The sequence below is a fragment of the Callospermophilus lateralis genome, chromosome 3 (genome assembly GCF_048772815.1).
Source record: "Callospermophilus lateralis isolate mCalLat2 chromosome 3, mCalLat2.hap1, whole genome shotgun sequence".
Lineage (NCBI taxonomy): Eukaryota > Metazoa > Chordata > Mammalia > Rodentia > Sciuridae > Callospermophilus > Callospermophilus lateralis.
The window spans coordinates 172,445,665-172,516,562 of NC_135307.1; the positions used below are offsets into that span (position 1 = coordinate 172,445,665).

Here is a 70,898-nt window from a genome sequence, read left to right on the forward strand (position 1 = left end):
GACAACTTTTTTTTTTTTTTTAGAACAGTTTTAGATTTACAAAAAAAAAAATCAGGACAACAGTGCAGAGAGTCCCCTGTATCCTACCCCCAGAGACCTCGGTCATTAGCACCCTACACTAGTGTGGCGCATTTGTTTCAATGAGTGAACCAATGTGGATACACTGTCCTTAGCTAATGCCCACATTTTATTTGGATTTCCCTAGGTTTTATCTACTGTCCTTTTTCTGTTCTGGGGTCCCATTGAGGACACGGCACTGTATTTAGTTGTCATGTCTCCTTAGGCTCCTCTTGTCTGTGACAGTTTTGCAGACTTTCCTGGGTTTTGATGCCCTTGACAGTTTTGAGGGGACTGGTCAGGTATCTCATCCAATGTCCCTCAATGACATTCAGTTGGTCCTCCGTGGCGTTTATCTCATGATTACACTGGGGTCACGGGTCATGGAGAGGAAGGTCACAGAGGTTGAGTGCCGTCTTGGGCACATCACATCCAGGGTGCATACTATAAGGTGACTTGACAGTTGATGTTGACCTGGAGCACCTGGCTGAGGAGACAGGGTTTGTCAGGTGTCCCCAACCCCCTTCCACACTGTACTCTTGGAAAGGAAGTCACTATGCACAGCCCACACTTAAGGATCACAGAGTTATGTGGCCCTTATATATCAGGAGTTGATAAAGGCTACAGAGAAAAATCCAGAGGAAGAAGTGAAGGTGCTGTCCCCATCTCTGAGGACCAAGGATCTACATATTTGGAATTCCGCATGGGAGATCCATCTCTTTTCCTCACTTGTTTGTTAATTTGTTCAGTCATTTGTATCAGCATTGACTTACGGATTACCTGTTTCATACTTCTGGCTGCAATCCAGTATTGGTTCATTTATTTTTTCCAGCTTTAGTCATTGAACTTCTTTTAGTTGGCCTATGTCCTTTGACACACCCCCATCCCTGTGTGTGTGTGTGTGTGTGTGTGTGTGTGTGTGTGTGTTTAGCATTTGTTTTCTGGCACTATAAGATGCTCCAGGTTCATCTTGTACATTTCAGGCCCCATTTCTCCAAGGAGCCCTGGCTCCTCTTGCTGGCGACTGGCATCGGGAACCAGGATCTGGGTGCAAGGTGAGCTCATTGCTATGGAGCACCACTGCTTCTAGGCCTCTCAACTGACAGAGCAAGGAAATAAATATGCATATACTAATCCATGTTATATAAATGTCTATAAATATGTCTCATGTAATCATCTGCATCTATATTAAGCCAAGCATGAATTCATATTGATGTGTCCAATTCTAATCAATTGCTGTATAGATCACTCTAGCCTCTTTCTTGGGGGTCATTTTTACCATGGACAATGTTGCTCAGTAACACAGCAGACATAGTATTTTTTTTAAAATCTGTTTCCAGGAAACAGCTTGACAATTAACCAAAGGTCAAATTCACATGCAACAGAGGAAGAGGTTTAGTTAACCCTGTCCACACACTCTTCAATATAGCTCTGAGGACAAAGAACAAACTCTGGCCTACAGGACTTCCTAGAAACCTGGCCTACTGACAGATGCAGTCTCATCTCTACCACATTCCTAACTGAGCAGTCCACATAAGCCACATCTGTCTCCTTCAGCCCTCATTCTTACTGTGCTGCCTTCCACCCCAGGGCCTTTGCCCATGCTAGCCCTCTATTGGACCTCTCTTCCTTGCCCTCTCTACCCAACTGTATCTTCTAATCTGGGCTCAACCCTTGCTTCTACAGGGGAGCTATCCCTACCCCCAAGGGTCAGCATCCTTGCTTGAGGCTTTCACAATGTCCCTTTGCTTGGTAGCACTAACCACAGCTGCAGGGTTATATTTACTTATCTAGAATATGGGCTCTTGAGGATGGGGTAGGGTTTACCTAGTTCACTAGTATAGAATAGGTATTCAATAAAATACTTGCTTATTTTATTTGCTCTTTGGTTAAAAATTATTTATCAAGAGGCTTCCGGGTGTTGGTATCTTTTCTAGTCTCTGGAGATACACCCTTCAGGTAGCCTTTTTCCCATCAGGGAAACAGGCAAAGCCTCCACTTGTCTTTGGACACTCGAGTTTCCCTGGCGACAATAAACAAAGAAATAAACTAATATCAGGAGTTGATAAAGGCTACAGAGAAAAATCCAGAGGAAGAAATAAAGGTGCTGGGGCACTAGAATTTTTTTGAAGGATGGCCTGGGTAGGTGTCTCTGGGAGGGGGACATATGAGCAAAGACTTAAGGGAGGTGAGAGGAGTGAGTACTGAGGATATGGGGAAGAAAATGTCCCAGGCAGAAATATTGGCCGAGGTCCAAGCTATGTGGTAAGACTGTGCACACCACAAGGGAGGAACTGGGTGACAGCTGCAAGGAAATCTTTAATTCAACTCCCATTCCCTCGCTGAGTCCATTTCACAGATGAGAAAACTGAGCTATGAGTGGCAGAGCTGGGATTGCATTGGTGTGTGGGTGCCGAGGCTGGCTTCCCTTTGAAGACCCTAACAGTGGGCCAGGTCTCAGGACGTCTTGGCAGGAGACAGGCCTTCCCAGTCAGAGCGACTCTGCATAGGCTATGCTACCCTGGCCAGAAGACTCAGGCACCTAGCGTCCAGGGTGGCCTCTGCTCTCCTGGTGGGTGAAGACTGCACAGGCCTTTGGATGATGATCTGCTCATGATGAAGCAAAGGAGCCAGGACAAGGGGTCCTCATTTGCAGTCCTCCAGAGCCCCAGGAGCCTGCATGGTCATGATGCCCATGGACAGTGGTGAGCACTTGAGGCTCAGAGAGGCCCCCCGAGTCTTCTGGAAATCCTACGCTTCTCAGACCAAACCTCTCTCTGGGCTTGGCCTGGGCCCCCAGAGGAAGTGCCTTCTTGAGTTTTGTGAAGGAGAACTTCACTCAGCCCATCTTAATAAGTCTGGGCTCAGTAAAGGACAGAAGCTGAGGAAGTCACCCCACTCCTGAGCTGTGCACCGCACCCGCACACCGGGTTCTGGGGGCTCAGGCTTGGACCCTGCTCTGCAGGAGGTGTCAGTCTGATGGAGGGGGCTGCCCTTATCTAGAAAATCACGCCGGTCAGAGATCAGAGTTCTCCGTCAGGCAAGGAGAGAGATCAGATGGAGGGGCCCCGGGGACAGGCTGCGTGTGAAGGAGCCAGGTAGCCTTCCCAGCGGAGGAGGCGCTGCAGCTGGGCCTTGGAGCGCGAGGGTGTGCGCAGCCTTTGGCAGTGTCCCGGGAGCCCATCCCTCTGGGGCAGCGCACTACGTGGTCCCACGGAGAAAGCAGGGTGGGAGGCCTCGCCAGGGCTTCCTTTCAGCCTCTAGGTGGCGCCTTTGAGGCGCCGAGCCTCCAGCGCCCGAGGAGACTACCGACCTGCAGACCTCAGAGGGGACCCTGGGTCCTACCTGGGGCCGGGTGTTGGAGGGTGCGGGGGTCGCTCCTGGCTTTGGCGCAGTGGGGGCTCCCCAGCGGCGGGGGAGGGGTCTTCTCCAGCCCCTCCCCCCGCCCCGCCCCCGAGCCCTGGGACCGGGGACTCCAGCTCGGGTTCCCGCAGCCCAGGCGCTGGAGGTACAGAGGTGCCCTAAGGGGAGGGGAGGAGGATGGGCTGGCACCCCCCCGCCTTCGCCCCCGTCCCCCACCCGTCTCCCGGTCCCTCCCCGTGCTAACTCTCCGGGCGCCCTCGCCGGCCAAGGGCGGAGCTCTATCCGCGGCGCCGGAGAATCCCGGCTCCCGCCCCTTCCCTGTCGCTACCTCCCCGGACCCCGCCACCCCGCCCCAGCGGTCGCCACCGCCGCGGTGTAGCCCCGCGCGGCGCGAGCAGGTACGTGCTCCTCGCCGGGGGCTCGGGCCGGGCGGGAAGGGGGCGGGAGCCGGGGAGGACCGGGCGGCGGCGGCCAGGCCCGCGCGCTCCGGGGCTGCGCTGCAGCCGAGCCCCCGGCCGGGCGGCTCCGGTCGCGGGGAGGCGGGCAGGCGCCCGGGAGGACGCACCTCGCCCGCCGGCCTCCCGGCGCCCTTCGCTTCGGCGCGGGGAGGCCGGGGAGGCCGGGCACAGGTACACACGCCGAGGGGGGCTGCGGGGGCGGCCGGAGCCTGAGGCCGGGGCCGGCGCGTGTTGGCGAAGGACGGCGAGCCTGACCTCGCGGCCCGCCGAAGGACAAGCGGCGAGGGGACCCGGGCACGCCAGCGCCGGTGCAGCCCGGCCTCCCCGGCCGCCCTGCTGCGGTCGCTGCCCGGCAGGGTCTGGCCTGGGCCGCCCGCGGCGCTCGCGGTCAAGGGCAGGAGCAGGGGGTGTGAGCTGCGGGTGGCGGGCGCGCGGGCGCGGTGGTCGCCCAGCTGCCGGGCTTCCTGCGGGGAACTTTGGGTATAACAGCGTGGACTGCGTGTGCGTGTCTGCGCGCCCCGAGGCTTTGTGTACAACTCATGCGTGTGACTATCGATTGGGTTTTGTGGAGCTTCGCCCATCCTCGCTGTGCGTCCGTCTCCCTGGGTGTCAGTGTGCGCCATGGGTGGAGTGCTGGGCCCAGGCAGGTCTTGGCGGATCAGGCTTGAATCTCAGCAGCCCTACAAGGAAACTCTCCATTTCTTTTCTGTCTTTTCTCTCTTTCTATAACCAGTTCTTCCCCCTCCGGGGTACCAGAGTGACCTATGGATCTGTGGGTCACACTGCTCTTCCTGGGTCTGTGGGGACTGCTGTGGGAACCACCCCTAGGGGATTGAATATGGAACTGGGGTGTGTCTTTCAGGGCCTGTCCAACTTCAGATGAAATTGGAGTAACTGGCGTGTTTCTGGGGTGCAATCAGTGGGTACAATATTTGTGTCTGTGCTTATCTTTGGGTCATTGCGCATGGCCTTGTGGGCTTCTGAACCCTTGATTGAGAAACAGTGACATTCTGATGCTGGGGGTGGGTCTTTTTTCTCTGCCCCCACACTGGACATCCTAAGGAATAAGTTTTGGGTTTCCTGGTGGGTGAAGGAGAGTCCCTTACCAAGAATTTGGGTGCCTCAGATTTCCTTTGGGACATGGAGTCATCAGTGTATCCATTTGGGAAAGGGGTTCCTGGGCCACTCCAGGAGCACAGTTCTGTTGAAGGTGCTGATGGCCTGGTGAGTGGGTACCACATCTGAAGACCAAGTAGCACCTGCTGGGGGCCATTTGTAGCTTTTGGTGTTGAGTAACAAGCCAACCAGTGCTTCTGTCCTCTCTGTCTATTCCCTGGGAAGTGACTGGGTGGGCATCTGGGGACCCAGGTGAAATTCAGACGTATCACTGTCCTCTGGATGCTCATGGTGGCTGTTAGACGACTGGACCAAGTGGAGGGTCTGTGTGTTCCTGCTGGAAGAGCCAGGATAGGAGTGTGGGGTGTCACCACCTGCCTAGGAGTGAGTGGCTTTGAAGGTTTATGGGGGATGCTAATTCTTAGGAAACCTGCATTCAATTCCGGATCCCTCACCTACATGGGATGGAATCTCGGCCTTGTTTTATAAGTTGGAGATAGTGATTCCTGATCCAGGGCTAGAGACGGTTATGGGTGATACTTGTGAGTGAAGTGCCCGGTACAAGGCCCAACAGGTAGTGGAGGCTCAGTAAGCGTTTATAAAATTGGAACTCTAGAAAGAGGAATGTAGTGATAGAAATGGGTTGTGAGTAGAAAGAGGATTTGTACTCAGATGAAAGGCCCTGTATATGCTAAAGGGAGATGTCTGTTGTAAGTCCATATTGGAAGGAAGGTCAGAGAGATTGAAAAATGTCTCTTTTGTGCTGGACCCTTGGAGTTACATTCATCCATCTGTTCATTTCATTCATTCTTACTTCATTCATTTGCTCATATTCAAAAACACACTCTACACATGCAGAACCGCAGGGCATCAGAGAATAAACTCAGCCTACGAATGCAGAGAAGAGTGTTTATGAGTGTGTGTGTAGATGCATTGGAGCTGCTTTGCATCTGGGGGTCTCTGTGCCATGTGGGGATTGTGTGCCCGGCCCCCTGGGTGCATGTATCCTCAGGTTATCAGCTTGTAAACAGAACAGCGTGATTCTCCTGTGGGATCAGGAAGGACACATGACAGCCAAGGAAGGGGACTGAGGTGGAAGCTGTAGGAGAGAGACTTGCTGTGCCTAAGAGAGGACCCCATCACCAAGTCAAGCAGAGAGTTGGGAGGGGATGGAGACCTGGGATGCCCAGATTCTTCCATTTTGCAAGAGAAGCCAGTAATCCAAAGGTTAAAATGTCAATCTTTTGCACCAAAAACAAATGAAATGCACCAAAAACAAATGAAAAGACCAGAAACAAAGCAAAGCAGAACTTTTGCGAGCCAAATATGGCCCTGGGCATCCCGGGATGGGAATGCACATGTTCTGTGTATCTATCTGTAGAGTGGTGTTCAGGTCCTTGGTGGGGTGTCTCCTCTTTGCAGCCCAGAGAGTACCCCCTTCTCACCTCCCTCTCCCAACCCTCCTGTCCAGGCCTCCCCTGAAGCATTTGACTTTGACCTCAGTAGTGGCTTTCAAGTCCGTCCCACTTTGCACCCCCCCGCCGCCAGTCCCCACCTGTTGGCTTTCTTGCTGGATGCTGTTACCTTCTGGACCATCTGTCCTGGACCCCTGCACACCCCAGCACGCCCTGCTCCAGTACCTGCCTGCCTATTTCTCGATGACTCCTTGGCCTGGTTTTCAGAGTCTTCCATGAACTAGCTCCCGCTGACCTCCAAGGCACCCCTCTCTCTTCCAGAATGCCCTCACCCCCCTCATTGATGCAGAATTTCCCTTTCTTCCTCTGAATCTGGCTTTCAAATGCCACCAACTCCTGGAAGCGTCCTCTCCTTTCTCTGCTTGGTTTCCATAACACCTTGGTGGTCTCCACCATGACCCCCGCCCCCACTCCCATCCTCTTCCTAACACACAACAGCGCCCACTTCTTCAAGTGGCCAAGGCCTTGTGTGCATTATTTTTTAAACATTTTTTTTAGTTATACATGGACACAATATCTTTTTTTTTTGAATTTTTAATATTTATTTTTTTAGTGGACACAACATCTTTGTATGTGGTGCTGAGGATCGAACCCGGGCCGCACGCATGCCAGGCGAGCGCGCTACCGCTTGAGCCACATCCCCAGCCCCAGGACACAATATCTTTATTTTATTTATTTTCATATGGTGCTGAGGATCGAACCCAGTGCCTCACATGTACGAGGCAAGTGCTCTGCCGCTAGCCCCAGCCCCAGCCCTTGTGAGCATTATTTGGTGAAAGCCTCACAACAACCATTGGCGGGGAGCATTTGTTTATTCCCATTTTACAGGTGAGAACAGTGAGTCTGCAGAGGAGCTTGCATCACATGTCTAAGCTCAAGTGGTGAAGCTGGGATTTGAACCTGATAGCCACTCAGTCTGAATTTCTCCATCGTGGTAATGGCTCATCACTAATGCTTACTGGGCGCGCACTTACTCTGCTGAGTACTTTATATGGGTTGTCTCAATCCCTGTTTAAGCCCTGTGAAGTAGGAGGAAGTGGTAGGATTGTCATTTTATAGGTGGGGAAACTGAGGCCCAGAGGGCCTAAGTGAATTTCCCACCAGCCAGTGATGGAGCGGAACCCGCGCGTGGATCGCACTGCTCTGTCATTGTCCCATTCCCTCTTTGGTGTGGTGAGCTCCCCCAGTGGGGGAGGGGGGCCGTGCCCAGAGGCCAGCTGTGGCACAGGCAGGGGCTTGGTAGAGATTGGTTAAATTCAGCTGACTTTCTGTTTTCTCTTCTAGCTGCCAAGGGGCCAAGGGATGAGCTGGGGCCCTCCTTCCCAATGGCATCTCCCCCTGGTCTGGAACTGAAGACACTGAGCAATGGTCCCCAGGTCCCAAGGAGACCAGCTCCTCTGGGCCCCGCGGCCCCATCCAGGGCAGGCGTGGAGAATGCCGGCTTCTCCTTGGAGGAGCATGAGACCCCTTTCCAAAACCCCAGGGATGCCAGACCGGACAGCTCCCCCAGTCCTCTGGGGGGCGACCCCTCACTGCCCCGGTCCCAGCGGGACGACCTGTCCCTGCGTTCAGAGGAGGGGCCGGGCCTGGAGCCGGTGAGCCGCCCTGTGGATTACGGCTTCGTTTCGGCCCTGGTTTTCCTGGTGACTGGGATCCTCCTAGTGGTGACAGCCTACGCCATCCCCCGCGAGGCCCGCGTCAACCCGGACACGGTGACGGCGAGGGAGATGGAGCGGCTGGAGATGTACTACGCCCGCCTGGGCTCCCACCTGGACAAGTGCATCATCGCGGGCCTGGGGCTGCTCACGGTGGGCGGCATGCTCCTCTCCGCGCTGCTCATGGTCTCCCTGTGCAAGGGAGAGCTGTACCGCCGGCGGGCCCTGGTCCCCGGCAGGGGCTCCCGGAAGACTTATGGCTCCATCAACCTGCGCATGAGACAGCTCAACGGCGACGGGGGCCAGGCCCTGGTGGAGAACGAGGTGGTCCAGGTGTCGGAGCCCAGCCACGCCCTCCAGGGGTCTTAAGGAAGAGCCCCTCCTTTCCAGCTGCCTTAGCTCCGGGCTCCAAGGCCCCCAGAGGCCTGGGGCTTCAAACTGAGCTCCCCATTAAGGGCCCAGCGGAAGGGGGCTGGGGGTCTGGGGTGCGGAGGGGAAGGCCAGGGCAGCCCGCTCAGGCAGGTTCTGCAGTTCAAGGTCTTGCTTACGGTTCTGTTGCTAAGAATACAAAGTTTGGAAAGCCCTGCTCTTGGAAGATGAGGTTTCTTGGCATGTCCAAGGGTGGGGAGCCATGTGAAAGGTGGCTCGTCCTGTTCTTATGCTGTGGGGAATTCTGGGACCTCCACTGTCCTCATGGGCTAGCTGAAGGTGTTGGGTGATCTTGGAGGGGCACCTTTGAGCTCCAACCGTCTAAGGTGGGAGGTGGTTTCATGGTGAGGGGAGAAGCCAGCATTCGGGTGACCCCCCTGTTGTACCCCAACTGACTGAACCGTGACCTTGTCCTCTCCAGGCTTCAGTGGCTCTGTCTGTAAAGTGAGGGGTTGGACTGGATGATCTCTCCGGCCATTTCTGCCCTGGAAATGGGAACCCGGTCTCTGCCTCTGGGCACCCTTTGCAGGAGGAGGGTGTCTGCCAGGCACTGATCCTTCTCCATGCCATTTTCTGGCCTCTCCTCTGTGACCGCCACTGTCAGGAAGCCAGCAGCTCTCACTGTCCTGCTGAAGAGCGCCTTAGTCAGTGTGGGTCAAACCCACCGTGTGCCACAAACCTGCTTTTGGTCTGGGGGTCTGATTTCCTATAGTGACTAATTTTCTGTGGTAGCACATTTTGCAAAGTTAGAAGCGCTGTTTCTACCCATTCTTGGGGATACAGAGAGTCTTTCAGAACAGAAAGTGTGACGACTTTGTGGTATCTGATGTGCCCTTATTCACCAACCCTCCTTAATAGCATTGTCTCTTGGGTCTGACCTCATCTAATAGCAGAAAAATTTTGTTTGTTTGTTTCTTTTAAACACTGAGTTTGTCACCTCCCGCTTACCCTCTCACTAGTCAAGTGTAGCCACAGTTGATCTGGGGAGAGAGCAGGCAAGCTTAGTCCCGTTGGTGAACATTTGTTCTCTTTGGCTTGCGGAATGTTTCCGAGCTCCTTCCATACTTTCTAAACTCTTGATGAGACAGAAACAAGGAGATACAGGCATTTGAGAATTTGGGGGGAGGCATCTTTCAGCCCAAATGGTTCTGGCGGGCTTTGAGAGTACCTGCCTTCTTAGGCCACTGGTATGAAGACTCTAAGGGGTCATTTCCGTGAGCCCCCTGCGGCTGAGTGGGTTCACGTACTCCGTTTCAGTTGGCCATGTGGGCTGGGAATTCTCATTGTCTGGGGGGTGGGAGGATGGGGTAGGCGTGGGTCTCTAGGGGACCCAGGGCCCCTGATTCCCCGTAACAGGAGCCTTTAGTCCAGTGAGTGGAACATCTGGGTGGCATGAGATCACAGCCTCTGAGACGGATCAAATATCTGCTCCTGTTGGCAGTTTCTGTCAGGAGAAGGGGGCTGGGGAGGGCTGGGGAGGGCTGGAGAGGACAAGATCCTTTCGCTTGGCCTCCCAGGTTCTGTTGGGGTGTTGCAAAGAACAAAGGCCAAGACGGTGAAAGGGTCACCATCCCCTGGGCTCCCACGGATGTGTCATCTCTCCCAAGTTCCAAGCAAGGAGAAGCCGCAGAAGGTGGTGAGCCAGGCAAGGTGAACGACAGCAGGATTGGACGCCCCAGATGATGGGCTGAAGCTTTTCAAATCCATAATGATAATAATAAAAATACCAACCCAAGCCCCGTGGATTACTAAGACAGTGGGGGACTCATTTGGTGACTAAACCTGTTGAGAAGACGCATCTGGGACCATCAATTCCTATCAGTTTAAATGCAATGAATTGTATTTAGGGGCTAAATGTAGTAGAAGATTAAATCTCAGGTTTTCTCCAAGCCAGAGAAGCCTGCTTTGCATTCTAATGTGGAAACTCCTTTAGAAAATGTTTGTAATGGAGCAAAGCAATCATTACCTTGTCAGCAAATTAAGAAAATTCGAGAGATGCCAGAAACATTTCCTCAAGATTGCAGCTGAGATCTCCTCACCAGTGGGTCAGAAACAGGTTTAGGAAGGAGTCGAGGGGGTGGGGGTGGAGTGCTGAGAATTTTCTTTGTAGTTCCTAGGGGCCAGGTGTGGTAATATCCCAGAGGCCCCTGTGGTTGCTGGAAGAGGCCCTCCTCACCTCCAGGAACTTTCCGCATCTGACGAGCTACTAGGGTCCCCCAACCTTGCTTGTCCTGGGGTATCTGAACAGATAGCAGTTTTGGAGTTGGTGAGACCTGGGTTGCCTACAGGCTGTGCCATTTACCAGCTGTGTGACTTTAGGTAAGTGACTCTACCTTTCTGAGTTTGGGTTTCTTTGCAGAGTTGGTTTCATGAAAACTCTGCCTGGTGGGGGTGGTGCAGATCAGGATGGCCACTGACAAGGACCCTCTCCTTCCCACCTGGACTGGCGCTAACTCGTGTAGGCCTGAATCATGGGGGTAGTGGGGGAGGTCAACCCTTCTTCCTCGTGCATCTCCCACCAGCAGATATTGTCAGATCCACTTTCAGAATGATCCGTGTTCATCCGTCATGTTGGTCACTGGTGTCTGGCTTTCTTTCCTGACCATTCCATCCCCCCAGCTCATCAGCCAGTTGGCAGCTGGAGGAAGCCTGTTAAAAGGTCTGGTCACTCCTTCACTCAAAGCTCCCCTCCGTGTCCCCGTCGTACCAGGCAAAGGCCCCAGTTCTCTCCACAGCCAGAGGCAAAGCCTGTGTCCCTCTCCTGCATAGCCCTTCCCAAGGCCCCAATTGCCTTTTGTATTTGCAATTCTGATTAATTTTTTCCTTAAGGATGGCCCCATAAAGTCCATAACCTGCAGGTCCCCCACACCTGCGTCGGTTTCCTACAGTGGCCTCAAGGCCCTACACTGTGTGACCCCTTTGCCTCTCCAACCTCATTTCCCTCTAGCCACCATCACCTTGCGGTTATCAACATTGCCTGGCACTCCCACCCCAGGGCCTTTGCACTAGCTGCTTCTGGGCTTGGAAGGCTCTTCCCCTGAATACTGCAAGCCCCACTCCCTCACCTCCTTAGGGGTTTCTGTAAACACCACCCTCTCATGGACACCTTTACTGGCCCCTGTGTTTAAAACCACACCCCATACCCCGCCCTCACTCCCTCTTCTCCTGCCTGCTTTATTTTTGTCCAGAGCAAAGCATTGATTGCTACCCAGCAGGCTGTGTCCTGTTCTTATTGACCTTCTGTACTCCCCACTCCTCCCCTGCAGGATCGCAGGCTTCACGAGCGCTGGCATTTTGGTCTAACCAGTTCATGCTGCACTCACATTGTGACCAACTGGTTGGTGCACATAGTAGGTGTTCACTGATGAAGGGACAGATGAATGTAACCAAAGTTCCCTGTGCCTGCCAAGGAATGCAGTCCCTGCATGGGACCCAGGGCCCCGTGTCCCTGCCCGGCCTCCTGGAGCCCTGTTTGGGGCTGAGATTCAGGGATGCAGAAGACAGCCTGCCCAGAGTATTCAAGGGCCTTATTTTGTCACCGGACCCTAGGAACCCACCTGCCTGCCCCTCTCTGGGTCCTGTACAGCTGTGTGTACCAAGGAGTCAGAGGGGCTCCCTGATGGTGTCTGCCATCACCTGTGTCCACCCACCTCAGGCTCCTGCGGGTCTCCCAGCTGAAGAGGCCGGCTGCCGAGCCGCATCATTGTTGCTCCCTTTCTTGGGGAACAGTATTATTAGGATTCTCTTTAAAATGTCCTCCTCTCGCATGGACACATCCGCACACACGTGAGCACATGAGCATGAGTGCACGCCTGTGCAAGGGCAGCAGACACACACACAGCTTGCCTGACCTTGCTCAGAAGCCAAGGACACGCGCTCTGGGAGAGCGGCTCCAAGCCAGCGCGTCCTCTGGATGACGGAAGACGGTTCTCTTTCCCCACCAGCCACAGGCTGTGCGGCTCCTAGCATGCTGGCCTCTCAGCAGCAGCCGCGTGTCCCCTCCCCTGGCCAGGCTGCTCTCAGGTGTCCTTCCTGCTCCCCCAACTCGGGTGTAGGAGGAGAGGTGTCCAGGAGCACTTTTACCCTGGCCTTGTGAGAGGTGACTGTGATCCTGGGAACCAGGCCAGCCAGGTCCTCTGGTCACCCCTTCCCAATGGGTCTGGGTAAATAGAGCCACCTCTCTGCTTTTCCAGAGGAAAACAAAATCTTGCTCTTCTTCACCAGGGGCTGGGGGCCAAGAAACACAGGCAGGGGCCTTGCCAAAGTTGACAGCATGGCGCCCTGTGTCCAGGGGCAGGAAGAAGCCCCCAGGTGGGGTTCTGTGGAGGAAGGTGGGGTGTGGGTACCCTGACCAAGGCGGAAAGGGCCCCCCATGGCCAGTTGGTTTCTCCTGGAAGTGGACTCCTTCCGCTCCTGGAGGTAGATTCTCACATTGCGGTGATCTTGCTGGAGTTGCAGGGTAGGGAGCTCCCTGTGAGGGCAGCTGTGTTAGCGCTTACTGGTCAGGTGTTGGGTATCTTCAGGGATGGGTCATAATAGAGTTGGGTTGGATTTAGTTAAGAGGTTCCCCAAACCCTTCCCTTCAAAGGTCAAGGCCCCAGTGGCCAGAACCTAGCAGGTCTTACTGTGTCTGCCTGTCTTTGCCCCAAATGCCCACATCATTCTCCTCCTGGACTGGGCTGTCCATGAGCAGATGTGAGGACCAGGGCATCTGAGTGGTGCAGAGGAGAGTGGAATTCCCACCTTCTTTCCCCCAGAGGGCAAGTGCTGCCCAGCTTCCGCCCCATGCAAGTCTCAGAGCCATGGGAGGCGGAGCCCCTCTGCCTCCAGAGGCGGACTGCTGGGTGCTCAGTGGTTGTTATTACCCCGTTGCCTGTTTCCTTATTGTAAAACAGCAGGGCTCACGACAGCGTCTTCCCCATAAGGCTTCTGTGAGCAGTGAGTGAGGACATTGCCTGGATAGCACTCAGCCCAGGACTTGGCGCTTCTAACTGCTTGGCAGAGTTACCGATGCATGCTCGTCCATCTGTCCACACCTTATCTGCCTTCTCCTCTGGCCTGGGCACGGTGGGCACACATGACCCTGCCCTTTGGCTGCTTGGTGATTGCTGTTGTGACGGAGGGTGCCCAGGGACTGTGGGAGGGTGTGCAGAGGATGGAGCTGGGGATACTGATGAGGTGACAGTGAGAGAAGCACAGGTGTCCAGGCAGAGGGGAACGGCACGGGCAGGAACGGCACGGGCAGTGCCCTCGACAGCCGGTGCGCTCTGGGGAAGGGACAGGCTCTGTGTAGGTGTGACACGAGGCCCACGGAAGGGCATCGCAGGTGCTGAGTTTCAGCAGCAGCAGAAGCGGGCACCACAGTGCTCAGGTCACAGGGTTTCCATGGAGACTCTGAGTTCACACAAGGAAAATGCAAGGCACACGGGAGAGGGTCTCTGTCTGCCCCAGGATGGTCACAGATGTGTGTGGCAGGAAGAATCTTCAACTGTCACCTGCACTGTAGGGGTGACCGTGGCATGTGGACTCCAGCACCCCCAGCCCTCCTCTTAGGGCTCCCACTGGGGCTAGAAGACAGAACCTCGAGCTCCAGGCCTCTCTCCTGGAAGCCTGTGCCCACGTGGCCTCTGGGCCACCACGGGGAGGCAGCAGCGCAGGTCTCCTGGGCCTGGGTGAAGGTGAGTGAGTGAAGGGACTCTCACCAGCCAGCCTTCCTGCTGAGTGCTGGCCCTGGGGGAGCAGGAGCCCCAGGGAAGAAGGCGGCTGCCATGCCAACCTCTTCCCGGTGGCACCGGGCACCGTGTCTGAGCCAGCACTGACTCAGGCCAGCAGCCTTCAGCGACACCCATCTCTCTCCCTCCCCATCTTTCCTTTCTTCCCCTCTTTCAATCTCTCACATCCTTCTCCTCTTTTTGAGTCCTGTGTCCTCATCTCTCACTGAAGCCACTCGCGGGGTTTAGGCACCCAGAGGTGAGCTGTCACTGTTGCTGACTCGTGGGTCTGTCATGGAACTCTCCCAGAGTCCCCACCCTCCCGCACCAGAGATTAAGGCTAAGGTCCAAGTGCAAATGGTTCCAGGGCTCAGCAGGTGAATTAAGGAACACAGCAGGCGGCTGTGGGCAGGGTGGCAGGATTAGAGGGGCCGCTCCAGCGCTGGCCTGGCTGTTGCCCAGCGGTTGTCAGAGCGCCTGGTTTTTCCAGAGCAGCTGGACAGCTGAACTTTGTGTGGGTACAAGGACGCTGAAAGGGATTATCCCACAGCCTGAGAATTGTGGCTGAGGCCAAAGCTGGGCCAATGAGCTGCCACCTGCTGGGGCCAGGCCTCGCATCCCCCTCCCCTCCCCCAGGGCTTACTAAATCACTCACCAGAGATGGGGATACCCTCAAGTGGGGGCTGGCCTCTACCTCCCCACAGCCACTTGAGGGTCACCCATCCAAGCATCCCTTGTTCTTTCTTTTGACAAAGATTTGAGCAGCTACTTTGTGCCAGGTTTTGGAGATCAGCAACAGATGGAAACACAAGGAGAGAACTCCCAGAGGGCTCCAGCTGTGTCTTCTGCAGCCCGGGTGTTTGCAAATATGAAAACAAAGTCTGTTCTGACCTGGAGGATTCCTGGGGTGGGAGGCCCATGGGAAGGGCTCTGGCTGGCTTGCAGGCAGGCTGGTGTGGTCAGAGGGGAAGGTAGCCCTGCACTCCCTCCTGGGGCTCAGAGGCCCTGGAAGGGAAGTGGACAACTCTGTTGTTCTGGGGACCCAAGTGTTAATACAGGTAGGTGACAGGAGGCTGGAAGCTGTGGCATGCACAGGTGACTGTACCCAGCTGCAGGGCTGTGAGCCTCTGGCCAACTGGAGGGAGACCTCCAGGCCTCTCTGAGGATCCAGGGGGAGGCTCTTGCCCAGTATGCAGTCAGCCCCCTGGAGACCCAGCAGCAAAACAGAACTTCCTCTCCCCAAGTCCAAAAAAACTAGTAGGAATGAAAAGACACTTGGCTTTTGTCCCTCCTCATCCCTATCTGCCACCTTGGAGGAGCTAGGATCCAGAAGAGGTCAGAGGGGACCTCTTGGAACCAGATGAGTGGAAAGGTTGCCTGAACTGTATTTTAAATTAAAGGGACCAGTTAGCTGTTGGTTGAGCCCTAGGTGTCAAGGTAGAAGGGGGATTTGACAGCACTCGGTTGGATGGAAAGAATACACTGCGGGTTTGTTCCCTGGATGGAAACTTCACACATTAAACAATTCACTTCTTAAACAACACACAGCTCTTTGTGTGCCAGGCCCTCTTCTTGTCTGCACATCTTTCATCTCATCTACACTTTACGACATCACCTCCAGATTACAGATGAGGAAACTTTGGCACAGGTGGGTTGTGACTTGTCAAAGGTCACACCCCTGATGAACATCAGTCACAACTCAAAATCGACTAATATGCCATCATGCAGCTTAGTAACACACAGGCCAGTCGGAGCAGGTTTGTGGCAGATCTGGGCTGGGGCTGCCACTCGGAGGCAGGTCTATCTTAATTAGGAAGCCCTGTGCGGGTACAGCTGGGCAGGCCGGCGGCCCACTCAGAGCCATGGAATCTCACGTGGGCAGGCTCTGGGAGTCAAGACCACCCTCACCTCCTCTGTTCAGATGGAGCCACAGGGGACAGGAGCTTGGAGTCACGTGGCTCAAGCCTCCTGCCCACCTGACCATTGTCGTGGGAACAAGAAGGGGAAGGATGAAACTGCTCCTGCAGGTGTATCCAAAGGGGAGGGAAAGGGGGGGCTCTGAATTGGAGGCAGGACTAGTAGGCACAGTACCCTCCTCTGGGGGATGTCTGCCTGTCACCAGAAGTGGGCCATCTTATCCGGGCATGGACAGTTTGGCTTAACTTGGTCCAAAGGCCTCCCAGGCTTCATGGGTGGTGGGTGCTGACCAGGGTGCTGAAGCAGTACAACACTTCCTAACAGCCCAGCAAGGGAGAGGGGGCGGCCGGGAAGAGGACCCTTCTATTTTTGTTACTCAGGAACACTAACTATTTTGGCCAGTGTTTCCTGGGGAATTCTTGGATTCGAAGCCAGGACTTCTATGGTCTTTGTGGCCCTGGGAAAGTCACTGTCCCTCATCTGCTCTGCACTTGTCCTATCACCTGTTCATGAACAAAAGTAGCTTCCATCTCACTAAACTTGGAAGGCCAAGGAGAGCACTCCCTGGGGTCAGGTGACGGGGCCTGCACAGAGCCCAGGCCCAAGGGAGGCACTCAGGAGCTTGCCCTCGAAAGTGGCTTCTGGGACCCATTGCCTCCCCTGTGGCTCTGAGGTCATGCCGGGTGGTTTAAGGCGCTCCTTTCTAACCCTGTTGCTGTGGGCCCTGTGGCTAGAGGTGGCAGTCCTTGGGAACATGAGGAACACTTTGCAGACAGGACTGATTTCAGAGTCTAGATTCTCCTGGGGATTATGTGACACCTTTCTGTGCTGACACAAGGCCTGACTGGGCTTTCCCGTTTCTGGAATGGGTTTTCCCCAGGGCCCTGTCCTTTTCTGGTTGTGAGGTCTGGGCACGGCAGAAGAGCGCTGGCTTTAGAATCAGGCCAACCAGATGTGCCAGCCCTCAGGAGCATGCCTCCGAGGATGCTGACCCGTGTTCCTTGAGTTTGTGGAGAGCATTACATAAGATGACAGACCAGCACACTCTGGGCACCTGATAAACACCGCTTCCTGCACGGGGCGTGGAGGGGTGCAGCTGTCTTCCCTTGAGCCCCATTTCGCCTGTCTGTATAACCACAGTAGCAGCTGGCACCCACGGAGCACCCTGACACCTGCTAATAAGACACAATTGGTGGGACCCTGCACCAGTTCTGCAGGAAGGGGCAATGATGCAGATTCTGCAGATAAAGGGAGCTGCACATGGTCAAAGGGGGTTCTGGGAGTCATACCCTCACCTGCCTGATTCTGAGACCCCTGTCTGGCCTTGAGCAATTATCAGACCTTTCCAAACCCTCATTTTCTGGACTAGAACATGGGAATATCTCATCATTATCATGATTGGAAGGTGTAGTGCATGCTGGGTGCTGGAATATTTAAAGACATACTTGAAACGCATTGGTGTGACCCACAGGATAAGGGATGAATGGATACTGGGGTTACTTGCATGCATTAATCATTACGTGCCATCAATCAAGAAGACTGACTCAATTCTTTACATGTGATATCCAGAGGAAGGAAAAGAACCAAGTTTGTACACTTGAGTTTCTTAAACTTTAGTGTGCATATGAATCACATGGAGGACTTGTTAAAATGCAGATCCTCATTCAGTTGAGTCTGGGGTGAGGCCCGAAATGCTAAACTTCTAACAAGTTCTCAGGAAATGTCGCCTCTGCTGCTGCTTAGTAGTAAGGATGAAGACAGTCTTCCGGTCCTAGTTCTCAAACTTGCATGATCCCATGAATCACAAGAGGATTTGTGGTTAAAAAAAAAAAAAAAAAAAAAAACAGATTTGAAGGCGGTGTGGATGGGGACTCGGGATGTAAGTGTACTTAGAACAAAGGTCTCAGGAGACAGGCTTGGGCAAGCAAGGTTGTAGTCCCCATCTATGTCACGGCCTGTGCTGATGATCACAGGAGGTTGGCTCACCAGACATTTGTCCCAGTTCCATCTTCCGGGATGCAGAGGTGGGAAGAGAGAGCAGGGGCATTTTCCTAGGATCCCTTGCTGTTAGGGTCTGAGAGGTGAAGTAGGTTCCAACAACCAGATGCATTCATTCAGTTGAGCCTTGAGCTCGGGACTGAGCTGAGTGAGGCTGAGGTGGTGGTGGGAAGGCTACCCACTTTCTGGTGCAGATGGAGGCGGTGGCCGTGTGGCTCTGGAGTTCCCTCTCTTCAGATAAAGGCGATGATGATGTGATCCTGCTGCTTTCTGGCCCCAACCTTTGGGTTAAAAAGCTAAATTGCTTATGCAGCTGAAACCCAGGACCAGCACTTGAGCAGGACCCTCCTACTCCCTGTCCCTTTGAACCCCGTCACACTGTGATTCTCATGCACTCGCCTTCCACGGCTCACCTGTAACAAAACCATCCGCGTGGCCACCCAGGGTCCTGTTAGACTGCCATCAGCAGGTGTTCTCTAAGCACCTTCCACCAGCGCTGGCTGCTGCCAGAGGGTACTCCTATTCCTGTCCTTGCTGCTTCTGGCTCTGCAGTGTCTGTCTTCAGTCACCAGGACCTTGCCACCCTTCACTGCCCACCCTTGCCTTCTGGCCCTCCCTCAGGGCCACACCCAGTGCAACTGCCTTGTGGGATCCCAAGGGCAAACAAAGCCTGGGGATGGGATCCCGCAGGCAAGTCTCTGCTCTGGAGCAAAAAAGTTGAAGTGCCCTCTAGGCGTGCACCTCCGACTGACTCTGACACAGAGAAGGCTGGGGGAACACATGGGGAATCCCTCCTCTCCTTGATCAGGGGACCTGTCTTTATTGGAACTGCACCAAAGTGGACAAGACCAGGGGAGAGAGTAGGAACTGCTCCAGATTCTAATTTCCGCCTTTGAAGAGAAGCATGGATCTAACAAACTGTCATTAAGGACAACAGAAAGGGAGGCCAGGAGGGAAGCTGGTTCCAGAGAGTGAGGCTGAGTGGGACTTCCTGCCCATTCCCTAATGTGCCACCAGTGTGGCCACCTGCGCTTTGAGTATAGTATACTGTTGGGGTTGAGGCCTTAATAAACTCACGACTTTCAGTGGAGAATGGCAGAGTCTCAGGCCCAAGCAGGCAACGACAAGGAGAAACAGCCAGCTCCAGGAACTCGGGAGGAGAGAGGCCAAGGAAGAGCAGGGCCATGGGCTGATGCAGCCTACAAACAGGATCAGAGGCTGTGGCATTTGCACACCAAAGCGGATGATTTGGAACCAGACCTTTATTCTAGGGATCAACTATGAAACTTTAAGCAAAAGTGATGGTGTCAATCACTAGATCTGAAAAGGTCACAGGAACTTCCCTAGAGAAAAGACCTGTCCTGTGTCATGTCCATCCTGGAACCATCCCCCAAAGTCAAATCCAACTCCTCTGTCTCACCAGCTACGGTCATCCCGTGTGACTATTATCAAAGCCATGGTTTGCTCCCCAAAGGTGAGTGGCTCTGGGCCCTGCCTTGCTTGGGTTGAGTCAAAATGTTCTGTTTTAAAAAACACAGAAGACAAACCATGAGATCCAACTTGACATCCATTAGGATGGCTACCAGCAGGTAAATAAAGAATAACAAGTGCTGGCGAGGATACGGGGAACCGGGACGGTCATTCATTCACATTGGAAATGTGAAATGATGGGCTGCTGTGGAAGACATCTGGCAATTCTCAAAAAGTTTAACACAGTGTTGCAGGTGGTCCAGAATGCCACCCCTGGGTATAGGCCCAAATGCACTGAGGACAGTTGCCCGCACAAAGACTGTACGCTAGCCTTAATAGCAGCATCATTCCTAATAGCCAAAAAGTAGAAGCAACCCAGCTGTCCGTCTCCGGGCTAACAGACAGAATGTGATATATCTTCACAATGATTATTCAGCCTTAAACAGGAACGAAGTTCCGATTCGTATCATGACACGAATAGGTCTTCAAACACTGTGCTACGTGAAAGAAGCCGGACACAAAAGGCCACATGTTGAGTGACTCTACTTATGAGAATTGTCCAGAAAAGGCAAGTCTTTAGAGACAGAAGATAAACAAGTGGTTGCCTGGTACTGGGAGGGAGGAAATGGGGGTGACTGCTAAAGTTTATGGGACCTGGGGGGTGGTAATGGTGAAAATATTCAGGAATTAGATACGGCGATGTTACGCACTGTGAATATACTACAGCCCACTGACCGTGGAAAGGGTAAACTTTGGGGGTATGTGAATTCTCAATAAAGCTGTTATTTAAAAAAAAAAAATAAAGAGGAACAGGTTATTATTAATGGCTGATATTTATTGTTCAGGTTCCAATTTTGGAGTTCTGTAAGATACACACTAAAACATTCCCTTTGCTCCGTGTGGGTTTCCCATGGTTAGGAGAAGAGTGGCCCAGAACAGAACAAGCCCAAAAGCTTGACTAGGAAGTTCCTCACGGTCCCCTTCAAGCCCCCCACGTGACATCTAGGACACTGTCTGTGCTCCTTGTATCCTTGATACAAGGAGATCCACACTAAATGGCCAGTTCTGTAGATGAATCACTAAATTTTCTCTTTGAGAAAACATAATTATGTACACTATTAAGAAATGGCAAATTTGTTTTAAATTTACCTTTTCCTTGAATCAGGGCCCTAAGTTATCTACCTTCCCTGTGTCTGATGTTCCTTTAAATGCTTCTCTCAATGATTGCTGCTGCATTTTTTTTTTTTTTTTTTTTTGGTACCAGGAATTGAATCCAGGAGCACTTAACCGCTGAGCCACATCCCCAGCCCTTTTTCCTATTTTATTTAGAGACAGGGCCTCACCGAGTTGCTTAGAGCCTTGCTAAGTTGCTGAGGCTGGCATGAACTCACAATCCTCCTGCCTCAGTCTCCCAAGCTGCTATAAAGGCGTGTGCCACCACACCTGGCGCTGTTGTAGGGTTTTTTTTCTTTTGGGTTCCAGGGATTGAATTAGGGGCACTCGACCACTGAGCCACATCCCCGCCCTATTTTGTATTTTATTTAGAGACAGCGTCTCACTGAGTTGCTTGGGGTACCCTGCTCCTCCCAAAGTTTGGATGGAGCCCATTCTCCTATGCTCTTGTGATCCTCCTACTTCAGCCTCCTGAGCCGCTGTGATTATTACATGTGCCACCATGCCTGGCGCTGTTGTAGTTTTATGAGCAAAGTGCTCCAAGCCCCTTGGCTGCAGGTATGGTCCAATTCCAAAACAAAAACGAACATTCCCGTCTGTCAACCCTAAGGAAGACTATGAGCAATGATGGTGGTTACATCTTTGCCTGATGCCTGGGTCTTTCCTCATAGCGGAGATGTTTTAAAGACTTCAAAGTGGTCAGCTCCCTGTCTCTGGGGTCTTTTACTATATCAATGCACATAGTGGGGCTTGCTAGAAATACCAGGGTACCTGCTCATGCCCACCCAGGCCAGTCTCTACCTCGACCTGAGGCTGGCCCTCCTGGGCTGGTCAGTGGTTTACCCTATCCATTTTGGGGCTATGCAGACAGGGAATCTTAGGCCACAAAAGCCAGCCTAGCTGACACCTCAGAAAAGCTACAGTGTCCAGCAGCTGTCTTCAGGGGAATGACATGTCCTAATTTAGGGAAAGCAATCCAGGCATGTTGAAATACTGGCTGCACAAAGTGCACAGGGCCTTGACCTCGCGCCTCCGCCTGTGCTCTCTGGTGCTCTTCCCACCGCAGCACCAGCCTCAGCCCCACACACGCCCATCGGGCTCCACCTTCAGAGGATCTGGCAAATGGCAGAAGTCAGGAGGGCCAGACACAGGACCTAGCACACAGCTTCCAGAGGTTGGGGCTCCCTGCTCCTCCCAAAGTTCGAGGCCACATTTGGATGGAGCCCATCCTCCTATGCTTTGTCTGGGTCCCCAGAGGGACAAATAATACCGTTACAGATGCCACACAAACCTTGAGCTTTCACTCTTTTCCTTTGCCCAATCCTAGGGGTTGTGGCCACTAATGGAAAGAGACACCAGAATATCGGAGAGCAGGAAAGGCACCTCCAATTTCACAGGTGGGGACAAGGCCCTAAAGAAGGGAGTTCCTTCCGATCACTCAGTAAGTTATGGGGCAAAATGTGATTAAATTCTGTTTATTCCTCTGCTTATAGGCCACTGCTGTCCAGGCCCAGGCGATCCAGAGGGTTGGCCCAGAACAGGAATGGCCAGGAGATTTTGCTCTCATCACAATGATACAGTCTTTGCACAACGTGCCTGTCCTTGTGAGAGTCATCCTTGTGACCTATGGGAATTACAGTCACTCACTGCCATCCATGTAGCTAGATTCATCTCAGTAACGTCAGGAGCAACAGTGACATGAAAGGGGAGGTCGAGAAGAATGGGTTCAGGTGGGAGGAGCTATTCAGTCCTATAGTCTCAGAGCCTAAATTCTCAAAACTGGAAGGAGCTATGCATTAATGTAGAAAGAAAAGTGGGAGACTGGCAACACGGACTCTGTATTGACATTTGGTTCTCAATAATAACATCCAAAATGCGTTCTGTTCTTATAGCATCAGGTGGAGGGCGTATGTTGCCGGAGTCTCTCTGGTGGTGGGAGAGACACGCTGTTTTCTCTTTGGGACCTATGTGCAGCCAGGTGGAGGGCTGCTGTACCTTGGCTCTGATAAGGGTCGGGGAGGCAATCCCAGCCAGCCTGCAAACACATGGGCAGAGTCCCTTGCCCCCAGCCCGCAAGAACACGGTTGCTGGTGGGGCCGGCGATGGCAGCTCCAGGAGAGTGGAGGGGAGGCTGGGATGTTACATTCTTGAGGCCTTCACAGGTACATGTCATCGAAGCCTGGCGGGGGGAGATGGTCTGGGTTCGGTCTGAAATGGAAAGAGGGGCTGGTGAGTTAGAGGGAGGGAGGGCCGAGGCCACGTACCCCTCGCCTGCGTGCTCTCCAGAGAGGCTGGTGGCTGTGGAGTTGAAGAGCGTGCACTTTACAGCCAGCAGCCTCCATTTCCATCCTGGCTCTCCTACGCTGGCTAAGTTAACCGAGCCCTGGGGTCTCAACTCCCACATCTATAGAGTGGACCGTACTCTCCACCTAGGACCACTGCCACAGTGGCCAGTGAGCTCCAGGCACATGTCCAACTGCATTATTTGTTAGTTCCTCCTGCACCCTGAGAGCTCCCTGGAGGGAAGGGAGGCACAGAGGGAAGGTAACTCTTGGAGACTCCCGGAAGGCAGCGGGCAGGGCCTGGAGGAGAGCCCACACTCCTGGCAGCAGCAGCAGCAGGGGTAGTGGCAATCATGCTGGCGTCAATCCTGCAATGCTGAGCCGGGCCAAGCTGCCATGAGGTCGATTCTCAGCACACCTGAGCACATACTTACCCAGATGGGCTGGTCCCAATGGGCCCAAAGGGGTCAAAGCGAGCTCCTGGGGGCACAGCGCCTGGAGGAAGACGGTTTGGGAGGCCTGAAGATGGGTCAATAAGAGCTCTCGGGAAACCGGATCTCAGGGGATCCACAATCATGCCACCTCTCCGACACCTGAGGTAGAAAGGACAAAGGTAAGCAGCTGAGGCAGGGACTGCCCTTGGCACAGAGCCAGGAGGGCCAGAATGGATGAGGATGACTGGGAGGTCTACTCCAGGTGCCCCAGCAGGCCGTGCCAGTCAGAAGGAAGCAGGCAAAAGCAAGCCCACAAAGAGCACCTCTGCCCTGCGGAGGGGCTGGAGACAGTGCAGGAAGACGCGGAGGGCTCCCTATCCCTGCCTGTCTGTATCCCGGGGTCACCGTGATCGAGAATGGGAGAACTCGCCAATTGGTGCACAGCTGTCTGCACAGGCTCTGGGAGGCACTCCCCAAGGTCTAGGGCTAGCCTGAGCATCGAGACGATTCACCAAGCTGGGTTTCCTGCCACGTCCCTGAGAGCCACAGGGCAATTTTTCACTGCCTGTGGGCTGCCCGAGTCCAGCTCCTGACCGCACCTGCCCTCTCGGAGTTCTGCAGACATGACCCCATGTGCTCAAATGATGAGCGAGCTGGTGCTCCTTAATCCTGCAGTCACATCTGAGTGACACTGCAGAGTTCCATGATCTCCCTACTCTCCAGCAGCAGGATGACAAAGAGGAAGTCACCTTTCTGTGAGGTTAAGAGCTAGTCTCAATCATGCAGAAGATGGAACCTGGCTGGGGCGTGATAACTCTGCTGGGTGCAAGGTGATCCACACAGAATCTAACGGGGCCCAGAGACTTCCCTTCCGCAAGGAGGTGCCAGCCCCGTAGCCCTGAGCACCTAAGGTCTGGGCCCCGCCGGTGCTTAACCCAGATCTGAAAGACCCTATGTAGCTGGCATCCAAGGGAAACCTTCTATCCCCCACCAGGTGCAGGGGACAGAGGGAGGGCAGAAGAGCTGCCTGCTGGGCTTGCCCCGTCCTCTCGGGCACTCAGGCCCTGCTGTGCAGCCCTGGGTTGCAGAGCACCCTAAGTGGCAGTGCCTTCTCTCAGCTGCCTGGCAGCAACTGCCTCCTTCACCCCGAAGGAGAGACTGACGAAAAGTTCTAAGATTAGAAGATGAGCTGGGGCTCAAAGCCACAAGAGCAACTGACGCTGCTGCCACCTCCCGAGCAGTACTCACCCAAAAGGGTCTAGGTCTTCTCCCCCGACAGCAAATGGGCCCAGGGGATCACACCTGAAACAAACAAGGGACAATTAGCGCAAGTCCCAGATCAGCCAGGTGCCTGGGCTCCCAGGGGCCTGACCCTGATGCTTTTGGGTCTGCAAATGCATTCCTAGCCCCAGGGGACAGGGGCGAGACCTGCATAAGACCACAAGACGAGATATTTCAAAGTGGTCCCTGGCACAGGTTGACACCAACCATTGTCACAAGACTACTATGTGCGAAGAGCTGAACAAAAGCCGGCAACATGGAGGATCCCAGTTCATTTTTTTTTTTCCCCTTTTGTTATCCTGGGAATTGAACCCAAGGGTGCTTTACCATTGAACTACACCCCAAGCCTTTTGATTTTGAGACAGGGTCTTGGTAAGCTGCCCAAGGTGGCCTTGAACTTGAGATATCCTCTTGCCCCAGCCTCCCAAATAACTGATTATAAGTGTGCACTGCCACACCCAGCCAGAATCTTAGTTCTAGGTAAAGATATATTTTAACAGGGGTGACCTCCAGATACACTATTTTATCCACACCTTCTTCAAGTTTTTAAACTTTGCATAAAGAACCAAGAACTTTTACACCAGAAAAATATTGCTCAAAAACCAAACACTAAAATCAAAAAGTTAAGACTGAAGAGCTTCCCAGGTGGAGAGAGAGGGCAGCACAGTCCCAGGCCACGCAGTGTGTCTCAGCCTTCTCTCCATCACTGCCCTTGCGTGGAATTTCAGTGCCCCGTGTGCTGCGGGCCTGCTCTGCGCCCTCCCCACAGGAGAAGCACAGCCTACAAACCTCTCCCCTCTTCCCTGGAGGAAGCAAGGTACCGACTTCCTCCTTCTCTGAGAGTGCGTGACAAAGTGGAGCAGAAATGAGGGGACACTTTCTTAGAGCAATCCCGCAGCACCTCTACCCACACACAAAATGGCATCCCTCTTTCACAATCGTACGTATCTTCATTCTTTGATCCAATAATTTTACACCTAGGTGTCCACCTTGAGGAAGGAATAAGCATTCCCATTAAAATGCACCCATGAAGACCTCCATCAGGGAAACTGGAATCGGCCTCCCTAGGGACCAGTTAGGTCCAGCACCATCTATCCCTATATGCAGCCATGGAAACAAGAGAAACAATGTTCCCAGAATGCTTTAAAAATTATGTAGAAAATGCTCATGCTCGAGGCCCAAGTGTGGGGGGAGAGATCATCCAGAGCCCAGGAACAACTGAGAAAAGTGCATGGGGGCGGGGAGGGGACGACAGGTGTGAATAAAACTAGAAAGGAGCGTGCTGCAAGTGTGACCAGTGGCAGTCGCTCCTGGGGGTCAGGTTCTTCTTTATATCTCCTATAAAGGATATGAAGATGAATGTAATAAAACAAAAAAGGTTTAGTATTTTAAAATGCGTGCTTTGGAGTCTGCTCAGAGCCATGGTGAGCAACACAAACCTGACCCTCTGGGGCCAGTGGGTTCCTGCCAGAACTGGAAAGCTTGCGAACAGCAGCTAATCTAAGCTTGCAGGTAAGAAGCCACTAACTAGAAAAGATTCAAAATAAGTCCTTCTCCAGTCAGCTCCACCCAGAGGGCTGGAGAGGATATGGAAGTCTGGGTGGAACAGGGCCAGGATTCCAAGGAAAGGAACCCTTCCTGACCCAGGTTACTGGTCCCCAGCCAGGGCTTATGGAGCCAGAAGTCATGGTTTCTGGTGGCCTCCAACATCACAGGCCTCTCTGAGGATAGGCCAGGTGGTGCCTGTGGGCAGCAAGCATCTTATCTAGCTCCACGAAGTGCCCCCTACAGGGCAGTGGACACAGGGCTCTGGGTGGTTGTTAAAATGCCTGGGGAAAGATTCTGACTGTTCCTGAAATAGGAAGCCATTTTCATTTTTCTCTGACCACAGAGAATGAAAAACGCAGAAACAGAACAACGAAGGCTGGAGGGGCAGCCACAAGGCCCACTGCAGCCATCTGCGCACTCAAAATTGTCACAGTATATTCTGTTCACAACAGTCTCACTGCAACACACGCAAACTTCTGGGAACTCACGGTGCGTGTGCTTAGAACCCATTGAAATAAATGGCACCCAGGATCCCTCTTCCTCTCCACAGCTCTCTTGGTCAAATCTTGGTCCTAGGTGTGCTGAGATTCTAGGGATTTAAATGTTCTCTCTCTCTCTCTCTTTTTTTTTTTTTTTGTATATGGTCCTTGAGCTCAGTCCCTGGCTCCTCCATCCAGAAATCAACTGAAGGACTGAGGAAACTAGTCACTGAGGAATGGCGGGGTCCTCTGGGGCAGGATGTCCTGGCTGCCAAAGCGGCCCCTCTCCTCAGGGAGTGGGTGGAGGGTGATCTGGAAGACACAGGATTCCCTCCCAAGGAGTAGCCCTTTTATAGCCAAAGAATAAGCCTCCCTGGGGCATGAAAGTTCAGCTGAAAGCACTAAGGACTGGGAGCAAGAAGTATGATCTGGACTTTGGGTTTGGCCAGCAGAAGCCTGTCACAAAACCTCTGCCTCTCATCTTTAAAATATAAAATCTAGCAGTGTACAGAGGCCGCCATGACAGTGAGCCTCGGTTTCTGGTTGGCGGGAAAGGCCTATGAGGATGGGCTAACAGCAGTCCTGCTATTTACTGTGAGCTTGTGTCAGACCCTGTGTTAGTTTTTTAAAATTTAGTTTCTGAAAGATGGATTGTTCAGATTCAGTTTTCTGAATAGGTAATGCATTCCCCAGTTTCAAAATTCATGAATAAAAAAGGAGGATACAAAGGTTCATCATTTTGGGTCAGATGTTTTGAAATTCAGAATTTTTCCCTGTATTTTGGAAAGGTCAGATGGGAATACCAACATATTTTGTTTATTACTTCTAAGAAGGGCCTTGTAACCAATATGCTAATATTTCTCCAAAATGAATGAATGAATATTCACATTTAAATGGGATTACTGGAGATATAAAGAATTTTATCCACTTCAGGTTAGGTTTTGCCATCGGTAAGGGTTTTTTAAAATATTTATTTTTTAGTTTTTTAGGTGGACACAATATTTTATATTATATGGTACTAAAATCGAACCCAGTGCCTCATGCATGCTAGGCGAGCGCTCTACCACTGAGCCACAACCCCAGCCCCATGAGTAAGTTTTGATACCAAGCAAAATAAACTTTTTTGATTTCAAAATTGTGGACAAGAGATTATGGATCTGTAATAACTAAAATTCTCCCTCTTACTCTTGTCCCCCAGCCCATCCAGATAATACCAGTTTCTTATATGTTCTTCCAAAGATACTCTGCATCTGTGCAAATATGCATCACTGTGCAAATGTGCCAAGTTCCCCGTACACATAGTCCCGTCCTCACTGCAGCCCTGACTGAACCTAGTTATTTTCCATATTTTATACATAAAGCTCAGAGGGGCCAGGTTTCCTGAATAAGGCCACAGGTACTAGTAAATGGCACATAGGATTCACCCTAGAACTGCCCACCTCAAAAGCCCAAAATCTTTTAATGGGTGTGTTGAGACTAGTTACCCTTCATGTAATTATTATTATGTTCAGATTTAGATTTAGCATTTTATTATTGATTTTCCAATTGTTCCCTTTATACTTTCCCATTTCCTCTTTCTTGTTATTACTTCATTTTAATTTATTTTTGACTATTTTTTTAAAATTTTGTTTTAGTTGTAGATGGACACAATATCTTTATTTTGTTTATTTTTATGTGTGCTGAGGATCAAACCCAGTGCCTCACACATGCTAGGTGAGCATTCACCCACTGAGCCCCCGCCCCAGCCCCTTGACTATTTCTTTTTGTGCAGTTCTTTTTTTTAGTGGTTTCTCAGAAAGATTTCAATATACATAACTTTTCACAGTGTACTTAAAAATAACATCTTACCATTTCAAGTGGAATGCAGAAACTTCACCAGTGCACACGCCCTCCATTTGCCATCTCTATCTCACCGTTGTCACAGACTATATTACTCTGAAAACCCTATCCCAGAATATCATTAATGTTTGCTTTCAACTATAAAACACACCTCAGAGAGCTCAACAGAACATTCTATTACATCACCCAGTTATTTTCCGTTTCTATTGCTCTGGCTTTATTTCTGATGGCCTGTTTCCATCCAGTGCCATTTCTTTCTGTCTGAAGAGTTTCCCTTGACAATTCTTTTTGTTCTCATTTTCATTTCATTGAGACAATCTTAATATCCTTCAGAAATGAAGGTAAACTAGTCACAATGGACATCGAATTCTGGATTAACAATTCGTTTTTTCTCAACACTATAAGAATATTGTTTTACTTTTTGTAATCTCCATGGTTTCTGATAAGAAATTAATAATCAAATTCTTATTTCCTGTGAGTAACATACTGGTTTTCTCTAGTTGCGTTCAAGGTATTTGCCTTTACTTTTCCACAGTCTGTGACATGTGACATCCTAGGCATGGACTTCTTCAGCTTTATCCTACTTATAATTTGCCAAGCTTTTTAGATCATTGGTTGATTTCCTTTGCTAAGCGGAGGTTGTCAGCCATGATTTTCTTTATATATTTCTCTCTGCTGCACTTTCTCTGTGCTCCTTCTAGGACTCTAATGGCCCTAACGTGAGACCTTTTATAATTGTCTCACAGGTTTTCCCAGACTTTTAAAAATTTTTCTCTCTGTTGTTCAGTTCTGTAGTTTTTACTGCTCCATCTTTAAATTAATAGACTCAAGTCAAATCGATTCATCCAATAATGGAGTAATTTTGTTGTATTTTTCAGTCCTAAAATGCCCATTTCATTCTTCTTTATATCTTCTATTTGCCTTTGTCTTCCTATCCATCATTCATTTCAAGACTATGTACACCTTCCCGTCTTGTAGTATTTTTATAATAGCTGCTTTAAAGTCTTTGTCAAATAATTCTAACATGTGTGTCATCTTGGTATTGGCATCTGTTGACTGTCTTTTTGTGAGCTGAAATTTTCTTGGTTCTTTTACGCCCAGTAATTTTGGACTTTATCCCAGACATGGTGAACATTTTGCTATGAAACTAAGGGAGAATCTTGGTATTTTTATTTTAGCAGGCAATTAACCCAGTTGCATTTGGGCTCCAGCTTCTGGTTTCAACGTCAGTTCTGTTTTTAAAGCCTTTGTGGTACTACTAAGATCTGTGCCATGTATGTGCTATCGGGGGGTCAGTCGGGGACCTGGACGGTGGGCTCTCCTGGGGCTCTAGCCTGGAAGTGTTTGACACACTGTTTCAGGATCAGATCCGCTTATGGACAGTTTGCAAGGAAGGCCAGGAGTTCGTTCTGAGCGCCTTCCTCTCTGTTGTCTTTTGGTACTTTTCCAAGGGGATTTTTAAAAATTTTAAATGTGAATAATACAAAGTCCCCTTCCTTGACAGAACCCCCAGTGGCTTCCCACTGCCCGTGACCTTGGCCCCAAGGCTCTATGTAACTGGCCTGCGCCAACACCACTGTGGCACCTCTTCCCTCTACCCAATGGTGTACTGGGTTCCAGCCACTTGGACTTTCTCTTCCTTTGTTGAAAAATTAAAGCCATGGTCATCATCTCTTCTGAAAGTGCTGACATACATGTCAGGAGGAGAAAACACTAAGGCTGAATCCGGCTCTAATGCTCATGAGCTGCACTGCTTTGGGCAAGCTCATCAACCTCTTGTGCTCAGTTTTCTTTTCTAGGAAATGAGGATAAGGACAGCAGCTGCCTCCTTGTCTTGTTATAAGGATTAAGAGGGACTAGGTTTACATGTATTTTACACTTAATGTAACTCCTGGACAGTTAGGACTCATTTAATATTAATCATGTTAGCATGTTAACTGTCACAATCTTATTGGATTCCTTCAGAGAAAAAAAAATCTGGGGGTTCCAACCAGGTCGTTTTTCAAAACATTCTGATGGCTCCCAAGGATCACCCAAGGATGGAATCAGCCCCGCAGCACACACTGCCCCTGGGGTCGGGTCCTGTGTTTATTTGCCTTTTCTCCCTTTACATGCTGGCACAACGTTCTCTGCCCACCAACGTACACACAAGATGGTTTCATGGCTCCACTGGTACCCACTTTTCCCTTGGCCATAAAAGCCAATTTCCCCAATGTCATAATGTTTTTCTTGGTCTTTTAAAGTTTGGCTTAGGCATTATCTCTGTGAAGTCTTTCCTTCTATCCTGTCCCACTTCAGGCTAATTGCTCTTCTCTGAATTTCAGCACATCTCAGACATATTTCTGTCACTGTTTTTTAAAAAAGACTTACGATATGGACCAAAAAGGCAATTAGCCATTCCTTGAAGGTTGGGCCATATCTCATCGTGTATTCCGTGCCTAGGGACACATGAGGGACACTTAAACAAAATGACTTGGGGAAAAAAGCAAAGGCTTTAGTTAGCCTCAAGTTCCAATTCTGGCTTCACCAATTAATAGCTCTATGACCCTGCGGAAGTCACAAGATCTCCAAGGCCTAGTCTTTTCTTCCATAAAATACAGATAATATTGTCTATTTCTCAGGACTGTCACAGACATTAAAAGAGAATGTTTATTGCAGCACCCTGCCTACTACATCACAAAGCAGTCAAGAAGTAGAGCCAATATTCTACTATTATTATAACACAACTTTTGCTTCTTACTGGCTGTGATGAAGCTAACTGTATAAGAACCTCAGCTTCCTTGCATGTTAAATGGAGATAGCTCTTACTGATCTGATGGAGGTGTTGAGATATTAAATAAGAACATGTGGATAAATGCCTAGCAGGTTGTCGAGAACAGGTAGTGCTCAATAATTAAACACGACATATAGAAATATTATTGAACTCACTTTGCTGTCCATGGGGAAGAACTATAAGGTTCAAGATTATTTGGCTTCAAGAGGAAAAGAAAGAGTAAAATTTAGGAATAAGTAATATTAGTTTCACAAGTAATAAAAAATGAAAATTATTCAGGTGGCATATGTAGAAGATATTCTTTTCAAAATATGCTACTGAATGAACTGGCTACCAATATGGAAAACTATGAATTCTGTCCTGCACATAAAAATTTATTCTAAGTGGATTGAAGATCTAAAAAGGTAAAATGACAAACTTCTTAAAGAAAATATGTTTCTTAAACAAATCAAAACAATTATCAACTATATAGGGAAAGACTAATAAGCTAGATTCTATTAAAAATCTAGAATGTTTTAATAAAAAACCCACCATGCACGGAGTAGAAAGACAAGCCACAGTGGGAAGAGAGATTCATAATATAAATATCTGGCAAAGTTCAGAATATATAAGGAATGCCTGCAAGTCATAAAATGCCAGGTGAACCAACAGAGAAAATGGACAAAAGATTGAATTATATCTTCACAAAAGAAGAAATCCAAATAGCCAGCAAATCCAAACACAAATAAACAAACATCCAAACAAACAAAAACTTTAAAAAAAAAAAAAAAAAAAAAAAGACCTCTGGCCTCTACTTTTTCTTAGAAGCCTTTGGCTTTTTCCACTGTGTTGCCATCTGCGTTGAGAGTGCAGAAGCCGGGGTGGGTGAGCAGCTAAGGTCTCAGCATGAACCAAAGCAGTAGCGCCACCTAGTGGTCACATGCCTCCCTCACATCGCCCCCTCGCTTCCTGGACAGATGAGTAAACATCAATTTTTTAAAAATTTCAATCTCAATTTTTGAGTACATGTCTTTTTAATATTGTGTGATGACATGGGAAATACTGTATACACACAGCACTTCTATTGCATATAGTTATCTTGGAAAAAAAGTACTCATGCAGTTGTTTAAGTTTTTACCTGAACTGCCCATTTGTGCAAGGAAAACTGTTTCTACTAGAAAGAATGACAAACCATGATTACTTGACTTGGCAGTTGATATTTTCTCCAAGACAGAGTGTCCTGTTACTGGGCTGGGGTTGTGGTTCAGTGGTAGAGTGCTTGCCTAGCATGCACAAGGCACTGGGTTCGATCCCCAGAACAACAATAAACAAACAAACAACAACAACAACAACAAAACTAAACAAAATAAAGGTATTATGTCCATCTACAACTAAAAATATTTTTTAAAAAAGTATCCTGTTACTTCAAGGAAAACAAGGGACAGTATTTGTAGTCAATGATAAAATTCAAAACTTTAAGCAAAAAATAGTCAATTTGGAAATTTGTTTCCAACATGAGCTTGATGGCATTCTAGTATTCTGATGAGAATTACCAATGAAAGTGATTTTGGGATATTATAAAATGAAATGTATCATCTTTTACCATATCTGTTAATCGATATTTTCCAAATGGCCAAATAACCTGATCTTCCAATATCGTGCATAGGGAGGGGATCCATTCAAAAAGCCGGATCCACAGTAGATTTTAATGTAACAGATGTATGCAAAGTTCACAGATATGGATTCAGATTTCACGCCACCAACCCTTCAAGAAACTATCAGTTGTTAAGTTTTGTGTAATAGCAAAGAAGAATAGACACACAAAGAATATTTGAAAAAGTTATTAAACTACTCTTTTTTCCAATAAAATACTGTGTAAAGCTTTCATAAAAACAAGTCCCCTAAAGACTGAATTTCACAGGCACAAGCGAGAATCCAGCTGGGGTGTAGTTCAGGGGTAGAGCATGTGCTCAGAATGCAGGAGGCCCTGGTTCCACCCCAGCACCAGACAGACAGACAGACAGACAAACTGAATCTAGCTATCTTCTATTAAGTCAGATATTAAATAAATTTTTTAAAATGCAAAACTATATCACTCTTCTCACTAATTTTTTTTTGTTTTGAAAAGATATTTTCATCAAAGTTTGTTATTTAGGCTAACATAAAATGGGTTGCTATTTTTAAATGCATGAGTAACTGGGTATTTTTAAAGTCTGAGTTGTGATTTCTAATGTAGTAAGTGTTGGTAGACATCCATAAGGGCTCTTTGGAGGCTCCAGTAAGTTTTTGAGAGTGCAAGAGCATTCTTGAGGCCAAAAAGTTGTGATTCACCAGCAAAGGGGGTACAATTCAAGAGTAAGGGAAGCATAAGAAAAAAAAAGTATAAGGAAACACACACACACACACACACACACACACACAGAGACAGACACTATTTACAATAAGAAATTACAAATGCTTGAAATACCCCATGGTGGTCAGACAAAAGAAGAAAAATAATAATCAAATATCAGATACTAAAAAAGATGTTTAGCACTTTAGTAAATGGATTATAAATATTAAAAAGAAAATCGAACACAAACTCTTGGGATCATTCAAAAATCACATGTAAAAACTGAGATTAATAGTGAATTTAGAATCACATAAACAAGAGTTTTATATCTAAAAGTGTATTTTTAGAGAAGCTGGCTAAGCTCAGGAAAAACTGGTTTTTCAAAACAAGGGACTATGGGCTGGGGCTCAGTGGCAGAGCGCCTGCCTCGCATATGAGAGGTTCTGGTGCTGATCCTCAGCACCACATAAAAATAAATAAATAAAAGATACTGTGTCCAACTACAACTAAGAAAATATTAGGAAAACAAAAAAACAAAACAAAACAAAAAAACAAGGAACAAGATTTGGGGCAGTTTCCTGACTATCTGAGGACAGATGAGCAAAGGGAAGTGGATGAGACTTAAAATAACAAGAATAAAAAGTTAGGCTTAGATAGAAAAACCAAACCAAATCCTTTCCTGATAGACAGTCTTTGCTCGTCTTTCCTAGAGCACTTGGGAGAGGGACAGACCTGCCATCAACGCCTAATTCCCCACTCCAGTGGCCCTTCCTCTCCAGCTGTACTTCTAACCCAGAGCACCCAGCATCTAACAGCAGCAGGACACAAACCCAGTGGCAGATAAGGCTCCCTCAACAGGCTCTAGACACAGCGCACCCACACTCTGGAAGACAGACGTCTCTATCTAATGTTAGGGCAGACACCCGACTTGGGTGTGCATTTGAAGGTTTCCAGGTGTGAGACAGGTAGAATGTGGGTGTGTCAGTGCACCGGCCAGGGATATACCTCGATGGCTGCTCAGGGTCTAAAAATTTTTACTTCAGGTCTAAAAATCTCCCCCCTCAACTGCTCTCTGGGAATTATTTTCTTAAATCTTGCCACCGTACTCTAATTAGATCACAGCCAGAGGACTTCATAGGGAGTGAGGACATCTGGAGGCCCAGCTCTGCCTCTTTATGAATGGCTGGTGACCTTAAGCAGGTCTTACTTCTGTTCCCTTCTGTGAAATAGGAGGTTACATCAGATACACCCTTCCCAACTTTTTCAATCACTCCTTATTGTTCTCCACTCTCACAACAGGACCTAATATTTTCAAAGATGTTTGCCAAATAGGCTTATCTCCTATTACTTAAATAGAGGTATATAATTGCAAATCAGAGTAAAAAAGCAATGGCAGTTCACATTTATCGAGCGCTTACAAGCCCCACAGGGAACTGTCCCTTCTGCCCTGTCAACCCCAGCCTTACTACTCAGCGTGGGCTCCAGACTGGGAAGTGCTCAGCTAGAGACTAAGGTCCCTGGTCTGTTGCCTTCTTCAGAGCAGAAGCCTGCAATCTAATGCTGCCAATCTAACCTGCAGAGACCCTGGATGTGGCTCCCTCATGCAGCATGCTGTTTTGGACAACTTCTAAGTTGTCGGAGAGGTCAAGACAAAATGAAACACAAGGAACACTGGAATGTATCCCCTTCCCAAAAGTCCTTCTACATCTTTGCATTTTGCCAAAAAGCCTGGGTCCAGGCCCTGTACCAAGAGCTCTGGAATGAACAGCTGACTCAACGCCTGGGCAGTACCCTCGACTGCTGCATGCAAGCCCCAGAGAAATGACCTGGGACAGACTCCAGCTGTGCGCGGCCTCTGGAGAGGAGACCACGCAGCCTTCAGAACCACCTGTGTCTCCCTTTTCTGCCTGGATACACCAAGACTTGGACTGTTCTGTTGAAGACATTTGGAGGCCAGGGAGGTGGCAGAGCGGCCGGCTGGGGAGGATGGCTGGATCCTGCAGCAGAGGCACGGGCCACCTGTAGGGGACTGTACTCACCAGGGAGGCTGCCGGCTGGTGTGCGGATGGTGAGAGGGAATCCGGAGGGGGTCCACCTCTCTGGCTGTGGCAGGGGGGAACTCCCGATGGGGACTGCTCACACTAGCCTTGTCCCACTGCTCATGGATGGGTGAGATGATTCCAGACAGGATCCGAGACCGGAGCTCCTCACTGTTCTTGTAGGTCCTGCGGGAAGGAGATGAGGAGTCAGTAGCTTCTCGCAGTCCTCTGGCAACCCTGCATGCCGTGTTCTGGCAGCGGCGGCGGGGGCGGCCGTGATGGCCCTTGGGCTGTCTGCAGCGGTGGGATCGGGCCGTCCGGCGGACCTGGGTGAGGGGGGCAACAGCCCGGCGCTGTCTCCGAGATTTGGGCCTAAGCTTCTTAGGCATCTGAGTTGCCCCTCCTCACTTACCACCCCATTAGAAAGAGGTGAGGGTGTGGGGGCACAGGGCCTGGACTGGCTGCCTCTGCCTGCACCCCACCCCTCCTGCAGCCTCATTGTGTGTTCATCACCCCGTGTCATGGGAAGGGTCATGGAAGGGTGAAGCTGTTCCTGATCTGGGCTCTGTGGGCTTAGGGCCCACTGCTGTCAGGAACTGGGGGTCACTGGGAAGGCTGATCCTATCTTCTGTCCCTTCCTGCCTGGGGCTCCTTTTTCTGCCTGAGAGACAAGCAACGGGGTGCGGCTGAAGCGCTGGGCAGGCTGGGACTCCAATCTCCTGGGGTTTTACCACGAGCCACGGTCTGGGCCACAGGGCAAAGCACATAACTGAAATCACACAGAATGTGTTCCCTGACCATACGGAGTCCCATTAGCAATGCAACAAAAAGGAAGTCTTTAAATACAGGGACATTAAACAAAGCACACTTCTAGATAATCCAAGAATCAAAAAAGAAGTCCTGAAAAAAATTATACCATACTGAATTAGAATGAGAACAACATATTAAAACATGTGGGGTCTAGCTAAGGACTGCTGAGAGGAAACAATCACATTCAGTGCGTGCATCGGAAAACAGGAAAGGCTTCAGATCAATAACCAAAATTCTGACCTCAAGAACCTGGAAAACGGGCTGGGGAGATAGCTCAGTTGGTAGAGTGCTTGCCTCGCATGGACAAGGCCCTGGGTTCAATCCCCAGCACCCTCCCGCCCCCCACACACACAAAGAAGAACCTAGAAAAAGGAAAGCAAATTAAACCCAAAGTAAGCAGAGGTAAAGAAATAAGTAAGAAAGAAACCAGTAACACTGAAAACAATACGAGAAAATTAATGAAACAAAAAGTTGGTCCTTCAAAAAATGAATAACATTGACAAACTTCTATTAAAATTGACAAACATAAAAAAAGATAAGACACTAAGAATGAAATGGAATATTATAAAAGATCTATAACCACTGAAAGGATAAGCGAACGCTAAGAAAAACTTAATCCAAAAACTTAGAATAACTGATTCTTCCTAAACTATAACTAAAACATTTCTGAAATATATAATCTAAATAGTTCTCTTAGAGTAACTGAATTCATACTTAAGCAAGCCCTTCACCCAAATCTTCAGTTGTAGATGATTACTTTTAAGTCTACAAGAATTTACACCAATTTTACTGTTGCTCCCAGAAAATGTAAGAGGAGAGATCGCTTCCAAAGTCAGTTTATAAGTCAGCATTAGTCGAATATCAAAATCAGACAAAGTACAAAAAAAAAATCCCTACAGACTAGCATCACCTATGAATTTAGAAGCAACCCCCCCAAACAAAACATTAATCAACTAAATTCAAAAAATCTAAAAATTATATACCATAGAATTTATTCTAGATATGCAAGGATAGTCTAAAAATCACAAATTAATCCATGTAATCTACCATATCAATAAACTATAAAGTTCATATGATCATGTCTATTGTACAGAAAGAACAGTGGACACTAATTGATAGGATAGCTGGGTGTGGTGGCACCCGTCTGTAATCCCAGTGACTTGGGAGGCTGAGGCAGGAGAATCACAAGTTTAAGGCCAGCCTCAGCAACTTAGCAAGATCCTGTCTCAAAATAAAAAATAAAAAAGGCTAGGGATGTGGTTCAGTGGTTAAACATGTCTGGGTTCAACCCCTGGTACCAAAAACAAACAAACAAACAAAACCCAACAAGATAAATCCATTCATGATTAAAAAAAAAAAAAAAAAACACCTTAACAAATTAAGGAAGGAGGGAACTAAGAACAGAGGAAAACTTCCTCAGTTTAGTAAAGAGCACCAACAAAACACCCACACCTACCAAGACACCTACTGGTGGAGAACCAAACACCTTGCTCCTAGTGTTGGGAACAAGGGTAGACATTCTCTCACCAACTTATGTACCCTAATACAGGCACTTCAATAAGGCAAGAAAAAGAAGACACCTAAAGATTAGAAAGTGAGGAATAAAACAGTCTCTATTTGCCTATGACATAACAGACTACCTTGAAATTCCCAACAAAATCTACCAAAAAAATTGCAAATTAAAACCTTTATAAGACATCACTGCACATCTATCAGAATAATCACATATAAACAAATGCTGGCAAAGATGCAAAGATGTGCGTCATGTGCACACCAGTGGTGGGTACAAAAAGGAACAGACACTCTGGAACAAAGATTTTGGCTATGTCTTATAAAACTAAACATGAGATTATCATTGTTCTCTTAGGCATTTATCCCAGAGACACGAAACTTACCACCACCCATAAGCTTGGGCAGGAATGCTCACAGCACTTCTATCTGTAATAGCCCAAAGCTGGAAACCGTCCAGGTGTCCTTTAACCAACAGATGGTTAAGTTATGGCACATTCACACCATGAAATACTGCTCAGCAAATAGAATGAACAAATATTAATGTACATACGACTCAGATGGACCACAAGGATATTATGTTGAGAAAAGCCAATCTCAAAAGATTACACGTTATGTAATTCCATTTATAAACGTCAAAATGTTTGAAATGAAAAAAATTCTAGAAATGAGAACAAATTCCCAGGGGGTTAGAAAGTTAAGGTTGGGTATAGCTACAAAAGAGCATCAGCAGAGATCCTTGTGGTGATGAAAGTGTTTGGCTTCACTGCATCTAGTTAACAACCTGCGTGTGATACTGCAGGATAGTTCTGGAAGACGCAGCATATCACTGAGTAAAATGTAAAATGGCTACAAGGGTCTACTAAGAACAGAGGAAAACTTCCTCAATTTAGTGAAGAGCATCAAGAGTTTCTTAGAACTGCACATTAAGTCCACAATGATCTCAAAACAAAAAGTTTCATTAAAAATCATTATTATTATTGTAAAGCTGTAAAGTGACTTGGAGATACAAGGTTAGGCGGGAGTTTCAGGCTTCTCCAGCACAGGAGGCTGGGAGGGCAGGCGAGGAGCTGGGCGGAGGCCGGCCTGGGTCCTCCGGCCACAGCAGCTCCGCTCTTACCAAAGCCAAGCCCGAAGAGCCTCACCGAGGAGAGCTCCACCAGCAAGAAGCGCACAGGCTGCGATGGCTGCGCAGGTCTGGGAGCCCGTGGCCCATGCCTCCATGCCTCTGCCCCCCCCCACCACACACACACACACACACACACACACACACACACACACACGGGGAACCTGGGCCACTCTGCGGCTTCCCGCCCCATCGTGGTGGGGATAAAGCTCACTGCTCTCCTCTTTCCATCAGAGGAGCTGTGTGACTCGGTAGAGGCTGTGTCCCTCCAGGTAGGTGTGTATCAGTAGAACTTGGGCCTGACAGAAGAACGCCAAGTCCTGGATTGGGTTTTGGTGGTGGCAAAAGACCACCCATCATCCCGTCTGACAGAGAAAAGGCATGGCAGAAAGGACCCAAGTAGGCCGACACTCCTTCGAAGTCACAGCGTACCCATGGAGGGGCACAACAGGGTCCTACCAAGAGGAGGGAAGCCGGCTGCAGTGACTAAGGGAGGGCCAGATGGAGGAAGGAGGCGGAGCAGCTGCGGCTGAAGCTGAGGGGAAGGGCTGGGCGTGGTGAGGTCTCCATGGAGACGATTCCTGGAGATGGAGAGTTTTTCATTTGCATATTCCTAGAGCTGGTCCAGACTGGCTCTCCAGGGCTGCTCCTCCTGTTCTCAGTACACCGCTCTGGCAGTGCTACTGCGGCTCTCACTCCACAGTAATCAAACAGGAAAACAGAACAAGACAGAACATCCTCCCCCACACACAAACCCCAGGAACCAGCGAGCGTATTCAGAAAAACAACTCTCCCTGGGCTTGCAGGGATATTCCAGGCTCTAATGAGCGTGAGCGGCCTGGACAGCTCCTGGGTTCTCCCATTGGTTTTGTCAATCTCTCTCCCAGTGGAATTCTAGAATGAAGTCAAGAAAGAGACCACATTCCAAATGGCCTTCTCTTAGCATCAAGGGGACCAGGGGTCAAGCATGTGCATCACCCAGGAGAGCAGCTCTCTGCAAGGCCCAGCGCCTGGCCCTTCCTTCCTTGTCTACTTAGTATGACAACAGACAGGGTCCTGCCCTCCAGGCAGCCTCTGACAGTGGGGAAGAAAAACTCCAAGAAGCTAATCAGAAAATCCTCAGGAAATCCTACAAGACTTTAAAACCCCCATCATGGTGGCCAGGGGAGGCTTCTCTGCGGAACTGACATTTGAATTAGAGGGTTCAGTGAATGGATGGGAGTTGGCCGTGGGAGGTTGGGAAGAATGCTCTAGGCCTAGGGGAAGGGATCTGAAGAGGCAGAAGGAAAGCGGCAGGTGGCTCAGATGGACAGGTATGGGAAGGAGAGTGAGAAGGCTGGGTGGGGGTGGACCTCAGGCTTCAAGGCCCATCAAGGATTTTGTTCTTTATTCTGGAGCTATGAATATTCACTGATGGGTTTTATTTTTAAGAACTAAAAATATTTTTTTTCTTACTGTGGTAAAATTTACCATCTTAAGCACTTTCAAGTGGAAAGTTCAGTGACAGGAAGGACACTTGCACTGTTGTCCAACCATCACCAAAGCCCCTCTCCAGAACATCTTCATTTACCCAAACTGAAACTTCACACCTTTTTTTTTTTTGACAGTAATCCACATTTGACAGTATTTTAATTTTCTAAAACTCCAAAAATCTGTTAACATTTATGTAAGTTTTATTCAAGAGGTAATATTTAAGAAGAGGTGAATTCTAAAAGAAAAATTTACCAATTAATCACCCTACAGTAAAAAGTAGAAGTGGGTACCACTTATGACACATAAATAAATTCCACCTTAACATTTCTGAATAAAGCTGTAATCACTTCTCTGTCATTTAACTTTTGATATTTAATAAGGCTATGCGAATCGTGTTCAGAAACTTTGAGAACACACACAAACTTCAAATAGAAGTACCACCTAGGATTTTCACTTCAGCTGAGTACCTAGGATCTACAACTTAGGATTGCATATTACTATACGATTTCAATTTGAATCACCTTCACTATGTTCACCAAAATTATTTTTTAAAATAATTAGATCAGGGCTGGGGTTGTGGCTCAGTGATAGAGCCCTTGCCTAGCACATGTGAGGCCCTGGGTTTGATTGTCAGCACCACATAAAAATAAATAAATAAAATAAAGGTATTGTGTCCAACTACAACTAAAAAATAAATATTTTTTAAAAAATTAGATCAATGTTTATTATGACTTTATAACTCAAATTATACTTCTCAACATTTAACATGGTGGATTCAAAAATAAATATTCAATGCCTCAGTTCTAAATTTTCTTTCAATATAATCCACATTAATAACAAATCTTAAGAGCACCATCTGAAAATAAAGCAGTTTTTTTTCTAAAACTTGACGTTACATTACAGATTGCATTCTGTTCTATAATTCTGGTAATCTTTTTTGGTAATGAAACAAGGCCTTAGGATGATTTGTTTCTTGGGAAATCTTAATGGCAGTCACTCAATAAATTCAGTCATTCTTGAAGTCACAAACACCCAAAATTGTTGTTGGCAATGACCAAGTTTCTGGGTTTTTTTTTTTTTTTTTTTGGTGGTTATTGCTTTAGTTGGCAATATCTAAATTTAAGCAAAGAACATCTCCCATTAAGCCTTCCATGAAATATTACAAAATTCATACAGAAGATAGCTTCATAGACGCTAGCTACAAAGCTGGTGTTTTAAATAACTCATCCTTGAAATGGGTGCAATGTTTAGAGGATATCCAATAACTTTTTTGTTCTAAAAATATATGCCCCTACTTTTCAATGTTCCTATTCAATAAGAGACTTGAGAAGCTTAACAGTTTTGCTATAAAACCCACTCTTCTTAACAAACCAAAACGTAAAAGGAAACCTTAATAAAGGACATATTTTTCACAGTTCACAATAAGTAAAAGTGCACTAAGTGTTTAAAAACTACATGTGACTATTTGGCATAGGTCATCTTTTAAAGGCTTTTGGAGGGTCCCTGATATTACTAATTATTAGCAGTTCCTGGTAGCTGTGGTTTGATAAGTGCCTGGACATTGCTTCTACCAGCATATGAAAGTTGGTATCCCCTTGATTAAGGGCCAGTTTGAAGGCCATTTCCCACTGATCCAAATGTACCTGTACCTGTTACTATTCATGGAATCAGTCTTCTGTTCACTGTGAGCCCCTCTGTTCTGCAGTCCTTGATAATCTGGGCTGGGCTGGGCTCACTGAAATTTGACACTTCTGAATAAACCATACAAATTCTCCAATTTTCTGAAGTTCACTGCCCCCTCCCCAGTACAAAGCATCCACATCTTTTCCAGGTCCATAGACACTATCCCCTGGTTGAAGGAGACCCCCCATCTAAGCCCACACGGAACAGTGATGCTGCCTGTTTTATCTGCTGATTTGCACATCTCACTTCAAGGTCATCCTGGATTATCTCCAGGACAATAAAGTCTGGGGTTAATATCTTTTATAAAAAGAGGTGGGATGTTGACCCCACTTATATAGAGTAATGAGCGGGGACAAGGCTTCCTACCTTCCCAGGTCAAGGCAAGGGTGGAGGGACAACTGGGGCTGGGGTGGCCCAAAGAGAACTGTTGGGTTTTTACGGTGAATTTAGTTTCTGAGAAACTGTCATTTTGCTTTTCACATCCCCTTCCCACACAGAGGTTCAAGTTTCTCCATGTTCCCTCTCTTGCTTCACAGTAGTCATCCTAATGGGCATGAGGTGGTATCCCTGGACGCTTTTAAGTAAGAGTTATAATCATGATCTAATCAATCTTTTAAAAAGACGGGTCCTACCACCATGTGGGAAAGCCACTAAGGGTGGGTAAGCAGGAGGGACGTCCATAAAGGACCTGCTCAGAGTCTGCATGGAAGAGGGGAGAGACAAAGAGCAGGTGGCCTGAATGATGCAGGTGGGTGGTGTGGAAGTCTGAGGAGTGAGTCCAAGGTGGTTACTGCTGACGAGACAAATCAACACAATAGGGGTCGTGGGCCATTCCTAGTTCAGTTAATCTTTGATGACGGTGAATTTATAGTGATGCAAAGCTTCCTCCAGAATCCTGAGGTCAAAAAGGATGGGGGAAAAGTTGTTCCTAAAATGGAATAAAGTAAACAGATAACTCCAGTACACTGATTTAAAAAAAATATTAATCTAAGTTTTGAACATAATACTTTTGACTACATACATTCTCGATAGGAAACAGTCAAAGAACAAAAAGAACTGGGAAGAAATCACATCTGGATCTGTATTTAGTGGGCTTAATCTTGGTAGACAGTGGTGGGCAGTTCAGAAACTGCAAATTTTCGGATCAAGTGAATGAGTAAATAAATTGATGCTGTTGGGAATCAGAGTTCTTGCTGCAGGAGAAGGGAAATGTAAGTTTAGAATAAGAAGAATCCTGTGATGTTAGATTTAAAACAGAGGTATCAGTTTGAACTCAAAATCTAATGAAAAAAATTATTCCTGGGCTCTATTCACTCAAAGGGCACAGAAGCTATGACACCTTCATATTAATGAGCATGCCTGGGGCCCAGACTTTGGATTTTAAACACTATTCTCCACTAAGAGAAATTATGGCTCTCAGGGGAATGGTTGATTCCCAGCCATAGGCAAGGCAAGCACAAGGTACACTCAGAACATCATATTCTGCCAGAAAATAGAAAATGCTCAAGGATGTTGTCAAAAGGATAAAGGAGGCAGCTTGCAGTGACTCCCACTCTGGGACAACTTAAACATTCAAAGACTGATAAAAAAGAATCCAAATCCACCAGTCTATACTGACATTTAATAAACTAAAAATAATGGGGCAGGAAAAAAAATGGTAACTAAAAATGTAGAAAAAAATGATAGACATAGAAAATGACTATTTTATAATCATCTCTGTAACAACGGATGCAGGCAAGAATCATATATAGATGTTGAATCACTGGGCAAAAGACCGTCAGGAAACAGAACATCCATAGGCTGCTAACAGGATCCCAGATTATTTATTAAACACAGATGCCCTATGACACAGAAATCTGGTGGACACTGTCTTCACCACATGATCAAATTTAAGAACACCAGTGATAAGACAGACTGGGTCCCGGATGTGAAGCACTGAGGAGGACACGGCTCAACTATGAACTGTTGTTCTCAGCAATGTTCAACCTGAATCTAACGAGGCAGAAACAACTGGATGAAGCCAATCATATGGAAACGATCTGCACATATTGCACAACCAATCTTGAGTCTTCACAAATGTCAACATGAAGGCTGGGGGTAGGTATGTCTCTGTCTTAGTGCACTTGCCTGGCATGCACGAGACTCTGTGATTCAATCTCCAGCACCAGAAAAAACAAACAAGTTATATACATACTGTGTGTGTTTGTGTGTGTGTGTGTGTGTGTGTGTCTGTGTGTGTCTGTCTGTCTTGAAAAGCAACAAAAGGAAAGTCTAGGAAACTGCTGGAATAAAGGGAAGTAAAGAGACATGAAAATGCAACGTGTGATTTGGGGATGGATGGATGGATATGGGAAAACTAAAGGAGCAGCTACAGAGGACGCTGTTGGGATGACTGCGGGAATCTGATCTTGGGCTGAGTATTAAATGACAGCATTGTGTCAGTGCTGCACTTCCAAGTGTGAATACGGTATTAAGGTCAGGTCAGAGGATGCCCTGTAAGAACAAGGAGATGCACGCTGCAGTGTGTAGGGATGAAAGTTCATGAAATCTGCAAATCATTCTCAGATGGTTCAAGGACAACAAAAAAATTTAAGAAAATTAAGCAAAAGTGGCAAAACATTAAAAATCGGCGAATCTAAGTGATGGGCAATTGGGTGTTCACTGAGTATTTTTGCAAACCATTTCTTCTGTGGTGCTGCACATTTCAAAATAAAAAAGTTTAGGATTTAGAATGAGAAAACAAGCAACAGACTGGAGAAAATATTTGCAAAACACTTGTCATATAAAAGACTGCTAACCAAAATATACAATGAACTTCTAAAACAACCCATTTTAAAAGTGAGCAAAGGATCTGCACAGATACTACATTAAAGAAGAAATATGAACAGCAAATAAGCATAAGCAAAGATACTTCCCAACATGTCTCCAAGAAACTGAAAATTAAGCAATGAGGGTACCACCGTTAGAATGGCCTAAATCTAAAACACTGACAAAGGTGCAGAATGACATGAGCTCCCGCCTTCAATCCTGGGGGGATGCAATGGTGCAGCCACCTTGGAAGACAGTTTGCATGGAATCATATTCCAGCTGCACGACCTTCTGAAAAGGCAAAACCATGGAGACAGTAAAAAGACCAGTGGTTGCCAGGGACTGAGGGAGGGGAACGTACACGCAGAACACAGGGTTTTTATGGAAGGGAAACTACTCCACATGATTCTGCAGTAGTGGCGACACGGCATTACACACCTGCCCAAACCCTCAGAATGTGTAACACCAAGAGTGAGCCCTCATGTGGACTCCATGATGTGGGATCATGATCTGTCACACAGGTTCACTGACTATAACGGAGGCATCATTCTGGTGCCAAAAGAAGAGGGGGGAGGCACAGCATCTGTGGAGTGGGGGTTCATGGGAACTCTGATCAGGCATAGGTCCTGCAGGAAGCCTACTCCTGACTGAGCCAATGGCCTGGGCCCACCTTTACTCTGGAGCCACTGCAGCACTGTGGACTCCTGACTGCATCATTTTATTTCATGTGGCATTTCCTATGTGAATCCTGCCTTTAACAGAAACAAAATACTAACAAAAAACCAGAAAAGAGAATTGAGAACTGTTTGTGCTAAGGAGTGAAAAAATTTGTTAATCTCCCTTGAGTCTCTGGATGCCAAAACCTCATTCTTTATTTCTTGCCATTGGTTCTCAGTTTGGAAAAAAGACATCATTTAGAAGTACCTGTGGAAGTCACGCAGGTCTTCTGCACTGATATAATCATCCAAGTTCAGGGTCAAGTCTGCCACCTGCTGCGAGCCATATTCCTAGAAAAGTGAAATAGAAAATGAGAGACGGGGTATTTCTGGGCTAATGAGTGCATGGGTGGGAAGAACAGCATACAACCTAAAAAATACGGATGTTCAAAGAGACACCGATGAGGACTCTTTGTAATACATGACACAGTCTTCTAATGCTTGGGACTTCCTTGATGTAGAAATACTGCCTTTCCAAGGCCAGACAATCTATTTCCCAGGTTCTTTTGCAGATTGGATGCAGGTATGTAATTTTCTGGTTTGCAACTAAGAATCCTGTCTGATACAAGATCTAAATGTTCGTCAACAGAGAAAGGATAATGGAATACTATGTAGAAGTTAAAGCAAATGAGGTATACCTATGTGTGCTCCCAGATGAAGGCCTCCAAAACAGAGTGAGAAAAGCAAAGGGCAGCAAATCACATTCTGCAGGATACCTTACAACACACGGACCACAAGACAAAACTTAACAAAAAGCAAGCTACTGCCCTCCTGGTGCTTCAGTAGCAGATCACTGACATTAAAGCAAAGCACCAGTAAGGACAAAATCACAAGCTGGCATGAAAATAAAATGATGAAGTAGAGAAGCAGGATTTAGATTTTTCTGGCAGGTGGGGTGGGTAGTAGGAATGTATTTCTGAGTAAGTGACAAAAGAGGGGGAGTCAGGCAGACTGAAGAGGAGGTGGAGGCTGCGTATGTACGTGAGGTGGCAGATGGGAGAGGGTGGGGATTACAGCACAAAACATCAAGTGTACAGGTTCCAAGGCAGCAAGAACGTTGCTTGCTTACAAAGCTAAAAGCAGCCCACTGGGGCTACAACAGCCTTTCTTCCTGCATTGTCCCTGAATGGCTTGCCTTGATTTCTTTAACCTGTGGAGAGAAGACCCTCCTTTATAATCCAGGCAGCGACCATCTTTGTGCACAAAGCATTTCTATGTTTAGGGTTCTCGCCTCAGGATAAAGCTCTTGAAGTAGGGTCACTTGGCAAAGGCTTCAGGGATACTTGCAGCTCTGCAGTCACTGTTAAATGGGTTTTGGAACAGCCACCCCAATGCCCACCGCCATCCGCAAACCCCACAGGTCTGAGACTCACCAGCACATTAATGATCATGCTGGTCTCCATGGTGATGGCTTTCACAAGGAGCTTCCTGGAGCCATCCTTGGACTCATACCGGAGGACATACAGGTCTTTACTGTTGTTCCACCCAGCTGGCAGCAGCTCTGACTTCTTATCACTGGGACCTGGCTGAGAAGACATCAGGATTGAGGAGAAAGATCATGACCTCAGAACAGGGACCTATAAAGAATCTTACAGATGATCTATCTGCACCTCTCACTTCACAGACAAGGCTATGGAGGTCAAGAGAGTGACCTGTCCAAGGTCATGCACCAGTTAGAGGTCTGGGGCCCAGGTATCTGGAATGTTCTCTCCCCCCTGGCTGTCTTTATGACACAGCACTGACACCTGCCAAGAACCTGCAATCTCAGTTTAATAATCATCTCCCTCTCCATCACTGCCAAGAATAAAGCTAATTAGCTTAAGGGACACTGTGGAATTCTAAAGCACTGATTTTCAGGGTTTGGACCTTGATCCATGTGCCACAGGGTCACCAAAATGTTGACTAAAAACACCAATTGTTTAACAAAAGTTACAGACGATTTTCACATATACCTAAAATGTAATATATATACAAGATTTTAAAAAATACAAAGCGGAGGGCTGGGGTTGTGGCTCAGTGATAGAACACTTGATTGCCTAGCACATGTGAGGCACTGGGTTTGATTCTCAATACTGCATAAAAATAAATAAAGGTATTGTGTCCATCTACGACTAAAACATATACATAATATATATTTAATATATATTAATATATAACATAATATATATTTAATATATATTAACTAAAACATATACATAATATATATATATATAAAAATACATATATGGGGGGTAGAGAGAGAGAGAGGGAAGGAGGGAGGAAGGTGTATGTGGCTACAAATTGCTTAGGAAAAAGAACATTGCAATCATCACAAAAGCCTTGGGTAGCAAATCTCCAAATTATCCCTTCTTTCTCTTCAAGAGTAATACTACTCTGTATTTTTAAAAAACTTTTTTTCTCACTTTTCCTATAAGTTGTATTACTATACATGCAACCATAAAAATACAGTTTCCAATGTTTCTGAATTTAACATGAACAGCATCACTTCCACCAGTTGCCATTTTCACGTGACTCTTTTTAAGAGATTAATCTCTGCCAGTGCTTCAATGCTTTTGCTATAGCTGATTCACATTCACCACTACGTGGCGCTCCACTGTGCGAATGGGCTTCAAGACTCGCTCACTGGCTGGTGGAGACAGACAAGTTTCCAGTTCACTTACTTTGCTATTATAAATAATGCTATGAACATCCCGGACACACCTGTCACACATTTGAATTAATTTCTATGCCTGGAGGTAGAACCTTTTATTGATAAGATAAAATCAAATTGTTTACTAAAGAAGTGACAATGTCCACTGCCACTAGCCCTGGGGAGAGCCCCTGCTGTTCCACCTGGTCAGCAACACTGTTTTCATCTGACTTTTTCATCTTACCCACCCTCACTGGTGTAAAATGCATCTTACTGTGAGTTATGATGTTTCTCCTTTCTTTTCCTTTTTAGACAACTTGGAACTTTACTTTCACACACTAAAGTTTGAGAAATAGTTCAACTCATTTCTACAGTAAAAATGAACAGTGATTTCTGGGGGCAAGGGGGAGATTTCTTAAACAAGATCTATACAAGATAAAAATACCGCCATTGAAACTGCTGATATTTTACAGCTTCTGCTCAACAACAGGCAATATGAAGTCAAGACATCACAGCTAGGAAAAGACATTTGCTAGGCTGCAGAAAAATGAAAAGTCAGGCTGAAATAATGAGATAGCAGGGTTACACACACCTGTCAGACCGGTGTTACTCATTTGTTATTTATTTATATATGTATTTTTTACCAGACTTGTATGGGAGACCTCCAGGCACTGCTGGTGGGCATTTAAACTCCTTTAGGGAGTTTTTAAAATTTAAATAGCCCCTTTAAGGAGGAATCTGGTAGTACTTAGTAAAATTAGGTGAGTCAATATCCCATAACCCAAATTCCCTACTTCTGGAAGAATCTTGTGCAGAGATAGGACAAGGGATCTTCATCACAGCCTTGGCTAAGGCAGCCAAAGAGGAGGTAAAGGGCAAAGTACATTCACAGTGGCTTACTTTCTAGCAACCAGAATGAGCAAGGTAGATCTAATTGCAATATTACTAATCAAAGTAAAAAATATGATTTAAAATCCAGAAAAAATGAAATTTACAGATCAGCACCATTAGTGTAAACAATTTAAAAAGCACACAGAAAATGATATATGTCTTTTTTTTAAATTTCTTTTAGTTGTAGGTGGACATAATACCCTAATGTTTATTTCTACATGATGCTGAGGATCGAACCCAGTGCCTCACACGTGCTAGGCGAGCGCTCCACCACTGAGCCACATCCCCAGTACCAATGTTCATCTTTTTATGGATGCATATTTATATTGCTCAGCATGGAGCAGGCAGACTGGGAAGATCTGTATTAATAAAAGTATGATGGGAAGGAATGGGACCAGAGAAGAACACCAGCAAAGGCCAAAAACGCAAAACACACAGTAAGGACAATGGGAGGCCACAATCGAGGACTGCTTAGTTTCTCCTCTTTGGTCACCCTGGTGCTCAGGAATTCATTAGGAGGAGTGGTCACAAGTCAAATTCAGGATATCGCAATTGGCAGTGGTTTAAAAACTGGCTGGATGACAAATCAACTCATACTCCCGAAACGAAACAGAGGGACAAAAAACAAAAGTGAAACTAACCAATCGGTCCACTAAGGGAGAAGGAGAAACCATCTCCCATTCTGAACAGGGTACACTTCCTGTTACATGTTTACTGCTGTGGGTGAAGTTTTACTTCGGAAGCCAGGGATTTGATGACATGCCTTATCTTTGCTCTATCGAGGGGTCTTTTAATTTCTATTACGCCCTCGTATACAGCACTCAGCTACCAGAACTAGAATGTGGGAAACCTGGCTGCTCACCACCTTTGCTTCCAGAGTAAAGTTCTGGAAGAACGATGCCTCTTGCTGAAATGGGACCTATGTTCCCCAGAAAACAGAGGTGGCACTATGAGACAGGCTCTGGTGTTATCAAGCCAAACATGGCATTCAATTGCACCGAGGCCCTCAGCTCAAATATCAAGTGTCCCAGAAAGCTACAGTTGGAATGTAGCCAAAGTGCACAGTCATGTAGTTTGACACCCTTGGATGAAAACTCTAAGACCTGGGGGAGCTGACACTCACGCAAGGTCACAGCACATGAGATATAAAGCTGGATTTGAGATTCAGAATTCTCAGCTACATGGCTGGAGATTTTTCCCAGCCAGGTCCACCAAACTGGCCCCATGAAAATTTTTCTTGAGAAAAATCCTCAAAACCCCGGGGAGGAAACATTCTTTAATAGCTGAGTGTTCACCCCAGTGCCTTTGGGCTTCAGCCAGAGAAACGAAACAGATCGTTCTGGGCATTTTCCCTTTCTTATAATCCTTAAATCCCCACAGCACAACACAAAACCAATTCTCTAATTTAACTCTACAGCCATCTCCATCCCCTGCCACTTAACCTGCCTGACATAGCTATAAAGCTCTTATGAGGAGTGGTGCTGACTTCAAGAAAGAAATCCAAATTCAAATGCTAGACTTCAGTTGAGGCCAACAGAAGTGCTACTCTTCAGTCAAGTTTTACAGACCATCCTACTGCGCCAGAGGAGGTTAAACTAAAGAGAGCAGACAGCCTTGCTCTCTACTCAACTGTTGATGTGTTAGTCAAACAGACACTCTGGGGACACTGTTTCCCTCTTATCACCCCCAGGAAGATGGGGGCAGGAGGTAACTAGAGCAGCAACACAAACATCCTCTGAACTTGGCAAACACTATGGACTCAGCCAATTCTGCTGGCTCCAGTCTGAATATTAAACCTCAATAAACTAACAGGAAAGACACTGCTCCAGGCGGCTTCTGCTCTGAATATGAGCACCCTCAACCAATGTGAGCAGAGGTCAAGTACAACCTGAGCCTGCAGCCACTTCAGGAGAAAAAGCAAAAAGAAGCACAAATACAGCAGACTCTGTTGGCAGTCCCGACACTCATTCCTTTGAGGGCATGTAAGGTTGAGCGCTGAGGTGGACAGGGGGACAGTGCCTTCCAAAACTCCCATCCCCCAGCTCTTTAGCCTCCCCAGAGATGTGTGGAGCTGACATTTTTTTCTGTTCCACAGGAGCTTGACCCGTTACCATTAACTGAGGAGGTAGACTTTGGGAATCTGTCACAGATCTTTTTTTTTTTTTTTTTTTTTAACTACTATTGAAGTGAGATTTGTGATTTGTTTTCACATTCCATCTGAAAATTTTGGGGGCCTAGAGTATTTTGCAAGAGGGTGATGCCAGGGAAGACACTAACCCATAAGAACTGACATCCATAACCTGGCAAAGTGACAGACACAGGCGCTGACAGGATGTGCGGGGGGACAAGTGGGGGAGCAGTTCTGCAGGGTTCATATATGCCTGTGAAATGGTGAGCAGGGGGCCAGGTAAGCCCTCTGTGACAAGATCCTGGTCCTGGGGGAGAGGAGGGGTTATGATAGTGGGGCAGAGAACGAGCCGGCAGGCAATAAGGTGGGGAGGGGCTTGAGGACAGGATGGATTTGCTCCATCTGAAGAGTGCGACCAATGGGCAAGCTTCAGAGCAAATCCACGTCTTACTCCACACCCTGCCCCATCCCACACATGGGCTCTCTGAAGAACTTCCCAGGAGAAGTTAATATGAAATGACTGGGCCAAGTGAAAGAGCTGTTAAAGACTGGAAAGCCAGAGCGGAGCAAGTCAGGAGCCATAGGGTTCCTGTTGGAGGAAATGTGCAGTGAAAGGGGACTCTGACACTGGGGAGTGGGGGAAGGCAGCATCTCTCCTGGGTCCCAAGGTCTGAACTGCTGGGAGGAAGAAATGTTCCCCTGTGTGTGTGTCTGTGTGTGTGTGGGGGGGTTGCTGTTGCTGACTCTGCTTTCCAGCCTTTTCTTCTCTAGGGGTGTATGTGGGAGGGTGTGTTGTTGTTGCTGCTTGTTTCCTCCTGGAGCCCTTGTAAGCTATGAAGGATGTGTGCCCTTGGAGGTATCAGTGGGCTGCTGAGCACACACCTGGGGTCCCAGTGAAATAACTGAGACTTGGTGGGGAGGGGGGACAGAGGTCAATGATAGTTCCTGTGCTCTGATTCTGCTGATGGGGGTAGTGCTAAAGGGGTGTGGTGGTCTTGGTCCTAGTTCTATGGGAGAGAGGAATAGAAGCAGTAGCAATGATTCAGGGGGATATCTGGCTAAATGCTTGGAATGTGTAAAGCATTTGCGGGGGCGGGGAAGGAGGGTCCAGAAAGCTATAAACCTGAGAAAGATAAAAATGGGTTCGGGGCTTGAAAAATAAAGTAGTAAAAAATGAGAGGAAGGTTAAAATCTCACTGGGAGACACAAGGGGTGGGGTGGCTTGCTCCTCAGAGCTGGTCTTGGTTCTGAGAATGAGGGGACTGGGACAGCGAGGGTCAGGCCTGGAGTCCTGAGTGTCTGTGTGTATGTGGGAGTGTGGCTGGAAGGAGCAGATGGGAAACAAAGGGGCCAGGTCCAGTTTTCATAGGAAGGCTGATGTGATGGGGGTCACAGGGAAGGGACAGGGAAGGGAGACATTCGTGAGATGGGCTGAGTCCAGATGTCCTGGGGGCTCTGTGGGGACATCAACAGGCCTCCAGCTATTAAGAAGCAGAACCTAGGGATGGGAGAACAGGAGGGGCTAACCCTGTGGGGAAAACTATAGCTAGGAATCCTAACCTAACCCTCACATCCAGGATGTATGGGTACATGTGTGTGTGAGCTGATGATGACGGGGCGACTGTGCCCAGAGCCCTTCAGTAAAAGGTAAGAGTGTGTGAGCCCACCCAAAACCTCATGTTCGGATCCAGATGCCCGTGGAGGCTCGAGGTGGGAATGGGTGCAGTTTTGAGTCCGGCCTCCCCATCCCCGCTCCGTGACTGTGTGGCCAGAGTTTAGGGGGAGCAAGTGGGGTGAGGACTCTGGGGAGATACACCCTGTCTCGGGGTCAGATCCACAGAATCCTGGCCCGAGCGACCGCCAGGCGGAGCTGAAGACTTTCTGTCCCCCGGTTTACAAACCAGGCTGTGCCAGCTGCGTGGGGAGGGGTCCCGGGCCCCAGCGGCGTCAGGATCCCCCGGGCCCGGACCTGGGGCGGCGGGCAGAGGCCAGGCGCTCGGGACCAAGTCTTCGGCCTCCGGGTTTCGGCAGAAGACAGCTCCCCCCTCCCCAGCGGACGGCTCCGCGGCGTACCTGGTCGCCGGTACCCAGGCCGTAGTAGCCGTGCGTCACCACCTCCCAGTGCAGGAAGCAGACCAGCGCGTCCTGCGTGCAGGTGATGGACGGCGCCGCCGACTCGTAGAGCACCTCCAAGCCCGCCATCAGTGCGCTCGGCTCCTGCGGGCGGAAGGAGGAAGGTAACACTTCAGGGATGGCTCCGCCCACGCGTGGCTATTACTCCGCCCCGCCCTCCCGCTGCTTCTGCCGGGTCTCTCCCGGCGCCCCAAAGGGAGCTGTCCGGGGGCGTCAGAGCAGCCGCCGGAAGTAGTTCCAAACGGCAGCGCAGCTTCTCTAAGAGTGCCGGGCTGGAAACGCGAGCGGGGCACTGAAGGGTTCCCAGAGGGAGTCCGCGCACGGGGCGTGGCCTCTCAGAGCCGGGATCGCGTTCTCTCCGCAGCCTGCAGGACCGCTGCGCGCTGAGCGCTGAGTCCTGGGAGAGGACACCTCGCTGCAAACTAGACTTCCCATCCGCAAAGTGGGTGGTGCTAAGCCGGGAAACAACTTAGGAAGTGTGGGGAAAATACATTTATTAGCACGTATGCAGTGCTTGCCACGAGTCCCCTTATTCTAAATCCTTTTCTTGTCTACATTTGTTGACACCCCCCCCCAAGTGATATTATTAATACCACTAAGGAAAATCGAGGTACAAAGGGACAATTTGACCTCGACGACACTGCCAGCCAGTGAATGGCAGAAATGGTACTGGAATCTACCAGTCTGGTTCCTAGGATACCTTTTATTATGGTGTTTGTTGGGTGCTGCATCCTGTGCCAAAAGCTTACATTGTTCTTTCAACAAATCTTATGTTCTGTTATCATCCCCATTTTGCAAGTGACAAAACTGATCAGAGTTGAAGCTACTTTCCTAAGAAGATGGGAGCTGTGAAGTTTAGAACTGAAACTCTGACCCACTACCTAATTTAATCTCTCTCTCTCTCTCTCTCTTTTTTTAAACCTATCTCCTCCATGATTTTTACCACCTATTATATCTTCAACAAGTTTCTTGAAGTCCCATTATTGTTTTTACTCAAATTTATTTTTCCACATCCAGTCAGCATCATGATTAGTGCCATCCACTGTTCTTTCTCACTTGGATACCTGGTGTCAGCCTTTGAACAACATCTCTGTCTGCCTACAGTCTGATTTGCACCCTGAACCAGACAGAATCTGTTAGAACACAAGTCAGATGGTGTCCTTCCACTCAAAACCTGGCAGAGTTCCCACCAAGCTCAAAAGGAAGAGTCCTCCCCAGGGAACCTATGTATGGTCTAACGCCCACTGCCATCCCAAACTGTCCTTCTGAATCAGAATATCGGTGGAACCACACCTGGAGGCTAACCTGTAGAAAAAAAGAACTTCATCAGGGCCTATTTCATATAAAAGATCTTGAGGGTCCCCTGGGGGAACATCTCCAGCCACTCCTTTGTCCCTGAGGTAGAAGTCAGAACATGAAGCTGGATGGAAGTTATAGGAAGGTCACAGTCTTGGTGCTGTTTTCAGTACCTGTTTTACATCCATTTTGCTCCTTGCTCTACCCAGAACTGAGATAGGAATTTAGGATAAGGAAAAATACGAATCTTAAGGGGAACATCCTCAAGCCATTGAAATATAGAATCAAGCCACTGAGATGCAGAAAACACTGTTGCAAACCTTGGTCCATGCCCTGGCAATATAAAAGCACAGGAAAACTGGCTTCACCCTGGATCCACTTCCCGTCCAGCCCCTGATACAGCCCTTCTATAAATATTGGACCGCAGGCCAAGTCTGAGCTGCTTCTCACTCTGCAGACAGCCTGCATTCTCCCTTATGTGTATCTACCTTCTTATATAAACCTCTGCTGTGCCTTTGTCTGGCTAGTGCTGAAATTCTTTTCTATCACTATGCCAGGAACCCTCTGGGCCCAGAGTTGAGTTCCTTCTCTCTTCTGGGAACTCCTCAGACCTGTCTCCAGGGACCTCTCTTCTCCTGTGACATTGCGATATATTTTAACCTCTAAACACTATGCAAAAGTTGTTCTACTGTATTGCTTAGGGAATGGTGACATGGAAGACAAGTTTGAACTTATTCTGTATGGACATAGTTTTTTTTTTTTTTCCTGGATATTTTCTATCCCCTGTTGGTTGAATCTGCAGATAAGAAATCCACAGATGCAGAGGGCCAATTGTACTTCTTGCTCTGCCTACTGCACTCTTTTCCCGAATATCTCCATGGTTTGCTCCTTTATTTTAAGTATGGTAGTTCCTTACCTCACTTTCTACCATCTCAGCAGAGGGCTTCCCTGGCCACCCATCCAAAACAACCTTCTCCTGTTTTTTTCCCAGTTTCCATGTTTTTCTGAAAGGCATTCAGTGTAACCTAACACGATAGTAAGTATTTATCTATTTGCTTAGTTACTTGTAACTTTCTTCCCACTAGACTATGAGAGAGAGCAGGGACCATGTCTGTCTTGTACACAGCTGAACCTGAATGTCCTCTGGGCTCCATCCGTACTTAGTGAAGGAAAGAAGGAGTGGATACAGAATGAGAGAATTCTTGACCTCAAGTGGGCCAGTCTCACCCCATCACCGCCCCTGACCCTGTCCACGGGCTTTGCCTCTTCAAACTCTGGGTTCTTCCATTTTCCCTGGGGTGCCCCGATTCCTGAACCCCATCTGTAAAGTTCCAGATGAGCAGGCCTGAGGAGTAGTTCGGCTGAAGGAAATAGAGACTTACAAAAACTTCAGGGAAACAGGGAGCTCAGGAATCTGACCTGTCGTCATCTCCCTTATCTGCCCAAATCCCCCTGCTCCCCGAAAAGCCTGCCAAAAGTAACCAACCGACTCCTCCCATGACCTGGTCCTGCTAAACCTTATAAAACTCAGGCACTTGTAGCTCCCCGTCATTTTCCCTTTTGAAAATGTGCCCCTCTGTTGCTTAATTAAGCACTGCTGATCCCTTGAGTCCTTTCTGGGTTTCTTCTTCTTTGTGCTCTCTCTCCTGTGCTTTCCAGGTGTGCTGACCACACTCTGGGGGTGCTAGGCTGACGGCCATGGCGCTCCTCTGTGAGATGTACTTCCCATGACATAAAGAGCTCTTTCCACTGAGAAGCCCTCCACTTTCCGTCTGTCCTGATCTTGCTTGCTTGGTCCCTTCTACTACTCATGTCTCTCCCCAGTTATGAAGCATCCCCACAGAGCCATTCATCCTCCAATAACCTTCATAGGCTAGGAGGCCATGGTGGGGTCCCCCAGGCTGTGCACCACTAAAATGTGTCCCCCAATGGCAGCCCCAATCTCAGTTCCTGCTGCAAGGCAGGCCTAGATGAAAAGCCATAATTCCGTCCTTACAGAGCTCACGTCTAGTGGTTAAAAAAAAAAGTTATAAGCAAAGGTAACCCGGCGTGAACACTGCCATGCCGGAGGAGTGCTAGGAGGTGTGTGCAAACACACAGGAGGGATCGAACTCAGGAAGTGAGGGCGGGCTTCTCGGAGGAGGACATGGCCCACGGCCTAGAACTTCAACCAGTGGGACCCTCTCTGTCTTGCACACCATTTATTACTCTCTCTCTCTCTCTATCTGGGTGTCAGTGGGGTGCCAAAGTGAGAAGGGGGAGAGCCCTCAGTCCCAGGAGCGAGGAGAATTTTATCATGGAAGTTGCTGGAATTGCTGGTTCATGATAACTAAAGCAGACCAGCTTTGGGGCGGCTTTGTTATGGCTTTAACCCCTTGGCTCCACACAGTTTGCCTGCGGTTGCTTGTGGCTTGCATCTCACAGAGCTTGGGTCCCCTGTTCCACAGCATTGTCCTGTCTGAGCGGAGCTGATCCCAGGGAATAGCAGGAGAGGAGTGGGAAGGGAGGTGAGCAGGGAAGGGGGTGCAGGACCTGTCAGTCATCTCCACGGGCAGCTGGGCCTCACTGCTTCTGTGGGACAGGTCTCAGAGTTGTCCCAAATTGAGGACATGGGAACTAGGGTTTCCTTTTTCACTCCTACCTGATATGTCACAGGTGAGACCTGCTTTCTGGGGTCATGGAAAGTCCTCAGACGAGTTGTAGAATTTAGAGAAAGTAGGCTTGGGTGCTTACAGGTGAATTCAGAGGGGGAGAAGGGCATTGAAGCAGCAGCCGCAGCTGTGGTCCTCCCAACCTCCAAAAGGAGGACAAGCCTCCAAAAGTCTGTGTCCCGCAGCCAGCGGGCAAGAGGCATTAGCCCCGGGCTGAGCTGGGTCTTTCAAGAATGGGGGCAAATGGGAGGATGTCCTGGGACCAGAAGTGCCCCGGTTCATCCAGCACTTTCTGTGGACTTACCTACATCAGCAAGAATCCCAACCTGCCCTGCGAGTTCTGGGAGTGGCTGGGAGGAGAAGCAGGGGCAAGTGCCTCCCCAACTGGGCCCCCACCTCCTGGGCAGAACAGAGCCCATAGCAGAGCCCAGGGCCCCAGGGATGGGAAGAACTCCCAGGAGGCTGCAGCCACCAGTTCCTGGTTGCTAAGTGACAGCAATGTGGGTATTCCAAGCTCCTCTGTGTCCCTGGAAACCATGAAGTTGAGCTAAGGGCAGGCCCAGGGCACGGAGTTGGAGTCACTCACCAGCGAGTTCTTCTCCTTTGGCCAAGCGTCAGCTCCACCACCTCACCTCCTCCAGGATGCTAACTTGACACCCAGAGATACTCAGCATCCTTGCACCCAGAGAAAACAACTTTTTAAAACTGTAATTCTAAAGTAATAGGATTATTATTAATTTGGGGAGGGGATATTGAATTGATACTGGGGATTGAACTCAGGGGCACTTAGCCACTGAGCCACATCCCCAGCTCTTTTTTCATGTTTAGAGACAAGACCTTGCTGAGTTGCTTAGATCCTCAGTAAGTTGTTGAGGCTGGCTTTGAACTTGCGTTCCTCCTACCCCAGCCTCCGGAGCCACTGGGATTACAGGTGTGCGCCGCCGTGGGGGGCTCCACATTCTGCTCTCTATCTCTGTGAATTTGAGCTCTCTAGGATCTCTTTCAAGTGAAATCATCCAGTATTTATCCTTTTGAGGACTAGATTATTTCATTGAGCATGATTCCTTCCAGATCCATCTCTGTTTGCAGCATGTATCAGAATCCTTCTCTTTTTAAAGGCAGAGTAGTTGTTAAGGTCTGTAAACAAGTCAGATTGGCACCTGTTATTTTGCCAGAGAATTGTTAGAGTCTGTAAACAAGTCTGGATGGCGCCTGGCAAAAAGCCAGAGGGAGTGGTTTGTAAAGTAACAAAAGCAAGCCATTAAGTGTAGAGATTCCTTATTGGTTGACTGCTGTATCTATTTTATGCTAATTAGATAAGCTGTGTAAAATGTATAAATACCGCTCTTATCCGGCTCCTATTCCTGCTGCATCAACGTAGACAAGTTATTCGTCACCCCCCGGCCCCCCCTTATTCTGCTGCAGCCGGACTGCGGCAAGTAGTATTCCATCATCTGTATATTCTACATTTTGTTTATTCATTCATCCACCCAAATGTAGGTTGCTTCCACCTTTTGGCTACTGTGAACAATGCTGCTGTGAACACAGTTGTACAAATGTCTTTCTTCAAGATCCTGTTTGCAAATCTCTGGGGCTCTGTATCTACAAGTGGAACCACTGATTCCTGCAGCAAGTCTACCAACAGGCTGTTCTCTGGAGAAGCTGCCAACAATGCACAAAGGTTACAATTGCTGCACATCTGGTCGACGTTTGTTTTTAATTTGTTTTTTATTTTATTTTTTATAGTAGTCATCCTAATGAGGTGGTCTCTTACTGTGGTTTCTATTTCCATTTCCCCATGATCCCTGAGGCTGAACATCATGTCCTGTATTTATCGACCATTTGTGTATCTTCTTCAGAGAAATATGGATTCATATTTACTCATATTGAACTGAATTGTTTTGGGGGGTATTTATGTATTCCCTTGTCTGATATATATGATTTGCAAATTTTTTTTGTTGTTGTTATTGGTATCAAGGATTGAACTCAGGGGCACTCGACCACTGAGCCACATCCCTAGCCCTGTTTTGTATTTTATTTAGAGACGGGGTCTCACTGAGTTGCTTAGCGCCTTGCTTTTGCTGAGGCTGGCTTGGAACTCATGATCCTCCTGACTCAGCCTCCTGGGCCTCTGGGATTACAGACGTGCACTACCATGCCCCGGCTAATAGTGTCTTTTGATGCACAAAAGCTTTTAATTGTCCTCAAGTCTGGGCTGGGTGGGCTGCCTTGGAAGAGCAGGGCTTCAGTGTGGCCCTGTGGGACCACAGCTGGAGGCCATTAGCTAGCATCCCACACCCCTCACAGTGCTTGGCCACGTGTTTCTTGAAAACAGATTGGCCCCCTCCACGGCTGACACATAAAAAATACTCCTTTGGCCTGGCTTTTCTGCTCATCATCTTGTCTGAGACTCATCCCTGTTATTGTTTGGATCTTTCTCTCCCTTTTTTATTGCTGAGTGATATTCTACTGTATGGACATATCAGAGTTGATCCGTTCCCTCATCAACGGACATCTGGGATGTTTCTAGTTTCTGGTGATTACCATTCATGCAGCGATGGACCTTCCCGTACCCGGGGTCGTGATGTCGACAGACATCTTCATGAGTCTTAGTTCAGCTCCTAGGAGTGAGGTCCCCAGGTCCCCAGTGGTGGTAGTGTATGTGACGGGGCGGGGGGGGGGGGGGGGGAGCCAGACCTGGGGCCAGTCCCTCCCCAGCAGCTTCTCTGGAGGGAACCTGATTACCGTGGTCCCTGTCTATTGAATTGTGAACATCCGCTGTGACTTTCAAGGCCAGAGATTCCTCAGGTGTCTGTGAAAAGGAGTCATTTCTTCTTCCACTTGCAACTTGCTGAATTCTGTAGGAATGTAGCTACATCATCACTTCATTCCTAGGCCAATGAACTGCCCTCTAAGCTGTAACCTCACAGGCCTGGTTCTTAGGACTGTAGCCCCAGGGAGGTAAACTCAAGTCATCTGGAGTCTCGGCTGCCTGTGCACTTCGTTCTACACCTGTGAACTACTTATCAAAAATTCCCTGTGCATGTTTTTTTGGTCATGTAGGCTAAGAATTCAAACCCACCAAAGTTGCAATGGTTAAGAAACGATGTCAAATTTCCTATAAAAGTCCCCATGTTGCCGGGTGCGGTGGTGCATGCCTGTAATCCCAGAGGCTTGGAGGCTGAGGCAGGAGGATTGAAAGTTGGAGGCCAGAGCAACTCAGTGAGATCCTGACTCTAAATAAAATACAAAATAGGGCTGGGGATGGGGCTCAGTGGTCGAGTGCCCCTGAGTTCAATTCCTAGTACAAAAATAAATAAATAAATAGATAAATAGATAAATAAATAAATAAAAGCCCATGTAACCTCAACTCAGGGCACAGAACTTGAGAGCACCAGCTCCTCTGGTGTAATAAACCTGTTTTCCAGCCCTCAGAGTGGTGCTTGGTCTCTTGCTGAGCACAATTTCCATAACAATAAGATCTGCCAAAAAGATCTCCAAGGTGGCTGTACCCCTCCACCCCACCAACCAGGAGCCCCAGTTGCTCCACATCAGCAGGAAAGGATTTAACATGAAAAATGTGCTCACAAAACCATTGGATGGATTGGAACTAAAGATTAGGGGAAGTTTTCAGAGATCCTGGATGGTCCATGCAGAGACACGGAAAGCCACAAGAGGGCGCCCCGGCCCACCTAAATGGCCACAAAAGGCAGCCACACAGGGCGAGGCACAGGTCTCCTTTATGAGGCCCTTTTTGCCAAGACTTCCATGGAAGCTCTGGACGTGCCCCCCAGGAGGAACGTCTAACAGTCAGTCTTCCCACCTGGAAATACTTGCTTTTAACTCTGGGCATCAGTGATATCAGGGAGAGACAGAGACCAGGAGGGGTAGTCTTCAGGACCACTATGTAAGAATCAGGCATTGGTAGCTACGGCCCTATTAAAAGATCATTTCAAGCCAAGCCCAGTGGTGCACACCTGTCATCCCAGTGACTTGGGAGGCAGAGGCAGGAGGATCGAAAGTTTGAGGCCAGACTCAGCAACTTAAGGAGATCCTGTCTCAATATAAAAAAATAAATAAATAAAAAGAAAAAGAACTGGGGATGTAGCTCAGTGGTGAAGTACCTTGGGATCTAATCCCCTGTATTAAAAAAAAAATGCATAATTTTCAGAAAAAAGCTAAAATCATAACTGTCATGTCGCTATAGCTTTGAAAATGAACATCTTTGAAGATTTGGTTTTACTTGTTAAACATGAAGGAACCACACTGATATTATAACTGGCTCAAAGGAAAAGTAATAAAAGCACACGTTTCTATGGAGTAGAGAAGTAGAATTATAAATGAAGGATTGGTTCCATCAGACAAGACCTAGTTCGTGTGTTTGTCTGCGATCTTCAGTTTACAAGGAGGCGGGAAACAGCTCAAATGAGAAGAATCAGAAGGTCCCGAGAGGCCAGCTTCTCATGCTGGGAAAAACAGCACTTCTCAGTTTTCTTGGGACTTGGTTTCCTCATCTGTAAAATGGGATTCACAGCTGCATTTCCTCCTCGGGTCGTAGGGAAAGGGGAACAAGCTGGTTAGAGGCTGAGGATGCGCTCACAGAGGGCAAGCTACTGTCTCAGGGCACTCGACCACCAAGCACACCCCAGCCCTGTTTTGTATTTTATTAGAGACAGGGTCTCACTGAGTTGCTTAGGGCCTCGCTAAGTTGCTGAGGCTGGCTTTGAACTCGAGATCCTCCTGCCTCAGCCTCCCGAGCCTCTGGGGTTCCAGGCGTGGCCACTGCGCCCTGCAAGCTGCCATCTTTCAGGGCTCCAAACTCTTCCCTCGGCAGTGACCACATGTGGCTCAGATGCCCTGTTGGTGAGTGGCCTCATTTTCTCCTCCTCACAACCCACTCTGAGGGAGAGACCGGGATTAGAGGGCCGAAGCTCTCAGAAGTGGTGGCACTTGCCCAGGGCCACTCCGATAGTCACCACAAACTGGGTGAAGAGCCAGTTCTGTGCAGCCCACAGCGATTTGATTCTGTGGGGTGTCCACGTCACCTTGGTAGCTGGGCCTCCTCCTGCCCGTCTCTCCAGGAGGGGGGTCAGCCAGGCTCCGGATGCCCTTTCTCCCCTCCCCTCCGCTCTGTGGGGCACTTCTAGCTGCCAGTCTGACCATGCCACAGCAGCTCGGCATCAGCCTGGCAGGTGGTGGCATGGGTGTGGAGGGTCAGGGACGATGTCTAGCCTCCAGCACCAGGCCTCAGCCTGTCCAGGACGGCCAGGGTTTCCCCCTTGCTCACACGGCCTGGTGCCAAGGGCTGGCCCTGGTTGGACTTGAACAAGAGCAAAGGAGGAGATGTTCCCGGGGTTGAGCCCCAAGTCGGCAGCGAGGCGGGAACGAAGGCCGCGTCCAGCTCCATCTGCATCGGTGTCCCCCTGCCTTGGCGGTGGCCCAGCTGTCACCCAGCTCAGCGCCATCATCTCAGGGTATCTCCGTGCCATCTGCAGCAGGAAAGTCCTCTTGCTTTGGGGCAGGACCTCCGATGTCCCCAGCTCCAAGCCAAGCTCTCTGCAGGGCCGGGAGGAGCCCTGGTCTTCAGACTCGGTTTGCAGCTAAAGCTCACTGGGCAAAGGCAAGTTTATTTGTTTATGTAACAAATTGTCCCAAGGGAAAAAAGCAAAGCAGAGAGGTGTGGGGCGTCGGGGGTGAGGCAGGCCAGGGGAGGCCAGGGAGCCCAGGGAGGCCAGGGAGGCCAGGGAGGCCAGGGGAGGCCAGGGAGGCCCGGGAGGCCAGGGAGGCCAGGGGAGGCCTCACTAACAAAAGACATTCCAGCAAAGACGTGAAGAAGTGAGTCGGGAAACGTCCCAGGCCCAGGGAACAGGGACCGCACCGAGGGTACCTGGCCTATGTGTCCACAGCCCAGAGAGGAAGACGCGGGACACGGGGTGAGGTCAGGGGGTCACAGGGAAGCCAAATATCAGCAGGGCCTTGTGGCCTAGAGAAGGATGGAAGTAAGTGCTCAGGGAAGTTCTTCAGCCCTGGTCCAGAGCAGAGCCAGGCGCCCGCGGGCTTCTGAGGAGAGGGACGAGGTGGGAGCAGAGGTTGGAGAGCAAGAGGCAAAATACAGGACCAGGCCTCCCAGCCTGGCCCTCCTTGGCCTCGGGAAGCCCCCACTGAGAGCCAGAGGGGAATTGGCATCTGGACTCCACAGCACGCCTAAAGACCCTGGGGTCGGTGACAGCCCCGGCAGGCAGACGTCTCCTCTGGAGTCACCTGGAGTTCTGGGCTGGGCCAGAGCAATCTGAGAGCTGCTGCTGCCCGCCAAGGAAGGACTCTGGGTGGACAGAGCACCCTCTGTAGCAGCAGTGCCCAGGCCTGGCCCCAGCCAGGGGTCCCAACTTTATGGGACAGTCTGGGGTGTGCACTCCAAGTTCTGGGGAAACCCCAAACCCCGGGACAGAACAGACGGTCTCAGTCACTGCTCTACTTTACACACGGAGAAACTGAGGCCGAGGGAAGGAGTGGGTCCTCCAAGGCCCACGTGATGGGGACAGCAGCAAAGTGGGACTTGGGGAGTCTGTGGGAAGCCGGTTCTCTTGCCAGCCATGGGATAAAGGGCTTTAAAAAAAGAAAATCCAACTTCCCGATTCCTGGAGTCTGTGTGGCTTTCTCCATTCTGGCAGGACAGAGACGCCAGTGAGCACACCAGCCCTAGAGTCCAGCTGTTGGAATCCTGGCTCTACCACTTGTTGGCTGTGTGACCATGGGCAAGTCGCTTCACCTCTCTGGGCCTCAGATTCCTCATCTGTAAACATGGAGATAATGATTTAAAATAATCCCTGCCTCATGGGATTGTGTTGAAAATGAAATGAGGCAATGTCTACAAAAGAATTAGGGCAAAGATGTAATCAGTGAAGACTGTAAAGCTAGACTTGCAAAAACTGTCTCTTCCACAACTGCGACAAAGAAACTGGTAACGGTGGTCAGCGTCGACCTTTTCAGAACTCTCAAGATGAATCAAGGGCTTGCGGCGATCGAGGGATCCCTTATTCGTTGTTCCTATCTGCCCCGCGCCATCCTCCTCTTCCCAGCTCTATAATACCAGTTATAAATAAGAGAACCAAACAGAAATTTCAAAGCTAAAAGTACAATAATTAAAATAAAAAAATTCACTAGGACACAGCAGCAGGTTGGGGCAGCCAACTTGGGAATCGGCAGCCACATTCATAGTAAAAACCAGCAGTCTGGCAGCCACCACCAGAAGGGACAGAATGGGGTGGCTCCTTCAAAGCCACAGTCCCAGAGAACTGTCATTGTTGGCGTATCCAGTGGTGGCGGGAGGACTTCACTCGCAAGGCAGTCTTTGCTCCACCTGACTCGGAGCACGCCCAGTGCAGGAAGTCTCTTCCCTGCCCCTCCACTGTGGACATCTATCACCAACATGTACAGGCAATGACTTAATTTGGGGATTATTTTGGTGATGGTCAAACTTGGGACAAACAATAGGCTAATCAAAAAAACTTAAAAGAGGGCTGGGGATACAGCTCAGTGGGTAGAGTGCTTACCTTGCAGGCACAAGGCCCTGGGTTCAAATCCCAGCAGCACACACACAACAAAACTTAAAAGATGAACAATGAGATGTTCACAGGAACCTTTAAAAACTCTGATATATTCCTGAGAGTATTTCCTTTTATAGAACATGATCATGATCTTGTAGAAAATTCCAAGGATTACACACACACACACCACAGAAGTTAATAAAAGAATTTAGCAAGATTGAAGGATGTAAGATCTACATGGGAAAAAATCAATTACATTTCTGTTCATCAAAAACCAACAACCAGAAAGTGAAATAAAGAACAAAAGTCTATTTATGATGGCATCAAAAATTTACTTCTGAGTAAATTTAACAAAAAAGTACAAGATTTTCACATAGGAAACTACAAGATACCATTAAAAGGAATGAAAGTTCTAAGTAAATGGAAGACATCTGTATTTATGGGTTGGAAGATATGAGTAATATTCTCCAAATTGGTGTATGAATTCAATGCAATTCCTGTTAAAATCTCAGCTGATAATTTTGCAGATACTGATAAACTGATCCTAAAATTTACATGGCATATAAGGGATTCAAAAGAATCAAAATGATCTGGAGGACTCAGACCCTACTTCAAAACCTACTACAGAGCTGTAGTAGTCTAGACTGTGTGGCACTGGCAGAAGGAGAGACGCAAAGATCACTGGAGTAGAATTAAGAGTCCAGAAATAAATCCACACATTTATGGGAAACTGATTTTTGACAAAGGTACCAAGATTATTCCATTGAGGAAAGAATAGTTTTTTCAACAAATGGTACTGTGACAATCGGGTGCAAAAGATTGAAGAGATACCCTTGTCTCCATCCAGATAGACAGACAGACAGACAAACTAAAAGTAGATGAAAAATCTTAAATTTAAGAGAGGACACTACAAGACTCTTAGAATAAAACTTAGAGAAAGTTGTCGCACCTTGGGAGGGACAGTGGTTTCTTAGACGTGCTACCTGAAGCTCCAACAACCAAAGAAAAAAATGAACACTTCAAAAAATTCAAAGTGTGCTCTCAAGAGAATGGGAAGACACGGGGCCAGGGTTGTGGCTCAGCGGTAGAGCGCTCACCTAGCATGTGCAAGGCCCTGGGTTCGATCCTCAGCACCACATAAAAATAAAATAAAGACATTGTGACCAACTACAATTAAAAAAAATATTTAAAAAAGAAAAAAGATAATCCACAGAATATTTTCAAATCACATATCAAATAAAGTCTTAGTGACCATAATAGACACAGAACGCTGACAACTCCACAATAAAAAAAGAAATAAGTAATCCGATGTGAAAATGGGCAAAGAATTTGAGTAGATCTTTTTCCACAGAGGATACACAAATGACCAGTCTGCACCTGCAAAGGTGCTCGGCCTCAGGGAAATGCACGTTAAAGCCACAATGAGATTCCACTGCACACCCCCTGGAATGGACGTAACAAAAAAAGGGGGATAATAACAAATATCTGTGAGAATGTAGAGCAATCGTGACTCTAGTACATCGTCAGTGGAAAGGTGAAATAATGCAGCCCTTTTAGACAAAGCCTTGAGAGTTCCTCAAAAAGTTAAATATAGAGTCACCATGTACCCATGATCCTAATCCTAGAGACTCAGGTTCATAAAAACTCGTATATCGATGTCTGTAACAGAATGACTTATAAAAAGGTGAAAACAACCCAAATGTCCATCAGGTGATCATATAAGAAAATATTCTCTAATTGTATCAGATAAAGTTTTAGTGTCCATAATAGACACAGAATTCCTCCAACTCAACAATAAAAAAAAAAAAAAACATAAGTAACCCAATGTAAAAATGGGCAATGAATATGAGTAGGTATTTTTATAACCATACAGTGGGTTATGACCATTCAGGGGAATATTCTTCAACCATCAAAAAGAATGAAGTCCTGATATGTGCTCTACCATGGATGCCCCTAGAAAATGTCAGGCTGCGTGGCAGAAGCCAGACTGAAAAGGCCACATGTTGCACGATTCTATTTCTATAAAATGTTCAAAATGGGCAACTCTTATAAAAGGACAAGGTAAGGCACAAAATAAGAGAACATATTTGCTGAATGTTTTGCTTTTTGTATTTTGGGGGTGCTGGGGATTAATTTAGGGTCACTTGACCCCTGACACATCTCCGGCCCTATTTTGTAGTTTTATTCAGAGACAGGGTCTCACTGAGATGCTTAGCCTCCACTTTCACTGAGCCTGGCTTTGAGTTCATGATCCTCCTGCCTCAGCCTCCACAGCTGCTGGGATTACAGGTTTGAGCCACTGAGCCTGACTCATATTTGCTGTATGAACAAGCAACAAAGGACTTGTTAACCGGAACACAGAACACCTCCAGTCATTAAGGAAAACACAATTTAATTTCAACAGGGACCACCCCCACAGACAAGTTCTACTCAAAAGAGAATATATCTAAATGGCCACCAAGCTCAAGACAACCTATTCGACCTCGCACATTACTGGCAATATGTAAATTTAAGCATCAAGGAAGTACTTCTTCACATTCACTAGGATGGCTAAAAACTCTGACAATACCAAGTGTAGACAAGGACAGAGCTGCTGAAACTTTCATACACCTTGGTTTAAATTGTTGTCACAACTTTGGAAAACAGAATCGATTAAAGCCAAACATATGCACACTAATGGCCCAGAAATTCTCCTCCTGGTTTATACCCAACAAAAATGAGTCTTCTTGTGGTGTGTACCAGATGTACACAGTACAAAGTGTTCACAGAGTTATTATCTGTAATAGCCCTAAACTGGGAACAATTCCAAAGTACATTGCCAGTAGATGAATGAACAAACTGTGGTGCACTCATGTGATAGAAAGTTAAAGAGAAACAAAGATAATTGAGTTTCTATTTCATGCAATGCCATGGATGAATCTCACAATCACTTTGGGTGAAAAAAGCCAGACCCAGGCAAGCCTGATCCACCATGGTGTTAGAAGTCATGTCAGGGGCCACTGTTTGGAAAAGGAAAGGGGCAGTAGCTGGGAGGAGCCCTGGGAGGTCCCACTGTGCTCACTCTGTGATAGGAAACTGAGCGAGCACGTGGGGACTCTGCGCTTCTCTGTAGAGAAGTTATACTTGAATCAAATGGTTTGATCAGCAGGCCTAAAGGTAATACCAGCTGTTGGGAGGATAGATGAGAAGAGCAATAGCTAAGATCACTGAGTTCCACTCACGTAAATGCTTTGCAGAAAGGCCAGGCTCGGTGGCATATGCTTGTAATCCCAGCGGCTCCCTGAGGCAGGAGGATCACAAGCTCAAAGCCAGTCTCAGCAAAAATGAGGCGCTAAGCAAGTCAGTGAGACCCTGTCTCTCAATAAAATACAAAATAGGGCTGGGGATGTGGCTCAGTGGTTGAGTGCCCCTGAGTTCCATCCCTGGTAGCCACCCCCTGCAAAAAAAAAACAAAAACAAAAATGAACAAACAAACAAAAAATGCTTTGCAAAAGTGTAATAAAAATTAAAATCTTGAAATATTTCAACATGCTTTTTCTCTTCCTTTGTCCCTGAACTTTCCCCAGAGGAAGTCATTTGTTTTCAGTGAGAATCAGATTTCCTGCAGCAGGAGCTCAAGGGAAAAGCTCAAGTTTAACCATGGACTCCCAATGCAGCGGTTCCTGAATCCTCACAGGGAAACAGTCTTGAAGGCCAGCATTATTTGAAAAGAGACCAATTTTATCGAGTCTTTATGGTCCCGCTGGTATGGAAGTGCCTGGCCTGGGGGTAGGAAGGTGGTTGAAAAAATCCAGAAGAAGTCATTAGGGATTCTGGGAAGGAAGATGAGAGAAGAGGGAGAGAAGTCAAGGAGAAAGAGGTGGGGAGAGAAGCAGATCCCCAGGAGCTTCACAGACACACACACACACACACACACACACACACACACACACACCCCAGAGGCACATCGAGGTGGGCTGCTGCTGAAACGCCCAGAGAGGTTCAGAGATCAGTGAGGATGCATTGTTCCTGCAAATCCTAACCCTACAAACACGTGCTTCCATTTCATTCTCTTCACAAGATTTTTCCTTCACTTGTGAAACTGAGAGAGGGTGAATTGCTTGCTGGAGGTCATCGGCTCGCCCCATACATTGCTCTTCTCTGTGATGGTGCATGATTCATACAGCACTAAGCCAGCACCTCGTATGTTAGGAGATATGATTGTTACTGTTTTCCAAGTCCCTCCTCCCAAATAATTGTAGATAATGCTATAATTAAGGATCAGAGGACTCAACTGGTAAAAAGACCCAAATCTGCTACCAATAGATGCCCTTGAATGCAACAAGAGCTAATGCGTGCCTGGGTCTCCTACCCATCACCAGGTTCACTCCTGCTCCCTCTCCTGTCTGCTTCATAAAGGGAGCCCTGGCAGGTGATGGGGGAGCCAGCGACCCATTAGGCTCTTTCCTGCTACTGTAATGAAGCACCTGAGACAATAAACTTACGAAGAGAAAAAGCTTATTTTCCAAGATTGGTGGCTCCATGGCTATGGATCTATGGCCAGGGTAGCACATCATGGTGCAGAGCGCAGCAGAGAAAACAGCCTACAGCCTGAGCCAGGAAGAACAGAGAATCAGAAGAGACCAGGGTTCCAGAATCCCCTTCAACAGGGCACCCCAATGACCCACAAGACCCCACCTCCTGAAGGCTCTATATTCTCAGTAGCTCCCTCCTGGAGACCAAGGCTTTGACACGGAGAGCTTAGGAAGACACTCATCCCAACCGCAGCAGCACCCTTCTGTCTTCAGATGAAGAACCAAAGGACTTGGAGCTGCTTGCTTCAGGTTACCTCTCAGGTTAGCAAGATTTGTGATTCAGCAAGTTACTGCTCCTCCCTGGCCCAGAGTGTCCCCTTCTGTAAAATGGGGCCAAGAGCCCTTAGGCTGGACAGTTTCGGAGAGGCAGAGTGTTAAAGGGGTGGTTTGGATTTCAGCTTTAATATATTTTTTTTAAAGTCATAATGAGACAGATTCAATCCAGATGTTGTCCTGGTGACTTGCAGTAGCCAAGAATGAAACTGTGTTGTGATAATTCCACATTAGCATGAGGCAATATATCTATCAACAGCCCCCGTCAGAGGAAAGCATTTGGCATTTGCAGGAACCATGTCCCCACGTTTGATTTTAGTATTTGAAAGGACCTCAGACTCCAACTGGGTTTCCAAACTCTTCCAGGAAGAGCCCATCCTTCAAAGAGTGTCCAGCCCCCAGCTCCCACTCACACCTCGCTCACAGGGCAGGGCAGGGACCCCTGCCACTCGCTTGGCGACACTTTTGAGGCAGGCTGGGGAGGCAGGAAGAGCAGCAGCCCAGAAGGGCCAAGCCCAGTGGGGGCCCATGGAGCGTGGCCCAATCAGCCCACAGGGTCACAGGCCACATGGTTATTACTTTTTAATTAAAACGGCGTCTTTTTCCCTTATTACAAAAGCCACGTCTGTTTATTTTAGCAAAATTAGAAAGGACAGACCAGGAAAAAGAAAAAAAAGTTAAAAAAACGACCCATGACCCAGACAGAGTCATTGTTAATGTCCAACTAGATCCAGGGGTCACAGACTAAACGCCCGTGTGATACGCCATTAATGTAAATGTGATCGGGGTGGCATAATATGTCTGTGTGCGTGGGGTGAATTAATTTGTGTGAAAATTATTATA

At 48.1% G+C, this 70,898-nt stretch overlaps 2 protein-coding genes across 4 annotated transcripts; one reads left to right on the plus strand and one right to left on the minus strand.

The window, feature by feature from the left end:
- Positions 1-3,563: 3,563 nt before the first annotated feature.
- Tmem74b (transmembrane protein 74B) lies at positions 3,564-8,568 on the plus strand. Of its 2 annotated transcripts, none has more exons than XM_076849007.2 (2): positions 3,564-3,818; positions 7,754-8,568. In XM_076849007.2, the coding sequence occupies exon 2, from the start codon at positions 7,795-7,797 to the stop codon at positions 8,491-8,493; it is 699 nt and encodes a 232-aa protein (XP_076705122.1). In that variant the 5' UTR covers positions 3,564-3,818; positions 7,754-7,794; the 3' UTR covers positions 8,494-8,568. The 2 variants fall into 2 exon arrangements, with proteins under 2 accessions (XP_076705122.1, XP_076705123.1); XM_076849008.1 differs by lacking the exon at positions 3,564-3,818 and adding an exon at positions 4,005-4,049.
- Positions 8,569-20,463: 11,895 nt separating this feature from the next.
- Psmf1 (proteasome inhibitor subunit 1) lies at positions 20,464-53,920 on the minus strand. Of its 2 annotated transcripts, none has more exons than XM_076851645.2 (7): positions 53,655-53,920; positions 47,307-47,459; positions 46,142-46,224; positions 35,809-35,994; positions 24,787-24,840; positions 23,539-23,697; positions 20,464-23,030 (listed from the first exon to the last, which is right to left on the minus strand). In XM_076851645.2, the coding sequence occupies exons 1-7, from the start codon at positions 53,781-53,783 to the stop codon at positions 22,979-22,981; spliced, it is 816 nt and encodes a 271-aa protein (XP_076707760.2). In that variant the 5' UTR covers positions 53,784-53,920; the 3' UTR covers positions 20,464-22,978. The 2 variants fall into 2 exon arrangements, with proteins under 2 accessions (XP_076707760.2, XP_076707761.2); XM_076851646.2 differs by having other exon boundaries at positions 47,307-47,455; positions 53,655-53,735.
- Between the last annotated feature and the right edge of the window lie 16,978 nt (positions 53,921-70,898).

Coding starts and splice junctions, on each gene's coding strand:
- Tmem74b (XM_076849007.2), top strand. CDS start 7,795: ATGGCATCTCCCCCTGGTCTGGAACTGAAGACACTGAGCAATGGTCCC.
- Psmf1 (XM_076851645.2), bottom strand. CDS start 53,783: ATGGCGGGCTTGGAGGTGCTCTACGAGTCGGCGGCGCCGTCCATCACC. Junction 47,460..53,654: donor GCCTGGGTACCGGCGACCAG/GTACGCCGCGGA, acceptor ATGTCTTCTCAG/CCAGGTCCCAGTGATAAGAA. Junction 46,225..47,306: donor GCATGATCATTAATGTGCTG/GTGAGTCTCAGA, acceptor TCACTTTTCTAG/GAATATGGCTCGCAGCAGGT.